Genomic DNA, 72,089 nt, shown 5'->3' with positions numbered 1-72,089 from the left:
AAATAAATGTGAAGGCAAAACCAATACATACCTACAAATGCATGCGATTACATGCGACAAAATTTTTTCAAGCGCCAACAACTTGCGCTGGCTGCCCTTGAGAATGTGCGTCAGTGTTTTTCGGGTGTAAATCAATATTTAAATTCCTTTGGTCTCGGTGCAAATGTACCGGTTCAGTCTGCCAATACTTCGTTTGCAGTTATCACGATTCTAGCAGCTGTTTGCTTGTTTACAAGCAGTGCATATTTATTTTCGACGTAGTAAAAAGTGAAAGTCATCACTCCCGCCCCTTTCCTGGGGGAAGGATGGTGACCATATGTTAGTCAAGTGCATGTGATTGTGCGACAGACAGACTAATTAGTAATTAAGATGTAAAAAATGCAATTGAAAATCGGAAACTGGAAATCAATACTTGTAAACATGCGCTTCGGTGAGAAGATTACTGTTCAAACACGCAACCCTAGTATCGAAGCAAGAACTGGGTCACCAGTTTGAAAATGCATGAATGTATTTCGTTAGATTTCCAAAATTTTCGGTTATTCAGGTAGTTGGTTAGGTTGTAGAGTTATTTTTTAGCCTTGCTATATTTTAAATGCGAGATGGGATGGATACCGAGAGTTGAAGAGGGAAGCGAGACAAATTTGCAGTTAAGAAAAGAGAGAGACCGAAATACGTGTAAATAAAGAGCTTAATAAGCTGGCCGACAGGGGTAATGCTTGAAAATTCGGCGACTGACAGAAGGTTTCAAGACCTAAGCATACTCATGTAAAACCTTCAAAGATGATCTAGTGACTGATGCCCAGAGCATACAGAAATTATGAAGGGAACACTTCTTCAGCCAGCTGAATGGCAGCGAAAGCATAACACCAGGAGATGGTGAACCCGATTCTCCAATCGATGACGATGAAGCGGACGTTCCATTGCCCGACCCTGAAGAAGTTCGAATAGCAATCAACCGTCGGAAGAACTACAAAGCGGCGGGGGTCGATGGATTGCTGGCCAAGCTTTTCAAATACCGCGGTGAAGAACTGCTTATCAGTTCTATGCTATTCGAACTTCTTCAGCTTGCATCAGCATCTTTGTAGAATGTGGACGAAAGCGAGCCTGACGATTGGAATTTAAGTATGCTCTGCCTAATACCGAAAATGGGACACCTCCCTATCTGCGTTAATTACCGTGGGATAAGCCTTCTCAACATCGCATATAAGGTTCTATCGAGCGTACTGTGTGATTAAAAGAAAAATAAAAGAACAAAGCCCACCGCCAACAAACTGCTTGGATCTTATCAGTGTGGCTAAAATCAACAACTGTTCAAAATTTTACCGTACGCCAAATCTTGGAAAGAACCCGTGAAAAGAGGAGCGACACACACCATCTCTTTGTCGATGTCAAAGCTGCTTTTGACAGCAAGTAAAGTACCTGTCTTTATGTCGCTATGTCTGATTTGATATCCCCGCAAAACTAATATGGCTGTATAAGCTGACGTTGAGTAATACCAAAAGCTCCATCAGCATTGGAAAAGAGCTCTCTGAACCGTTCGATACCAAACGAGGTTTTAGATAAGGGGTCTTCATATCGTGCGGCTTCTTCAATCTACTCTTGGAGAAAATAATTCGAGCTGCAGATCTGAATAGTGAAGTACATTCTTCTATAAGAACACCCGCTTCGTTAGTTCTGTTTTCTCCAAACTGGATTAGGAAGCGAAGCCAATGGGTTTGATAGTGAATGAAGGCAAGACGAAGTATTTTCTGTCATCAAACAAACAGTCGTCGCACTGTCGTCTTGGCTCCCATGTCACTGTTGACAACATCTGGTGTGTTTTACGTGGGTACCTGCGGACGACAGCCTTACTCCACGGCGCTCAAAAGCACAACGGATCAAAACAATGCGTTGATCAGCGCCCTGAGAATGCTAAGCATTTTCAGTACCAATTGGCAGTGTGGCATGGACACACTAACCATCTTGGTAGGGTTCGAGGCCCATCTAAAACCTCTGCCGTGGTACCAGTATTAAGTCTCCGGTCAGACCTCGTAGCCGAAACTACTACCAGTTGAGCTTCCACACGGCTCTGGACTGGTAGCCAGGATATTAGTCGCCTCTTATTACGGACACCAATGTCACAGTCATAATTTCGAAGTCGTAGATAATTTCGTCTATCTTGGAACCAGCATTAACACCAATAACAATGTCAGCCTCGAAATCCAACGCAGAATAACTCTTGTCAACAGATGCTATGTATTTCGGACTGAGTAGACAATGGAGAAGTAAAGTCTTCTCTCGACGAACAAAGACCAAACTCACCAAGTCACTCATCATCCCCGTCCTGCTACATATATGGTGCAGAGGCATGGACGATGACAACATCTGATGAGTCGTATGGTCCTTTGCGCATTGGCAACGGCGAATACTACAGTCGATGGAACGATGGAACGCTGTATGAGATATACGACGACATTGACATAGTTCAGCGAATCAAGAGACAGCGGTTACACTGGCTAGGTCATGTCGTATGCATAGACGAAAACACTGCAGATCTGAAAGTATTCGACGCAGTACTCGCCGGGAGAAGCAGAGAAAGAGGAAGACCTCCACTCTGTTGGAAAAACCAGGTAGAGAAGGACCTGGATTCGCTTGGAATCTCCAATTGGCGCTACCTGGCGAAAAGAAGAAACGACTGACGCGCTGTTGTTAACTTGGCTATAACAGCGTAAGCGTTTTCTACGCCAGTAAAAAAGAAGAAGAAGATAAATATAAGTTTCTTTCGTGAAATATGCCGATTGCAAGAAAACCCCAACAACAAATTTAAAAGTTAGTCGAATCTATAAAAAAGAAAATGCTTTGGTAATTTTTATAGCCAGAACAGGGTACATTAACTTTGCCACGAAGTTTATTGCACCTAGACGGAGACTTTGGAGCCTTATAAAGATGCGAGCTGAGCCGATTTAGTAATGTCCGTCTGTCTGTCTATATATGTACGTGAGCTAGGGCCTCAGTTTTTGAGAATCACAGATATTGTTTTATTACCGCTAGCGGCAATTTGGCTTATTGGCAATATTATTACAACAATAAATCGAATTTTCATAATTTTTATAAGCCGTAACTTTTATGAATATGACTATTTGTAACTTGCAACCACTTTGCCACGTGACATATAAGTAGAATAAAATATAAATATTTATTTTAAATACTTTTAGTGTTCCTTCAACTCCACTAAGGTAATCCAATACTCTTGTTTATTATTCTCATATCTAATTTCCATTAATTGTGTGCGCCAAGCATAACTCCTAATTCGATTCCAGCAACAATTTCATTCATTGAGTCTCCTCTTTCCGCACTCTCGTTTTCTTTATGCTTTTACTCTTTTGCTGTCAACAAGCAAAAGTTATTTTTCACGAAATTCAAAGTTATTCATGCAAAAAGTGTAAAATTGTAATTCAGTGAACGTTTTCATTGTGTGTGTGTGTGTGTGTGTGTGTGTGTGTGTATGTTTGTGTTAATAACAAATAAAAAATTAGCATAAAAATTCAAGGCCAATTGGCCGGTGGTGCGCAATTTCTTGTTGCGCTTTGATTTGCTTCCAAATTCCTAGAACTCTACAAAGGGCTATGTGTTGGTGTAGGAGACACCTGTGACTATTGTCATTTCTATTTTTGCCTCACTTTCTAAACAACCGCAATAGTTTGGTAGTAAACAAATTTCACTTGTTCGCTGTTGCGAAGTCCAAAACAATAAAAAGGCAAAGAATAATAAAAAAAATCTGAAGACGGATTTAAGAAATAACAAAAAAAAAACAAATAAAAATTACGGGGTGTGGTTGCGTGTCAAGGGGGTAGATTTAGGTATATTAGTGGCAATAAAAATGTAAAAAAGCGAGAAGCCATTGCCCTGCCGAAGCTGGTGGCCTGATAGATTCTAGAAATTCTTCTATTAATAAATAATATGTGCCTGAATACAAAATAGTTTTGTTGAAAAATGATGATCTGTTCGCAGAACTACCCTCAACAGCACTGAAAATTCCTTTGCTGGGCCGTAAACATTAAATTCGACAAGATAAGGCTTAAGAATTGGAAATTTTCAAATAGCTGGCAACATTTCTTAAAAACATTTCCACTTAAAGTGTTTTCCAAAACCTTTTTATTTTGGTATTCATGTTGTAACATATCCGTGAAGAGTTGATTCGGCGTCGGTCGCTGCAACTCGTACTGACGTATGGAACGACCTGGCTCATTTTTCGTCGAGATCTTAAATTGAAAGCGTTCAAAATACAGTTTGTAAAAGAACCCCAGTCATTCGACCATCACTATGCTCTATAGGCTCTTGAAAAGTTCCAGAGAATCCGACGTTTTCGAGCCAAATTTTGTTCAACGATGAGGAAATGGTATGTAAACAAGGAAAATTGGGATGAAGAGCAACTTAAAGAGATTCTAGAGCTGTTATTTCATCCAGAAAAGAGGCCGGTGGAATCATCAGTCCATATGTCTTCAAAAATGATGTCGGTGGGGTCGTCGAGATCTTTAATTCAAAGCGTTCAAAATACAGTTTGTGAAAGAACCCAAGTCATTCGACCTTCCCATGCGTCATCATTATGCTCTATAGGCTATTGAAAACTTCTAAGAGAATCCAACGCTTTCGAGCCAAATTATATTCAACGATGAGGAAATGGGTATGTAAACAAGGAAAGTTGCCGAGTTTGAGATGAAGAGCAACTTAAAGAGATTCTAGAGCTGTCATTTCATCCAGAAAAGAGGCCGGTGGAATAATCAGTCCATATGTCTTCAAAAATGATGTCGGTGGGAACGTAACCGTCAATGGCGACCGTTATCGCGTCATGATAACCGACTATTTGATGCCTGAAATTGAAGCTCGTGATCTCGGCGACATTTGGTTTCAACAAGACGGCGCCACTTTCCACACATCGCATCAATCAATGGATTTATTGAAAGAACATTTCGGTGAACAGATAATTTCACGTTTTGGGACTGTCGTTTGGCCACCAAGATCGTTAGACTTTTTCCTGTGGGGATATGTAAAGTCTATACGAGCAAACCCGCTCCGATGCAGCCTTGGAGGAGAACATTACGAGTGTCATTCGCCGGTTCTTCTTCTTCTTAATTGGCGTTGACACCGCTTACGCGCTTATAGCCGAGTTAACAACAGCGCGCCAGTCGTTTCTTCTTTTCGCTACGTGGGGCCAATTGGATATTCCAAACGTAGCCAGGTCCTTCTCCAAGTGGTCCTTCCAACGGAGTGGACTAGTCGAAATTCTCGAACGAGTCATCAAAAATTGGACTCAATGTATGGACCGTCTAAGACGTAGCCGCGGCCAACATTTGAAAGAGATAATCTTCAAAAATTAAATTTTAAGCTTCTATGTTTTTTCTTTTAAAAAGTAGGGAAATGGTTCATCCTTTTTTCTTACAGCAGCTTTCCTTTAAACTTATGCCTATGTAGTGCTCTTTATCTAATCAAATTTACTGTTAAAAAATTTGCAAACATTGGCCACTTTCTGATTTTATGTTTCAAAGTTCAGCGTGTTTCATACTAATTGCATTATCTGTTAGTAATAATTAATTTTCCCTCAACAATTAATAAAATGTTAATTTATTACATATAATGCTATTAAAGTCCGCAGCAGTTATTCATGGCGATCACTCAACGTCTGCGTGTTTCCTGGCAGATCGTTTGCTGCAAATTTTCCCTACTTTTGTGACATATGAGTGTCGCTTAAAAAATATGCTGACTTCTAAATTCACATGCATTTTTGAAACCGCAAACGAACGTCTGGCCAGACAGTGCAGAGCTCACTCGTGTGAAAATTATCAAAAACAGCGGTGCACAACTTTACTGTTGAACATTTTGGTAGTGTGTTATGTACATATGTAAATGCTGTTATTGTTTTTTTACGAGCTTGGAGCATCGAGAGCCAGAACCGCAACTCAGTAAGGAACTTTAATCCAAACCAAACCTTCTCCTACTGCTATGTACTGATTACTTTGGTAGCACAGTTAAGTACTACATCGGGTGGATATATATTTGTTATCATACATACTGAGAAAAATTAAAATAAAATAAAGTAAAATGTAATATAAAATTCATAGCAATTATACGTTCATCTATTTGGGAACCACTGATTGTCAGCTTGGCCTTTGTTTTGCTGAATGAAAAATTTTGCAAAATCGCACGTACCATTCATAGGGAAATGAACTCAAAAATTGATACTCTTCAGTAATGTAGAGTAAACAAAATGACAAATGTGCCTATCTACGATACATATGGACAAAACAAAAACAAAGTGTATGGGTAGGTTCTTCGAAAAAAGTTCCCAGAAAAATATGCAATTTATTTAATGTGTAAAAACAATTATGTTTGTACAGTGAAGCCTGTGCCTTTGAGTGAATAAATATGACAATCGTCAATGGAGTAATGAATTCTTCAGATTTTTGACGATGACGAACGCAATAACAATTTACAAATCCAACGATTTTAACAAAAAAAATATGTTGATAAAATTAATTTTGCGAAATTTCCCAAAGTTTGTAATCCCTTAAGAACATCTAAATCTAGTCGAATGAGTTCCTTAAGTAGACATCATGTATGTTAGCGTTCCACTTGTTCAGAACTCGAACATTGCAAGATCCTGGTTAGGTAATACCAATTAATATGGCGTCTATATCTGTGAAAGTTTCAGTTTCATGGATTTCACTGTAAGCATTTTGAATCAATGAATCGATTGTATAACCATCAATCGGGGTTATATATAGAAAACCAATTAATTAATTGTTGTTATTGTGACTCATGTGAGTACAATGGGTTGGTTATTTACTCATATATTTGGAAACAAAGGTCAAGAAAGGAAAATGTGAAAAAAATCATATTATTTGAAATTTATTTATTGAATCATGAGGTGGGACTAAATTGTCTAGAAAAAGACAAAGAAGAAATATCTCGACACTTCCTCCTCAACTGTTCAGCTCAGGTCTTAGCGCCTCAACATAACATATGTATAAGTAACAGTTGCATAGCGCTTTATCGACACATGAGGGTTTCAAGATCTATTGCTAAGAGTTTTTGGCATCAAAAGCTTGTTACATCAAGCTTACTTGTATTTGCTGAAGACACCTCTTTTAGGGACACATCTAGTGTAAAATTTTGGAAAATTTCCATTTTTTAATATTTCAATACAGCTTTAAACAAAGTTAGGGTTAAGTTAGATGGCTGATCAAAGATCGCATGTCAACAACTAGTATAGGTAGTCCTTTGTGAAACCATAGAAAAGAATTTCGAATGTTCGAATTTACAAATTAGCAAAACGCTTTGTAGCCAATACAAATCTCATTTCTCAGTCGTTTAATTTCCATCCCCACCAGCTCGATGGGATGACTGAAGCTTTGAGAGCCCAAATGTTTAAGTATTGACATTCCAAACGCGGGACAGCCAAGAAGGAAGTGTTGGGTTGTTTCCACCTCATCTTCTTTCATACAGCTTCTGTTAAAAGCCCCACAACTATGAAGGGTTCACTAGACCTCTTGTGATCGATCTTGGGCTAAAAGGCTTTTGCGACAGCGCTTGCCCAGCTAGCTAGTAGTAGAATATAAGAGGATATGGCACCGACCTGCTCTCATTCTACCTACAGCGATTCTAGGGTGCCTTTTCCAACTAGCTCATCAGCTTTACAGTTTCCTGCTATTCCGCTATGGCCTGACACCCACTGAAAGCCACTCGTTTCTATTGATAGCGGGTTAGGCACTCTTTGACCAGCCCTGAACGCGCTGCTAATGAGTTCAAGGCTAGTATCACTGCTCTTCTATTTCAGTGGCTGGTAACCTCTCTGAAGGAGGTTGCACTTCAGGACAGTAAATCTACTGCCACCTCAATGGCTTCAACTTCGGCCTGGAAGACACTGCAATATTCACGGAGTTTGATGCTGGAGTTGATAGAGAGCTTTTGACATTAAAGCCCTCCATCAACCATCTCTCTAAGAAGCTTTGGCTTCTTCCTACCCACAACTAACTCGTCGGTATATGGGTAGAGAGGGAGCTGCTAGAGTTCGGTCTGGCGACTCCATGATCGAAGTGATTCAGTATAAAGTCAAAGTGAGTGAGGATTTCTGTGTGTTAGACACTTGTTCTTTTAGGAACCCAGACTTTTTGAGTATGATTGCAACATTCGTAGCCATACACCTTTCGACGATGTTCACGGGCAATATATGCAAGATGGCATTAAGTGCTATGGTTGGAGTGGACCTTAGTGCATCACATGCTAATGAGCCTCGCACGTTGAACGCTCTTGAGTTTCTTTGTAAGTGTGGTCTTTTCTAGAGCCCTCCATAACATGAAGACTCCATAGAACGTAATGGGCTTGACTATGGTGTCGTAGAGCTAGAGGAACACTTTCGGTGAGAGATCCCAACCTTTGCCAAAGACTCCTCTACAGCAGTAAAAGGCAATTGATACCTGTTGTTGTTGTTGTTTTAACGGAGATTCAATCCCCGTTGGGATGGTAAATATCATTTGTGTTGTCGTCGAGGTCATCTAACGGTAGGCCCAAGAAACGTGCTGTTTCGACGGGGTCGGACCAAAGGGAGGAGGGTGTTAGATGGGTAGGGTTTGTGGGGCATGCAAAGAGGTGGTCAGTGTCATGCGGAGACTCGTTGCATGCAGGACATACATCGAGTATGTCAGGGTCTATTCTGGATAAGTAGGAGTTTAACCTGCTACAGTATCCAGAACGAAGTTGCGCAAGGTCTCTTGCTCTCTCTTCAATAGTCTGCTTCCATGAAAGCTTCCTATCTAGGATGAGCCTTAAATATTTCACTGCTTGCAATCGGCGGATATCTCACATTTACGGTATCGGTGCTACCGGGATCTTGTATCTTCTAGTAAGCTAAGTTATATATCACATAGTTTTTGAGTTATAGCCATTTAAAGGGCAGCCGCACAGTTCAATCCGGTCCACCAGTTTATTTTTAAACGCGCTTTTGTTGAAACAGCATTTTTCGAATTCGCTGAAATGATAGCTCAACCGATTCGATCGTTATGAAATTTCTTTCTGCCTGGTCTGTATAAAATTCTACACACAATGACCTATTGGGATTTGGCCTGATCAAAATTAGTTTTAGCCCAATAACGACTAAAATTTGGTGTAAAATTCAATATTTTTAAATGCCGCCATTTTGTTAATTTTTGAGTTTTTGTCGGATTAGATTTGTACAGAGAATATCTTCCAGTTTAACGGAATTGTTTACATTTAGGTTTCTCCACGGAGAAGGCCGAAATCACTGCAGCAATGGAGGACTTGCTGTTTTAGTTCCGTCGGAGATCTTGTATGGCTCAATAAATATTGAATTTTTTCATTCATGTATGTTAAATATATCCTGAAAATTTCGAAACAATCGATAGCGCAGTTTGTTTTTGTTTTTAATTTCAGAAAACCGACATTTATGATAAATTTTAATCTCAGCTCGTACACACTTTTGACAGTCACTGTGCTGTTGTATCTATGTACGTACATACATACATCTGTATATACTACGAATCCCACGTAGTTTCTTATGCTTCATTCACGCAAAACTTTGGAATTTTTCGTTAATGTTTTCTTTGCATAAGAATTCTCAAGTGTTTATGTTTTGTTACTCAATTATCTGTTCTTGTCTCTTGTAGTTTCTTTTTTGTATCTCTTTCTAACGCTTTTTTGCGCCTATGACCAATTTCAAGGTTACCCACCAATAGTTGTCCATTGACCTATTTGGACTTACAAATGGAGTAGAGCGCTAATTTTTCCTTAACGCTACGCAACGATTTGTTTTCAATTTGTTTATTGTTGTTTTTGCATCGTTAGAAATATTATGGATTTTATGCTTTCCATGTTTTGTGCGAAAATTAATTTTGCAAATTTATGCTAATGCGTAGTTCTTCCACGGCTATTATCAAAGGACAAATTTACATACAGGTGATCAATTAATAACATTTACAAAAGTATTATGTAAGATCGACGCAGTCATGCCACCTAAAATTAGTCGAAAATTATTCAGAATTTTCGCTTTTGTGTTTGAGTTAATGCGTAGAGGAGATTTGACGTATGAGATACATCTACGTAACTTTAACTAAATGACTTAACTTTAACTAAATACATATGTACATACATACATGTACATACGTATGTATATGATCAAGCATCCTTAGGCAAGTGTGCATCACTTGCGTCAGCACAATTGAAAATTTGTATCTAAAAGCGTAGTCAAGGTCAGAAAGGACGCAATTCGATTTTCAGGTTTTTGGGTGAAAATAAAAAAAATTACCAAAATAATCCGGATAACTAAATTTGCTATTCTTACCAGAAGTTGCCTAATAAAAAAGAAAAAATGAAAATAATAAAAAAAAACAATATATTTTTGCGAATCACTGTTTGTGGCATACATATAAGTACATATTGACCCCATAAAGTATACAGCGTCGAAAAATAGGTATGTCGTGACGTATTTTAAAGCTTGTTACGGCCATGATTGTTTACGAATTGTTGCAAATTTTGTTAGTACATACGAGGTGTGTTCAAAAAGTATCGCGAATTTTGTGTTTTTTCAAAAATTATTTATTTATTCATGAATATCTATTTTGTCCCCTTCAAAGTAATCCCCATGAGATATTATACACTTGTGCCAACGGTTTTTCCAATCTTCGAAGCACTTCAAAAATCATTTTTTTTTTATCTTCTTCAGCTCCTCCGATGCCGTCTTTATCTCGTCAAGAGAAGCGTAACGTCGTCCTTTCATGGGTCTCTTCAGTTTAGGGAACAAGAAAAAGTCACAGGGGGCCAGATCTGAGGAATACGGTGGCTGCGGCATCATTAGTGTGTTGTTTTTGGCCAAAAAGTCGCGCACAGGCAACGATGTGTGAGCAGGGGTGTTATCGTGGTGCAAAAGCCAATTTTTGTTCTTCCACAAATCCGGGCGTTTCTGGCGGATTGCTTCGCGCAAATTGCGCATAACTTTCCAATCGATGTGTTTAGGTCCTCAGCAACTTCTCTAACGGTGATTCGACGATTGGTAAATACCATTTTCTCCACTTCATTAATTTTTTCGTCTGTTGTTGAAGTGCTCGGGCGTCCGGCACGCTCTTCGTCGTTCACATCTTCTCGGCCTTCTGAGAACATTTTGTACCACCGATAAACGTTGCTTCGGTCCAAGGTAGCTTCTCCGTATACCACAGTCAACATTCGGAATGCATCCGCGCACTTGATTTCATTTTTCACACAAAATTTGATACAGGTTCTTTGATCAATTTTTTTGAATAGGTAAAAATCGAAGACGATCCAAAACACGTGCAAGCAAAGCAGCTGTCAACAATTAAATGAACATTCAAAATGGCCGAGCTTTTCGGCATAAGTGAGAGACATGAGTACGAACATAACGCCACAAAAAATTCGAAATTCGTGATACTTTTTGAACACACCTCGTATGTTCATTAAGACCGTTTGGAAATCGTACAAGATTATTACACGCAAAACCACGTTCTTCGGTGGCTACTGTAAGAGCTTTTCGCGCTAAATACTGTCGTCTAAGATGAGGACCATTTAACGTCTATATTTCTTTGGGGGAATCTTAAATCAAAGTTTTACGTCAATCAACCAACAAAGCTCGAGGAGCTAGAAGGCAACATTCAGCGCACTATAGTCGAAATACTGCACTGGTTAAAATCGAAAAACGAAACGCATAGATCATTGTCCAAGGCAATGCTATCATCTCCGAAAATATTTTTCGAACTACTACTTGTATAACAGATACCGGCGTACCGTTGAGATACAAATTTGTTGGTAGGGAAAATTTGTTGTGAACGAGCCTTAATTTTTTTCTGTTTAGTTGACATGACATCTGTCAAACATATTCAATAAACTTACTTGAACAAACAAAAGCATATTTTTTCACTTTGTTGAAAATTTGTGTTAAATTTTGTACCGAAAAGTGATGATTTGCGAAAAGCAGTAATTTTTTGTTTCCATTTGAAGAAAAGCGCTGCAAAGTCGCATCGAAAGCTTGTCGAGGCATACGGTGATCATGCTCTATCAAAAGAAACATGTAAAAGTTCAATGGCTTAGAAATTATAATTTTGATGTGAGAACTGAAGAACGTGGAAGACCATCAAAAAAAATTTGGAGACGCCGAATGCAAGCAATATTGGATGATACCTTGAGTCAAAAGCTAATGGTTAAAGGTTGCAAAATAAGCAATTACAAACTGTTTGACAGCTATGGGAAGGATCCAAAAGTGTGGAAAGTGGGTGTTATATGAATTGAGCGAGAGACAAATGGAAAACTGAAAAATCTCTGTGAAATTTTACTTCAAAGAAAATAAGCAGTTTTGCATCGAACTGTCACTGGCGATGAAAAGTGAATTTATTTTAAGAATCCGCATACAACATGTGATTTAACTTTATGAAATGAGAGCGTGTTTTACTCACAACATGATGATACAACGGTATTTCCCAGACTTTGATTCTTGCAACTGCAAGAGCATAAAATGTTCAGTTGCACCCGAACTTAGTCCTCCCTTACTTGTTTTCTGATGATTTTCCGCAAGCTTGCAAATTTTCTTTAGCGATAAGCTTGTCTAATTTTTGCAAATGCACAAACACTTAAACGAACTGTGTGAACACCTGTCAATTAAGCGCTTACTCGTTGCGCTCTACACATTCACACATACATGTACATATGTATGTCGTCGAGTAATTTAGCGGTTAATGTCCCGCGCTGTGGCGAACAATAACTTTTATTTTTAACTTCTTAATTATTTCCAGTCCTAATTCTAAGCATAAAGTTCAAGTTCAATTATCAAGCACTTTATAGCTCAATTTATGCGTTTATTGACGATTTCTAAACAAGTTCTAGCTTTGCATGTGTGTGAGTGTACTGTGTACCGGTTAGGCGATTGTTATATAAATTTTGAGAGACAACATCAACCTCACTGAAAATATATTTTAGTAATTTTTTCATAATTTTTATCAATATTTACGTAAATTCATTATTGTTTTTTAAACACTTCATTCTAAGCCAATTTTATTTTTAATTTTGCTGCTTGCTTATCCGAGTTGAACGCTGTGATCAGCAAGTCAACGACTTAGAAAACGTAGATTTGCCATTTATTTGTTATTGTGTTCAAATGTATGTATAGATACCTATGTATATATATTTATAAATAAATTATTCCGGGTTATAAAAGGTTTTTTGTAACTGAAAAATGTATTTGCAATAATTTCTTTTTTATACATATATGTATGTATGTACATATGTATGTATCTACATTAGGGTGTTTTTTTTATTTGAACTATTAATTTTTTCAGTCCCGTCACGAAATTTCCTTGGAAATACCCTAACAAGAATTCTCTGAAAATACACTACAATCGTGAATCTTTAAATTCTTACAGATCCGAGGTATTTTATGGCATCGCTTTGACTTTATACGCATATTTCTCGGAATTGTTCACTCTACAAAAGTGCCCAGTGCAACAAAGTCGTAATTCACACCGGCGAGGTAGTACGGGGCTCTAAACCCGATTTTTCAAAGAATTTTGCATTTTTTTGTATATACAGTGGTACTCCAATATAACGAATGATATAATGTTGGGACCGTTCGTTAAACTGAAATATTCGTTATATCGGAAACGAAAACTAAATTAATATTGTTACATATATGTTTAAAAATAACTATTTATTAATGAATTCATAAACATTGGTTGAAATAAATACATATACAATGGAAAATGCATACAATAAAATTAATTAAAAGTTGAATTTTATAACAAAAATATGAGCATTATTCAACTGAAAAGAAATTTGTTATGCTCATTTGCTTTTGTGGGCGAGAAATTTTGAGATCCTGTGCCTTTTGATGTAGGCTTTTCAATAAAAATATTTTTTCCTGTTCCACGTTGTTTTCTTTAGACCATTTGATACACTTCTCAAAGCAGTCGATGGCATCAGTATGCTTTATTGGCGGCACAGCTACAACTGCAGCGGTACCACCTTTCTCCTCTTCTGAAATTTCTATAGCTAGTTCATTTTCAGAACTCGGGTTCTCTTCTACAAGTACATTGTCTAGCCTATTCCATGCTTCCAAATCATCTGTGTTGAACTTTGTCTAAAATTTTATTTGAATATTAATTTAAATTATTTCTACAAATGCATAAGTTAAACCATACCTGGGGAAACATTATATGGATAAGAGAAAGTGTGCTCTCCATAACAGAAAGGTCTTTTCTGAATCGCAAATCTGCTAGAGGTATATTGTCTTCATCATCTTCATCGTCAGGTGTGGTTTTATTAATTAAAATGTTTTTCCAACACTTCTGAAGAACAACCCCTGAAACTTTTTCCCAAGCTGCAGCAATAAGTTGAACTGCATTGAAAAGGGTGAGGTCCTTTAACGCTGAGTTTATATTTTCTTTTTGCACTACACTGCTCAGTAAAGAATTTCGGTAAAATAATTTGGTGAGGTGAATCGCGTTCTGGTCCATCGGTTGAATAGAGCCGTTACATTCGGTGGCATAAACACTGTCCATATTTTTCCATCTGGAGTCACCAAATCTTCTTCAGGTGGATGACTAGGAGCGTTATCCAGGAGTAATATTGCTCGCTTTGGTAGATTTCGACTTTCAAGAAAATCTTCAACCTATAATTAAAAGTATTATTAAGGAGTATTGAAGTGAAAATTGTTGTAATATACAAACCTGAAGCACGAATTTACTAAAAAACCATTTTATAAAAATTTCGATATTCATCCACGCGGATTTTGAGTGCGCATAGTCCACGGCAAGTGTTTTGTTTTTAAACGAGGGTTTTTTGATTTTCCTATTACAAGAGGCTTTAATTTCATTGTTTCCGTTGCATTTGAGCAGGCAAGAATTGTAACTCGTTCCTTGGATAGCCCGGTGCTCTGTCTTCATTAGCGTGAACTAGAGTTTGGTTCGGCAACATCTTCCAGTAAAGTCCAGTTTCATCAGCGTTGAAAACTGCATCAAGACTTATGTCATTTTTTACGATAATTTCATTTAATTTTTCTTTGAACGGTGTCACTAAATCAGCTTGGGAGGACAGTTTTTCGCCAGATTCTTTTAAAATTCGGATCCCAAACCGTTTTTTTAAATTTACAAAACCAACCATTACTTGCCTTAAAATTTTCATTGGGATATTTTGTATTATGGGTTTGCACAGCTTTGGCTTTTAAAATATTGCTGTTAATAGGTACGTGCTTTTCACGCTGGGAGACAAACCACTTATATAAAGCCTTTTCCATCCTATGATATTCGCCTTTCTTTAACGATTGTCGTCTCAATGTGCCAGCATGTGTACCTTTAACACTTCTTATCACTTTCCGAAAATTTTTTAAAATTGTGCAAACACTCGATTTTGGAATACAATATTTCAAAGAGATTTCTTTCAGGGTTTTCCCCTTTTTATTGTCGTCAATTATTTTTAATTTGTCACCCAAGCAAAGCCGTTTTCGAATTGAAGGCATTTTTAAATAATTTATGCGATATCCTCACTTTACCACTTTGAACTCACAACTGATATTTCGGACAATAAAGCGTGCATAAAAAAATAAATAGAATTCTTTAAAAAATAGCTCAATAATAACAAGAACTAACGGGTATTTAACTGCCTGCATTGTTTTTTGTTGTAATACAACCAAAACCAAATACAAACGCCATACATTCGTAATATCGAGTTCATCCAATGTCCAGCTTTCGTTATATAGAGTCATCAATGTATTGAAAAACAGCGTTCGTTATATTGAACATTCGTTATATCGGCGTTCGTTATACTGGAGCACCACTGTATCTGGTAAATGACAGGAGCTATAGAAAAAATGTTCATGAAAATTTTGTAGGAAATTTGATTTACTATAACAAAGGTTCGAGGTGAAAATCGCTATCTTTAATACTTCTCGAGATATTCGACTTTTTAAGTAAGGCTTTATCGAATTTTTATAGATGGTATGTATGTATTAAAAAATCTATGAAAATTGCATACAGCCTTACTTAAAAAGCTGAATATCTCGAGAAGTGAAATTTTTATCACAGCTACATACATATATGCTATAGTAGTCCAATATCGGCGGTTCAGAAAAATGAGTAGGACCTTTAAGAGAAGAGAACGTACATATGTATGTACTTATGAAAAATTTCAGATCGATTTCTCAAAAACCGAGGGACTAGTTCGCTTAGTTATATAGACAAAGAGGTGGGCATAGCTAAAGCGATTCAGATCGGTGACCTTAAATGTATCTATGTATATACTTTATAAAGTCTCCGACGTTGCTTTCTGGGTATTACTAACTATATGGGAATCTTAACATACCCTGTTGAGGGTATAAAAAGGGTCGTCGGACAGCCCACATAAACGCCATTTTCGCTGTTTCGAGTATTGACGAACTCTGACACCGAGCTCTTTTCTAAACTCTCTACGCAACTACTACTTATTCCAGGAAAGTAGCTATCATCAGTGAGCTACAATTTAACGAATTATGTGGTACCTGAGTTTGACGTTTGTAAGATCCAGGCTATGTCAAACATATTTTCAGGCAGGGCTCTTCGAAGGTAAACGGCAGCGATTTTAATTTCTTAATTCAGAATATTTTAGTGACACATACATCCAGATGCTAACGACATACATATGTATATAATATTCCTATACATAAGTATATTATATTGAAAAATATATTTTTGTTGCAGTTCCGCAGATTATCGCAAAAGCTTGTAAGCATGTAAATTACCCTTAAAGCTTATCAGTGCACGCACATGGTAAAGTATCACAAAAGAAGCCGAAATTCTACATCATTGTTTGTAATTCGGGGTTCCTGGAATTGATAGCTTTGAGAAACTGCGGAAATTTATTACCAAATATCTACTTACAAATACCCCAGTAGTCATGGGTTCAGCGAACGCGCCTCAAGCCGCTCAAGTCGATGAGATGTGTGAATGAAAATATTGTTGTTAAGAGTTTTAAATAAATTCTTACATTTTCATAATTAATAACAAATAATGAAAATGTGTTTTTAATAATCATAATACATAATATGTTCTGTTAATCTAGTCCAGTGTCCAATGTCATAACAAGACTTACTCTTAATTGGGTAATTAAACTGAATGCCCAATTACCATTTGATTGGCAATAAATTTATGAAAAACTCTCTACGCAACTCTGAGCAATGTGTTCAATTGAAGAAGAAATCTTTTATTTAATAATAGGTGAAGAAAAAATCGAAAAATCAAAACAAGTTATTGTAATATTGCAGGTAAAAAAAATAGTTACCTCCTTAACTATTGAATTCTCACTAAGTCGTCCTGCACAAAGCGTGATTGTTAATCAAATTCACCTGCATTGAGCTGTTATAAAGCAATATAATTGGATTCAAAGATAAGCTATTTATGTTGTAGGCTTCGGTAACGAACGTGTCATCGTCTATTTATAACTTAATTGCATCAAATAATTGACCTGTTTGAACATGGCATGTAGTATGATTAGATTAACTGCATAGTACTTCAACATTCTAGGCAGCTGAGCTCGAAGCCCAGACTTGATCAGGTATACGTTTGCAGGGATCGTCATCAAGAGGGGATCTCTCATCTGAGGCTGTTTTAATACTTTCATTGGGGGTGTTTTTTACGAGGCGAATCGCAAACCCACGCACAACCCTGGGGAGGGATGATTCGCCTTCTCACTTTACCTCGCCTTCAAACGGCTACTCAGAGGATACTTGGATTAAGATCGGAAGTCGTGACCTGCATGAGCCATGTGTAAAAGAATCGTTTCTGGCCACTCCCAAGTGAATGGCGCTCAGAGAACTACACATGACTCCATCCTCCTCGACACAAGGCTTCATCCTCCAGTTCAGATATACACTAAATGTAAATGACTCAGATTATGCAAAAAAATTATCAATAAATTTTCTTTTGTAGGAAGTGATCATAATGAATAGTGAGTCGACTCATTATCGTCTGTTTCAAGCCCTCCATTTGAAGATACTAAGAATTTAACTGAAATTCTTGCTTCATAGAGAAACTCTTCAGGTCAGGCTGCGATTTAATCTCAACGGTCTAATGGCATTGGCAGAAGGCAACGTTAATCCGGATTAACTGCATTAATTGGGATTAATTCAGGAGTTAGTGAAGATAACTCCGTTGCTAACTCCCATTTAACTCTCAAAATTTTAGAGAGTTAGCTGATTTTCATTGGCACAATGTTAAAAATAGCCAATTTTAATCTATTGTGTATGAAAAACAAGCAACACTGACAGCTGTTTTTCAAATTTTCAGTAATAAAACAGGAAGTTTTATGTTACAATGTAGTTTTAAAAATAACGTGTTGCTATGTTTTTGTAATAAAAAATGGTTTTGTAGAAATTGGTCGGCTAACAACCGCAATGTTTATTTTCTATCCATTTTCATTGAAAATATTATAAAAATGACAATCAGCTGTTTACGAGAGTTTCAAACTCGCATAGCTGTCGTCTGTCACCTACAAATTTGGATCTGATTAAGTGCGCAGTTAATCCGGATTAACGCTGCCGTCTGTCAAGACTATAAGAGGTATGGAATGAGTAGATTTCAAAAGAAAAGCCTGGGGATGAACGGTGAGAGCTTTCTTTTTCGTATTGGTTGGTTGAAGTTGTAAATAAAGAAAGGAGTTTGAAAGAAAAACAAAATTTTCGTGCGTTTGGATTCTTAGATCTTGGAAAGTACTATAACCTAACCAACACTACACAGTTAAAAAAAATGGTGAAATTAATAATTATTTTGCTAATTTGATTTTTTATTTATTTTTAAATAAATCATGACATTTCGACAATTCATTGTATTTGATAATATTTTTATTCTTCGAGGCGTTTGAGTTATCGTTAAATAAAAACTTGATCTTATCGCACAAAAGAAATAAATCACTTTTGCATTTATGAATTAAGTTAATTATAATTATCAAATATTTAAAATAAAAAAAACACGTGATCATGAGAGATTAAAGTAAATATCTTTTAATATAAATAAATATAAATATAAACTAATTTACTAAAGTGTAATTTTTTGTTGTTTCTAAATCAAATAAGTGCGTCAATTGTTTTGTGTTGATCTTTTTCTAATATTTACTTATAGCCATATGTACATATAAGTATGTATACTTATACACATGCTCATACATGAAAAACTCGCTTATCGCGCCAATTTCAAGTGCATCGTGTACCTAACGGCAACTAAACAGATTGCAACTTTCTACTGTTTCTTTTTCGCGATTTTATGTTTAAATAAGCAAATGCAAAATATTTACGAACTGATATGATATACACGACAAGCACACATACATACATATATATGGTTGGTATGTTTTTTCTGTTGTTCTGACGCCACACATCCGTCAAAAAACTAAAGAAATAATCTGCAATCTTTTATTGAAAGTGAGCGATAAAGTTAAAAGTGCGTTTCACTAATAAATTTTGTCATCAAAATAAACAAAGCTTAGTAGTAATTAACAAATTGCGTTTGCATAATGCAGTAATACATATGTATATACAAGGTGTGTCCCAAAAATAACCTAACTCTATATAGTGCATCCAAAATTTACATCATTTTCTTCGTGCAGAATGTTTTTTTGTGTTCTTTGAGGCAAAATAATGAAAACGTATTTTGTTTTTATTTCTTGTCAATACGAATAGTATCCAGCCAATAGGTTTTGGTCCTGCTACACAACGCTGGATCAGATCCTTTTGACCCATAGACGAATAACAGCAAAATGGAACGGCGCTAAAATTACCAAGGAAGTCTGTATAGGTGCTCCTCAAGGTGGAGTGCTATCACCGCTGGTATGAACATTAGTGGTGAATAAACTGTTAAAGAACATGGAAGGCAAATCCCTTAAGATAATTGCATATGCGGACAACATTACCATCTTAATAACGGGTAGGTTTCGACAGATCATTAGCAGTATTATGACCACGACTCTCAATACCGTCCAGAACTAGTCATCGTAAGCGGGTCTGGGGAAGAAAACAGATCTGCTTGTGTTTACAAGAAAGCACAAAAATCCTTTATGGAGGTTCCCTTTGATAAATGCTAGTAATGCTTAATATACGTGTAGGCATAGCCTGGGGGCTCTTTCCCTCTCTCATGCACTGGTGCTACACAGCTATTGTTAGACCAATTCTGCTTTACGGTGCAGTAGTATGGTGGGCAGGCTTACGGAAATCCAACTATCGAAAGCTAAGGGAAAGGGTTCAGAGGCATTCGGCCTCTTTTTTTTAAGAGTTTTAAGAACAACTCCAACGTTGGCTCTTGAACTGGTACTAATCCTATAGCATGACTCCTCTTGGACCAAGAAACTAAACTTCATTCGGTATCGCAAAGGACCAAAACTGGTCTATGCGTGGCTTATCGAGATGCTGAGGAATACTGTTATAAGTGACATAAAAAATGTATGCATGAGTTCTATTGTTCCAAAAGTATCTTTGAGTCTGACGTAACATATTTTGAATAAATAATAACTTTCAAAGTTAAAGATAATATGAATTTTTTTCTATGTATACTATCAAAAATGTTCGGTTATTTTAAGGACACACATTGTATTATTTGATTAGTACTTGCATGAACATCGCATATTATGCATGCGTGCGTCAGTATTTCTAATGACAGCAGCAGAAACATAACCTCTAACTTTGATAAGTGATTTAATTGATAAACTCCACTTAAGCTTTATATTTCCTGTGGCATTCAAAAGAAAAAAATATCAATTAAATAACGATAATGTTGCTATTTTCAACTGTTAATACGCCATTCCTGAGGAAATATAAGTAGGTGTTAAAGGAAATGAATGAAATTTAAAACATTTCAAATCGCAAGTGGATTTTCATTGTAGTCGAAATAGTTATTTTGTTTATTGATTAGCCCTAACCATCTGTTGGATCATTAGTTTGAGAATTACATCATTTTGAGGGAAGTAACTTTTGTTGTTGTGGAAATAATGGAAAAAATATTGCTTTTTAAAGGCAAAAGATACAGTTGAAGCGAAAACATGGCTTGATTATGAGTTTTCGGACACTGTCCTAAGAAAATCAATCGTCAAGGATTGGCATACTAAGTTTAGGCGTAGTGAAATGAGCACCGAAGACGGTGAACGCAGTGGACGCCCAAAAGATGTTGTTACTGATGAAAGCACTTTTTGGTGCTACAAAATAATTTTGAATGGACGTAAAGTGAAGTTGTTGGAGATAGCAGGCACTCAAAAGATAGCAACTAATAAATATTTGTGTGTAAGAAAGCTCTGTGTAAAGTGAGTGGACTGCACAGTAAGAACCCGATCTACAGCGTGGAAAAACGCAATGGTCGGCTGGTAGGGTTATTGCGTCTGGAAACAGTTTCATTGACTATCTTAAAAAAGAAAGGACCATCAATAGCCACTATTATATAGCGTTATTATACCGTCTCAAGCACGAAATCGCCGAAAAACGGCCGCATATGAAGAAAAAGAAAGTGCTGTTTCATCAAGACCATACATCGTGTCACAAGTCAGTGAAAACGATAGCAAAATTCCACGAATTGGGGTTCGAATTACTTCCGCATCCACCTCATTGCTGTTCTCAGATCTCAAAAGAATGCTCGTTACAAAGAAATTTTCGTCGAAAGAAGTGGCGATCGCCGAAACTGAAGCCAGTTTTGCAGAAAAGAACAAATCGTACTACAAAAATGGTATCGAAAAGCCGCTATACAAACGTTCCCTTGAAGGGAATTATGTTGAAAAAAAAACTAATTTAGCCAAAAACATGTGTTTTACTAATAACTAAGAACAACTAGCTCACCAACAAACTTTTTGTATTTAAGATCCATTGAACTATACTTGAGATATGTATTTCTCCTCTTTCAAATATTTTATTTTTTTTCTCATCAATAAAATGGTTATTGTTATAATGGTTGTTATACTTTTTCGAAGTCGAATAGATGTCGCAAAAAAATGCTTGACAACGTTGCTGAAAACACTACACTATACTTGTAGTACATACATCAACCGCATTATTATTGGTGACGAGACGTGGGTTTATGAATATGACGTCGAAACAGTCCAACAATTTAGCGAGTGGCGCTTCAAAATTTAGCCAAGACCGAAGCAATCAAAATTTGCTAAAGGCGCTGAGTGTCATCCCAGTCGCGGATTATATCAAGTCTATAGAATATTGGATTTAGTATTAGTTTATTTGTATTGGCTCAGGAGCTTATTTTGAGCGGGATAATAAAGATTTTTATTAAAATACGAATTAAAATGTAGTTTTGTTATCCGGGTCAAATTTGATCATATGGTATTAAAATTTTTTTTCAATTAAAAAAGCTGTTGCTGACGTAATGGATATGCCGACAATATTTTTTGCAGGCCGGGTCAAATCTGATCATTTGATTTTTTTTTCAATTAAAAAAATTCTTTTGTTGTAATGGTTATTGTGTCAATATTTTTCTCAGTCCGGGTCAAATTTGATCATATGGATCCAAACTCTTCCCGTAGAAAAATGCTGTTGTTATCGTAATGGTTGTTCTGACATTATTTTTGGCCAGTCCGGGTCGAATTTGATCAGATGAAATTATAGTTTTTGTGATTGTGTCCGGGTCAAATTTGATCATATAGTATCATAATTTTTTTCGTTCAAGTAGAAAAATGCTGTTGTTATCGTAATGGTTGTTCCGATATTATTTTTTGCCAGTCCGGGTCAAATTTGATCATATAGCATCATAATTTTTTTCGTTCAAGTAGAAAAATGCTGTTGTTATCGTAATGGTTGTTCCGATATTATTTTTTGCCAGTCCGGGTCAAATTTGATCAGATGATATTATAGTTTTTGTGATTAATATTCAGTAGTTAGAAATATCAATTATCAAATAACTGACATATTTTTAACAATGTCTATTAAAACTTCTTTAAGCCTTAATATTATGCGCACAATTTGATGAGAATAATATATTTTTAGAAACGTACATACATATGTATATTTAAACAACAAATCAAAACATTTGAAATAACATAAATCAGCAATCCCATCACATCGTAGAATTTTTTAAGTGAGTTCATTAAACTCCCAAAAAAAATCCAATACGCATTAAGTACCAAGCGGATTTACTCGTTTTACTCTAAAAAACTACAAACAACGTGTGAGTATTTACGCCAAATCAACTGCGCGAGCGCAAATACGAGCCCACAACACTTCTAAAACAACATTTTTCTACTACAACTACAAATACCAAAAACAAACTCTTGAATACTTTGAATTTTCATGAATAAATGGAGAAGCAAAAAAAAAATTATGCACAAAAAGAAGAATAAATAAAATATAACTAAAAACATAGCAAACAAAGAACATTAAAAATTAGCGGCGGACGAACTCGCGACAAGCTTATAAATAATGAATACCAGCCAAAGTAATGAAGGCATGAGTATGGGTTCATAGTTGTATAAGTTGTAAGAAAATTAGCAAAAAATTAGTTTCTGTTTATATGTATGGTACATATTATGCGCATGCGTGATCATAAGTGAGCTTGTGTGTGTCTGGGAGTGCGTGTGCCGGTTCGCAAGGCGTGCAAAAGCCGCGGCGCGAATTGGCGTCAATCGCCTTAAATTATTTATGAGCCTTTGATGATCATGCGAAAAATGCGAAGAAAAAAGTCGCTATAGATCATTAACATCATCAGCGCGCTGAGCGGTCCAATTAACTTATCTATGTATGTATGTCTCGAGGTGTTAATTTGTGTCTATGCAAAACTATGCCGACGATCCGCAAACGCGCAAACCACGTGGCTGGCACAATTTGCGAAATTTAGGCAAGCCAACAAACAAACAAGCGTTCACAAGAACAAAAAATCAATCAAAGCGTATAAAGAAGAAACAAAACGAGCAAAAACACAAACAAAATATTCAAAACAAGCGAAAGCGAAAACGTAGAACAAACGTTGTAAACAGTTGAAAACACCACTTACGCACCGGTTGTTGGAGTTTTTTAAGGGTCGTGTCTCACTCACAACTCTAGAGTCGGTCTCTGACAGTAGTACGCACACGCGCATGCGCGTATTTATTGACGACGCGTTGACTTGTTGTGGTCAATACGCGTGCGCCTGGGATTTCCAAATAAAGCTGAATGAGTTTCAAGCTGTTGCTTGCTGTTTCCGTTCTGTTCGGCGCTTTTTGGCGCCCTTAGACGATGACGTTGCGAATATTCCATTTAGAAGTTTGCCGCAAGCGAGTGTGTGGAATGTTTTGTGTAAAGCACAACAAATTTTAATTTTTGATGTTTTTTCTTACCGTCCCAGGCGCGTGGTTCATAGTAGTAGTAGTAGTAGTTGTAAAATTTTGCGTTTTGTTGACCTTTGTGATGTTTGTTGTTGTTATTTCATGAATTTTGCTTCTTGTTTTGCTATCATCCCATCCGCCTGAGGCTTTTCATCATAATTGATCGATTCGGAACGATTCTTGGTTCGTCTTGTTGACGAAATGTTTTCATAACGCTCCAACAATGATCATTCCGTCTATGCCTTCTTCTTCTTCTTTAATGGCGTAGACACCGCTAACGCGGTTATAGTCGAGTTAACAACAGCGGGCCAGTCATTCTTCTTTTTTGCCGTTTGGCGCCAATTGGAGATTACAAGCGAAGCCAGGTCCTTCTCCACCTGGTCTTTCCAAGCGAGTGGAAGTCTCCCTCTGCTTCACCCGGCGTGTATTGCGTCGAATCTTTCAGAGCTGAAGTGTTTTCATCCATACGGACGACATGCTAACTAACCTACTAACCACAGTAGCCACTGTCTCTTAATTCGCTGAACTATGTCAGTGTCTTCGCGTATCTCGTACAGCTCATACTTCCATCGACTGTGGTATTCGCCGTTTCCGATGCGCAAAGGAACATAAATCTTCAGTAGATTCTTTCTCTCGAAGGTATATTTCTTATATGATCAAAACTCATGTCAAACTATTTGTTTCAATTTTAATAAGATACACCATATTATTAAAGCAAAGATTCCTATTCCAAACGGTCCAGAAAATAAATCGAAGGAGGATTCCTACATAGGAGACCTGAACTATCTATCTTTTCTCTTCTTTGGCACTACAACCGTAAGTCGATCTGAGCCGAGAACGTAAAATTTTGTTAGTTCTCTCTATTCTTCGTGAAATCACAACGTCGACCATCCATGGTTCATCGTCTTCCAGGCGTACGACATGGCACTATGAGCGCATTCGTTGATAGTCGCTAGTCGCCGCAGAGCTCATACAGTTTGTGGTACCATTGTGGTCTCACGACTTATGGAGAATTGTTCTCTTGAGTGCTCCCAGCGCTTTTTCATTTCGGTTCGTCATCGTTCATGTTTCTGAGCCATATAATAGGACGGGAATGACAAGGGACTTATAAAGCGTAATATTTGTTAGTCGAGAGAGGGTAGTCGCTTCTCAATTGTCTACGGATCCCAAAGTACCATCTGTTGTCAATTTCACTTTTTGAAATTTTTGGCTGCTAATAAACACGTAGTTCCCAAGACGGAACGTACTTTGTTTTGCCTTGTCCTTGTGCGCCACAAGATCAACCTCTTATGCTTCAGTTTCTGGCTAGAAAAGGCTTCGCCAAGAACTGTTATCTCATTGTAATTCTTTAAAAATTTTCGTGATTTATGTGGCCGGCCTGGTTCGAACTCGAAAAATTTGTTATATCTGGTTCTTCCTTAAATCTTTTTAAAATAAACGGCGTTGAACCACATTTCAAAGCGAAATTCAAGATTGATGACATGTAATTGCCACACTGAGCGACTTTTTACCATTTCCTGCAGAGTACGTTTCTTCGAAAACATACCAATCAATTTGGCATACCAAAGATGCCTTCACATTTCGAATTCTCGTAAAATTCTTTTGGCGTTTAACCTTGAAAAGCGTACGTTCACACCTTCTTTGTAAAATACAAATACAACAAATGCTTCTAATACACCGAACTGGTTCTATTTGTGCCCTTGGGAGAAGAATTCTTTGTTTTGTTCTTTTCGTAGTGCCGAATGGTGGTGACTCTTGTATTTACGCTTGCTTGTTGTTACTGTGTCCAGCACCTGTTCGGGTGTTGAGTGACAATGCTATTTTTAACGAGCTTATGTAATCAAGCGCGTAATATTGTATATACATACAGATACGTTGTCGAAATTGTAATAAACAAAAGCCAATCGAAAGCACACAAGTAAATATTTGTCAACAAATCAATTAATAATTTGTTTAAAAATATACTTATTTATAGGCAATTGATTTCGATTATGCATTCCCTTTTGATCTGATAGGTATGTAAGTATGTCACCTTATAATTTCATTGAGTCAGCTCTTCCAAAGTGTTGTGAGTATTCGGGTTATTGATCAAATTCAAACATTTGTTGTTATTTTGTAGACTAAGTTCCTATTGCAGACCCCCCTATTGATGACGATCCCTGCAAAATTGTTAAGGTTTACGATATAAGGCCATGCACCTGGAATGTCCGGTCCCTTAATTGGGAAGATGCCGCTGTCCAGCTGGTTGATGTCCTCGCGAAAATAATGGTTGACATCACCGCCGTCCAAGAAATGCGATGGACGGGACAAGGACTTAGGCGAGTAGGTCTTGTTGCACTCACTGCAGTGGCCATGTAAAGCAGCGCAAAGTCGGTGTGGGATTCGTGTTGGGGGAGAGACTCCGTCGCCGAATACTATCATTCACACCGGTGGATGAACGTCTGGCCACAATCCGCATCAAAGCGAAGTTCTTCAACATATCGCTGATGTGTGCCCACGCCCCGACAGACGAGAAGGACGATGTGAACAAAGCTGCCTTCTATGAGCGCTTGGAGCGTGTTTGGCGACTTTAACGTCAGGGTGGGCAAAGAAGGTATCTTTGGCACAAGGGTCGGTAAGTTCAGCCTCCAGGATGACACATCCAAAAATGGTTTGAGGCTGTTCGACTTCGCCGGGGCCCGAAATTTGGTTATCTGTAGTACTAGATTCAGATCCAGCAAAGAAAAATTCATCAAGCTACCTCTCCGGATCGAAAAGCCGCTAACTAGATCGATCATGTTATGATAAACGGAAGACACGTCTCCAGTGTTTTACACGTGCGTTCGCTCCGAGGTCCTTACATTGACTCAGAACACTTTCTTGTTTCAGCGAAGATATGCACCCGCCTCTCTGCGGCAAACGTCAAACGCTCAAATAGTAGATTGTTTGACCGGTCGGTCGGATTTTGGGAGTGCACCACACCTCGATAATCGAAGGAAATTGTCAATATAACCTTGTTGTCGACCTCAGCTTTTGAAGCTGTTTTTTTGGAACCCAAATGGTCTTTCAAAGTGGGTTTACTGATCCCACGAATATTCCAACGATACCAGTAAGATTCTCAAACACCAATTCCTTTATTATACCCTGAACAGGGTATATTAAGTTTATCACGAAGTTTGTAACACCCAGAAGGAAGCGTCGGAGACCCTATAAAGTATATATATAAATGATCAGTGTGTCGAGCTGAGTCGATTTAGCCATATCCGTCTATCTGTCTGTCCGTCCATCTGTCCATCCGTCTGTCTGTATATATACGAACTAGTCCCTCTGTTTATATACTCTCGCAACAAAGTTGCTAAGGAGAGTATTATAGTTTTGTTCACATAACGGTTGTTTGTAAGTCCTAAAACTAAAAGAGTCTGATATAGGGTTATATATACCAAAGTGATCAGGGTGACGAGTAGAGTTGAAATCCGGATGTCTCTCTGTCCGTCCGTGCAAGCTGTAACTTGAGTAAAAATTGAGATATCATGATGAAACTCGTATTTCTTGGCTCCAGAAGAAGGTTAAGTTCGAAGATGGGCAAAATCGGCCAACTGCCACGCCCACAAAATGGCGAAAACCGAAAACCTATAAAGTGTCATAACTAAGCCATAAATAAAGATATTAAAGTGAAATTTGGCACAAAGGATCGTATTAGGGAGGGGCATATTTGGACGTAATTTTTTTGGAAAAGTGGGCATGGCCCCGCCCCCTACTAAGTTTTTTGTACATATCTCGGAAACTACTATAGCTATGTCAACAAAACTCTATAGAGTCGTTTCCTTCAGGCATTTCCATATACAGTTCAAAAATGGAAGAAATCGGATAATAACCACGCCCACCTCCCATACAAAGGTTATGTTGAAAATCACTAAAAGTGCGTTAACCGACTAACAAGAAACGTCAGAAACACTAAATTTTACGGAAGAAATGGCAGAAGAAGGCTTTTTTAAAATTGAAAATGGGCTGGCGTCATTATCAAAAACCATATTAAAAACTCTAATGCAGAAAATTTCAATATGTATAAAATGTTCGGGTGACACCCGAACTTAGCCCTTCCTTACTTGTTAAGATATCGTTTTGAAATTTTGCAAACGTCATTTTCTCTTCAAGAAGCTGCTCATTTGTTGGAACTGCCGATATCGGACCACTATAACATATGGCTGCCATACAAACTGAACGATCGGAAAAAAGTTCTTGTATGGAAAACTTTTGCATTTGACAAGATATATTCACGAAATTTGACATGGATTACTGCTTAAGGTAATAATATAATCTCCGAAAAAATTGTTCAGATCGGATTACTATAGCATATACATAGCTTCCATATAAACTGAACACATAGTTGCTAAAAGAAATGCACCTGTGAAGGGTATATTAGCTTCGGTGCAGCCGAAGTTTAAGTTTTTTTATATAACAGTTTATTTGGAAAATGATTAAGACGCGCCAAAAACACCAAAACTACGCATACTGAAAAGTAATGTTGGTAAATACCAAAAACAATTAACAATTACACGCAGATCACACACACACATTTAACTACAAATGCAGAAATATCAATTGGCCAATCAAAAAACAAAATCTCTTAGCAACCTGGAAGCGCTCAAGGTTGCACGCGCCAAATATGCTGCACAACAACAAAATTCATAACAATCAAGCTTCGTAACTCCAAATGACTCGACAAACATACACACTTACACATGCATAAAAGTAGAATTTTTGCAAAGAAAAAATAAAAAACCAAATTCTCATAAAATTCTAGCTGAAATGAATGCAAAAAACTCGCATTCAATGCGCACAGCAACAATTTTAATGTGTCTAATGAACCAGTACACAAGCATAATATGTGCAAACAACAGCAACAACACCGCTTAAGTACAGCCTGCACTCAACTTTTTTACATACCAGTTAGCACACACACATATATACATACAACGAATTATGAGATCAGAATATTTGACATACGCAAACCGATATGCAGCTTTCGAATCGCGACTGGAATATAATATAAAAGCGTTTATGTGTTGATTCTAATTTATACATACGTTATATAGATTATATTCACTTTTATATTTATGATTCGTACTTTTTTCGCAACGCAAACAATGCAACAATATTTGACAATAAAAGCGCCAAAACCCGATTTGAGATCATAGCTTTTCTATTATAATGTTTTATTGCTAATTTCTACGAGCAACAGCTCATTCACACACACATACATATATGTACATGCATCTGTATGTAGGGGTGCTTGAGTGCTTAAGCTGGAGCACATAGCAGAGCGCTTTGTTGGGTGTCTCAAGGTCGACAATTACCAAAATCACTTCATTTCATTTCATTCATGTGTTGCATCACAACGAGCAGCGGCGAACGTTCGCACGAACAATGGAAACAAAGAAATCTAAAAAATTGCAATTCAATTTATTTTAGAGAATCTTTACTTAGCGATAATTAAGTATTAGCGCAAATTGTATTGGTTTGTGGATGTGGAAGTGCTGCCAAATAATTCAGTTTTACATTAAGAAGCGCTCTCTTATAACGAAAGTCGCATTCTGGGCCCATATTCAAGATGACACGTCAAAAGAAAAGAGTTTAAGGGACGAAATTGCCGAGAAAACGTCATAAGCCAGTGAACACGATGGCAAAAATTCATGAATCGGGGTTCGAAGTACTTCCGCATCCACAATATTCTTCGGATCTGGCCTCCAGCGACTATCTCCTGTTCTCAGATCTCAAAAAAATGTTCGTTGGGAAGAAATTTTCTTCGAATGTAGAAGTGATCGCCGAACTGGGAAATATTTGGAAGCAAAGGATAAATCGTACTATAAATATGGTATCGAAAAGTCGCTGCATCACCCTTCACGGGAACTATGTTGAATGTAAAAAAATCGATTTTTGTCAAAAAGAAAATATTTTTTACTATGGGCACTACAGGCCAGGAGTTTTTCAATTGACCTGTTAGTAATGGAAAAGTAGCTGGAACAGGGTGTCTCCGCAAAGTAATAGGACTGAGTAGATTTAAAAAAATGTATTGAACCAATCGTTACAATTCTTTAAAAACCTTCAAAATAGGCTGCTTCTGCGTCGATGCAGCGCTGCCAACGCGAGTTCCAAGCATTGAAGGCATGACGGAAGGTATTCTCCGGAATAGCCTTGAGAGATGCATGCTGCTTGGGTCCCCTCTGTCGCCTCAAGATACTTGCCTTTCATCGGCCTTTTCAGGCAAGGAAAAAAAAAAGTCCGGTGCCACATCTGGCTATAGGGCGGCTGCGGAAGCGTTGGGATGCCGGTCTTGGTTAGGTAGCTGTTCACAAGAAAGGCGGTGTGAGCCGGGGCGTTGTCGTGGTGCAACTTCCAATCGGCTGCGATGTCTTGTCGGACCCGATTGACCTTTCGTTTGAGTCTCTTGACGACTTCCACGTAAAACGTTGGCGTTGACGTTTTGTCCAGGAGGACAATGACAATTTGTCAAAAAAGACAATGAGCATCGTTTTCACTTTGGATTTGCTCATTCATCAGCGACCCCTTCCCGGCCCTCCAAAAAGGCCAGGTGTCACCGCAACACACCACTTTTTGCTAAAGCCATATCTGGGTAAGTCTGCTTGATCATATCAAACGTCTCTGTCGTAGATTTACCGAGTTTTACATAAAATTTAGTCGCGTACCTCTGCTCTAACGAACGCTGCATTTTCGGCTTTCACCACTCACAAAAAAACGTCGCGCGAAAATGTTTGTCCTGACTCTCCAGGTGCTCGGAGACAATTGACCAGCCGCTCGTTCGTTAGCTAGCAACGCCCTCTACCGAATTCAGTCGGTGCGCGCACTCTCCGAAGTACAGTCGCGGCGGAAGAAAATCAGTCCTATTGCTTTCCGGTCATTGAATGTATTATTTGGGTACTATATTATACTTTTAAGAGTAGAAAGTTGTTTTTACGAGTCTGCGTACGAAGTAAAATAAAATCTTAAATTTAAATCATCATTTCAAGCCACTGCCATATAATGATCCACTCTTAAAAGCATAGAGCGCACTTTTTTATTTGAAAATGAAAAAAAGTTGGAAAAAAGAAAAAAATCCAAGCAAAGCCAGATATAAAACAAAAGCTTAATTGTTAATGTTTTTTAAAAATGACATAACAACTTTCAAAAGTATTTGTGAATATTTTTTGTTTATTATTTTTAATTTTATTTTTATTAACCTCTCTTTCACAACCGGTAAGGATACTACACGATGTCATTAATTCTGCAATTTGATTATTTCTAAATTGTCATACCAGTTTAGCTATGTTGTCAATTAGTGTTGCCGACATTTTTTACTCTGCCTGCAAGTCTTATAAATACCATAGCAATATTTATTTATTTTTATTTTTAATTTTGTGTACATTTCTTATTCTGTATATGTAGATATGTATGTTGTTAAGTAACAATAGTACTATTAGTTCTACCTGACCTTGAATGCAATGTCATTGACTTATAGAACCTGCATAGACATTTTGGCAGACTTTTTTGTGAAAGAGCTGTTGAATTTTAGTAACAAGTTAAACACCTCACAGTTAAAATAAATGTCCACATTTTTCTTTTATAAAGAGTGATCCATTTCGAGGTTCCTTACTTTTTTAAAGAAAAAACACAGAAACATTCTTTAACATTTATTTTTTTGAAGATTATCTCTTTCATGTGTTGACCGTGTCTACGTCTCAGATGGTCCATCTGTTGAGTCCAATTTTCGATGAATCGTTTGAGCATTTCGACTGGTAACCAATGACATGCGTGATGTTTTGCTCCAAGGCCTGAATCGAAGCGGGATTGTCTGCATACACTTTAGACTTTACATATCCCACAGGAAAAAGCCCAATGGTATGATATTGCAGTATCTTGGTGGCCAATCGGCCAGACCAAAACGTGAAATTATCTGCTCATCGAAGTGTTCTCTCAATTAATACATTGATTGATGCGATGTATGGGAAGTGGCGCTGCCTTCTTGAAACCAAATGTCGCCGAGATCATGAGCTTCAATTTCAGACAACATATAGTCGGTTATCATGGCGCGATAACAGTCGCCAACGGCACTTACGTTCTCACCGGCATCATTTTTAAAGAAGGTGATTCCACCGGCCTACAAACCACACCACACCATTGTTTTTTCTGGATGAGTTGGCAGCTTTTGAATTTCTTCAGGCTACTCTTCGTCCCAAATGTTGTAATTTCGCTTGTTTACATACCAATTGAGTCAGAAATGGGGCTCATCGCTGAGCAAAATTTGGCTGGAAAACTTCGGATCTTCTTAGAACTTTTCAAAAGCCAATAGAGCCAAGCGAAGTCGCTTAAGAAGGTCGAGCGGCTACAGTTTCTGCCAATACTTTGTACGCTTTCAATTTAAGATCTCGACGTAAAATGTGCCACGTACGTCAGTCCGAGTTGCTGCAAACAGCGCCAAATAGACCCGCCACGGTCTTCGTGTACACTCTCAGCTATGGCTGCTATATTTTCATCACTGTGTGCTGGATGTTAACGATTCGGTCGAATGTCATCTAATAAAGAATGCTGGATCTCAGGATGTGTGATGGTGTTGCGAATAGGGCGCTCAGTAGGCCGATTATGTTGACTATAAGTCAATAATAATAATTACGGTTCGTGATTTTTCGTAATAATGTTGAACGATTTGAAAACGTTGTTTAGGTTTAAGTCATTCCATGATGAAATGCCAAATAATACTAAACAAAAATTACATGACAGCCTGATACTCTACTTGGATCACCCGTTATTTATGAAAATACTATATGTTCATATTGTAGTATTATTCAGTAAAAAATTGAAATTGCAGAAGAATAGTCATTGGCATCTTTTTTCGGTACTATTCATCAATATTAATTTATGTGCGAGAGTATAAAAATGATGCCCTCTGAATTACATGAAAATGTCTGAGAGATTTACCGATATTTTCGGTGAAAAATTAGGTTATGTTAGGTTAGGCACTGAGTACTTCGTGTTCGATATCAGGGACCTTGAAAAGTTATAGTTCGATCACGACAATTTTTCCACAAGGGTTACCTCAGCTCAAATACCATATTTGTGTAAAGTTTTATTCCGCTATCATCATTGGTTCCTAATGTATATAATCGTATTATACAGAGAAGGCATCAGATGGAATTCAAAATAGCGTTATATTTGAAAAAGGCGTGGTTATTAACCGATTTCACCCATATTTCTTACATGTCATCAGGATGTTGAGAAAATATTATATACCGAATTTCATTGAAATCGGTTGAGTAGTTCCTGAGATATGGTTTTTGGTTCATAAGTGGGCGACGCCACGCCTATTTTCAATTTTTAAAAAAAGCCTGGGTGCAGCTTTCTTCTGCCATTTCTTTTGTAAAATTTAGTGTTTCTGACGTGTTTTGTTAGTCGGTTAACGCACTTTTTGTGATTTTCAACATAACCTTTGTATGGGAGGTGAGCGTGGTTGTTATACGATTTCTTCCAGTTTTGAAGTGTATATGGAAATACCTGAAGGAAACGACTCTGTAGAGTTTGGTTGACATAGCTATAGTAGTTTCCGAGATATGTATAAAAAACTTAGTAGGGGGCGGGGCCACTCCCACTTTTCCAAAAAAATTACGTCCAAATATGCCCCTTCCTAATGCGATCCTTTGTGCCAAATTTCACTTTAATATCTTTATTTATGGCTTAGTTATGACACTTTATAGGTTTTCGGTTTTCGCCATTTTGTGGGCGTGGCAGTGGGCCGAGTTTGCCCATCTTCGAACTTAACTTTCTTATGGAGCCAAGGAATACGTGTACGAAGTTTCATCATGATATCTCAATTTTTACTCAAGTTACAGCTTGCACGGACGGGCGGACGGACAGACGGACGGGCAGACAAACATCCGGATTTCAACTCTACTCGTCACCCTGATCACTTTGGTATACATAACCCTATATCTGACCCTTTTAGTTTTAGGACTTACAAGCAACCGTTATGTGAACAAAACTATAATACTCTCCTTAGCAACTTTGTTGCGAGAGTATAATTACATGACAGCCTGATACTCTACTTGGATCACCCGTTATTTATGAAAATACTATATGTTCATATTGTAGTATTATTCAGTAAAAAATTGAAATTGCAGAAGAATAGTCATTGGCATATTTTTTCGGTACTATTCATCAATATTAATTTACTTCCTCAATTTATTGCTATATTTCTGGCAAAAAAATCATCGATTACAATTACAAATACTTCCGTTAGAAGTTCCGATCTTTGATTGTCCGCCAATAATTAACAATGTTTAATATAAATATTTTATTTCGTGGATATTTTGGGAACCCTACGACCTCTTTTGCGTAAAAGTATGCTTCTCCATTATTATTCTCCATCACCACACGCCACACATTTTGCTTCCTTGTTTTGGTGTTCAGTTTTATCCGCATTGTTTCCTTATCAAATTGAATACACAAAACACACACATATATTTTAAATTGCTCACAAAAAGATATTGATAAAAACTGCTAAAGATTTGCTTTCTATTTCTTACATATGTTTGTACACACTCCAATGCATTTGTCGATTAGCGTGTTGATTTACAATACATCATGCAAATATTCTGACACGCTTCATCCGCACAGCCGTTATCACGAAGAGCAGTGACAATCAAAACACATATGAATAGGTTATCAGCAGACGATATAATGCTACATTATATAAAATATAGGATAGACTTGGAAGTTGGGCTTTCACGTATGAAATACGCACAAAAAAAAAAAATAATAACTGGCAATTTTCATATACATACATACAAGTATTTCGGTTTTCACTCGAAAATTCTTATACGCCTTGGATAGAGTGATCTCATCGCCTTAAACCATCACTTTGAGGTTGACGTTTGTTGGATTGGTTGTTTAATTTTAAGTTCCGAATTGATCAGCATATACTTCGATGCCAAGATGATGAAAACATAAGCTTGAATTCTTTAACGTTCATTTATTTCATAAGACAATATTTGGAAAACTTCGAAAATAAGTTAGTTTTATCTCGCAATCTCCTCGTTCATTTCAAATCTTGGCAAATAATATTAATAATTTTAATATATCTCTGAAGTATGTATAATATTTCCCCTTCAGTCGTCAACATAAACAATGCTTTATTGTTGGATCAAAACTAAATTCTAATTTCAGGAACAATTTTTCAGGAAGACTAGGCTCCTATATTCCAAACTAGATATATCTCAATCTCAATAATTCCTCAAGGGGCTAGTAATTTAGTATTTATACTGATTTTTTCAAGAATTTCGGCGACATATAACACAGACATATAATTGACTGTGGTCGGGTCTGTATTTACACAAGCGACACTGTTTTGCCCTATAAGTCGGCGTTTCTTCAGATCGGTTTATTCCCACTTCATGCATTCTCAATACTCGTACTCTTATAAGTATTTTTGGTCCTTCACTTTTTACTCTGTTAAAAAATATTGTTAGCAGTTCTATTGGTATAGGTAGTGAACTTATTTTTTGCACTTGCGGAAGGTTATAAACTTAACCCTTCGGTGCCGTATTGTTAGTCCAACTAGAATTTTACCCGCGTTAGATATATTGGAAGGTCCGATCGATTTCCTTGGTAAAATAAACAAAATAATTTGTAATGTAGGCACAATCACAAGTAAATTTCACATTTCTGCACAAAGGTAAGGTTAGGTTAGATGGCTGATTAAAGATCGCACGTGAACTACCAATATGTAGTCCTTTGGGAAGGGATAGAAAAGAAGAACTCCTATGTTCGGACTTATAAATTAACAAAATGCTTAGTAGCCAATACGAATTTGTACGGACTTATACCGTCCCAAATGTTTAAGTCTTGATCTCCCAAATGCGGGACAGTCAAGAAGGAAGTGTTGAGTTGTTTACACCTCTTCTTCTTCCATACAGCTTCTGCAGATGGCGTCTGGTAGGATTCCCAGCCTTACTGCGTTGACGCCAATAGGGCAATACCCTTACAAAAGCCGCACAACTAGGGAGAGGCTCGCCGTATTGTCGGAAAAGAGTTCGCTGGAACTCTTGCGATTGATCTTGGATCAAAAGGCTATTGCGACAGCCATGCCCAGCTATCTAGTAGTAGAACACAAGAGAATACGGGTGCACCGACCTGCTCCCATTCTACCGATAGCGGTTCTAGGGTGCCTTTTCTTGCTAGTTCATCAGCTTTATAGATTCCTGCGATTCCGCTGTGGCCTGACACCCATACCAGTCCTATCAAAGACACTCGTTTCTATTGATAAAATACAAGGTATAATAATGATATAAGAAAAAATCGAACAGAGAACTTTGTAGCGTGAGACTCTTATAACAACTTTGAAGTTGATTTACGAAAATCGCACTATTATCGCGATTTCTTATTAAACAACTTCTCCATCAATCTGATAGAGTAACAACCATATCTAAAATCCATAGAAGTTACATAAATGAATAAGTCACCAATATTAATATAGTCTCGCCTGCAAAAATGTTGCCATGAGCAGGCATTCATTCAATAATCTTCGGTATCACAAATTTCCCGCCAAAAAATGTAAATACCCATAACAACAACAACTGCAGCCGCAAAGGAATATTAAGAAGTTGAAGAAGAAACAGAAGACGAAGAAGCAGAAGCAGAAGCCGACAAAAGAGTGATCGTTTTGCGCTTGGGTTGATTGGCCGCGACGTTCAATGAACTTGCGGCGGCGGTACGGAGATACCGCAATATTAATGTGTGCTGCTGTGTGAACCTTCCCGCTGAGGAGTTTCTAAAAACGCGCCAAAGCAATTCATTGACTCGTCTCAGCATTCTAATGGTCGAACGTAATGGAGCGTAGCAGACTCTGTCGGCGCACTGCAGATCTAACACAATCTAGCAAGCAACAGAAGGCAAAAAAAGAAAACGTGCGCGCTGAGGAAAGGTCAGTGAACAAAGCACAAGTAGCAAACAAGACCTTGTCACACACAAACATCTGCATGTATTCGCAAGCAGGCAGGTCATAAACTGTAAGGACCTGCCGGCTGCCGCGCAGACGCTTGGCAATGAAGCAAACGCTACGTCAGGAGCATTGCAATGACCTCTGCTGCACACGAACTTGCAACAAATTCCAAAGACACACACATTTCGTTTTTTTTTTGTTTTTGTGGTATAAAAATAAACGAGTAAACAGGAAATGCGACGGCGACCTTTTCACAAATGATTTTTGTTATTTTGCGGCGTTTGTCTGGCCAATGAAGGTGTGGCGTGGCTACGTGCATGTCGTGTATCCTTGAACTGGGTCAATGTCCTTTTCCCAATTATTGATGCATTGATGTTGGTCACAACAGCAACATGTGTCGATGAATATGGCGTAGCTCAAAAAGGAACAAAGGACTTATATGTACATGCTCGTATTTGTTCAATGATTTGTAAAGCCGAAGCAGCAGAAAGCGATCTTTGGTGTTGTCGGTGGCGGCAATATCGTTGCAGAGTTTGACTGTCGCCGTCGGTGGCGGAGTGCCAATGCTATTAGTTATAGTTGCCTTAGATAAGTGTTTCTTGGAATTGTTTACAACTTTTCGAAGCATCGGCGTTTCAAAACAACTGTGCACAAATTTAGAACCTCTTTCCAGTAATCGGAGATTAGAAAGCAAGCAAAAGATCATTGTACCTTATTGTGTGGCTAATGATATTTTCGAAATTACCCGCTGCCAAAACCAAACAAAGTATAAATTTGTACAGACAGTCCCAAGCTAAGCGTGCTTGTCGCTACAGGAATCTTGAAGCTGAATATCGTTTTCGGCAGCTGTTATTGTGTGTGTTTTCCTGGATTTGATAAACAACTTTGATTTGTATTGGAAAAATGCCGAACATTCTAGCGAAGGTACAGTACTTTAGTACAGTACTTGTACTGGTTGGCAAATTTTTCGTTGGTTCAGCGATACTTCTGGAAAACACGACAACATTCCGTATTAGAAAATCTGAAACAGTCGAAAAATGCAACAACAACAAAAAAACATTTCGTATTAGAAAATCTGAAACCGTCGAAAAGATGCATTGTAGCGCAGTTCTTGGAAATTCATATACATTGTTCGGGCATTTCTAGCGCTTGCATGCCTTACAGATTTATCGGTCTTTACAAATTGCAATTCCAATTGTACATCGCTCGGTTTCACTTGTCTTCAAATTCGTAAAGATTTACCCGCCTTGTTCGCCAACACAAGCGTGGTATTCTAAATCATTTGTTCTTTTCACTTTTATTGTTGCTGCACTTTCGCTTTCAGGTTTCAAGCTTTCCTTTTGAGTCGCAAAGCGAGCACGTCTCTCTTCTTCCGGCTTTTACTTATATGTATGTATGTATGTATATATATATATATATATGTTTGTATGGGTATGAAGCTTTGCATGTCTGTTATAAAAATACAAATATATGTTTCATAGCAGGAAACCGCAGCACGTGTGTCTTCCATGGCCTCAAAACTGGCTCATTCAGAAAATTACATATGTACATACATACATGCACTCGACAGTATGTCTGTGATTGGTTAAATTTTGCATTTTTATTATTCCTTGTGTTTTTTAGTGGAGAAAGTGAAAACAGCAATGTTTACACACGATTCATTTTTGCTGCCAAGGAATAAAAATGGTTGAGTTTACATGTAATTCAACGACTTATGTACTTGAGAGCTTGATCTACTAGGGAAAAGCTCTATTCTTCTTAGAAATTGTATTGTTAAGAAATATTTTAAAATCTTTTTCTGACTTTTTTTATCATTTGCATAAATGTTTTGAATAAATAAAATAATAAATAATTTTTAAAAAATAAAATAAGAATTAAAAAATAATAATAAAATAAATATTTTTTTTATTATTAAAGTGAAATACTTTTTAAATATTTTTTTAAATATATTTTTTAGTGTAAACTTACTTAAGCTTCTTCAGTTTGATACACATTTTATATTTCTTCTTTATTTTCTAAATTAAATACCTCCAAAATTTGAGCAAGATGGCATTCTTTTCACAAAAAAATTGTTCTTAAATCTCTTTAATTGAAAATCTTCTTTATTTACTTTATCAATATGATTGAAAACCTATTTCAAAACAGATGGTAGCTCTTCTCACAAATTAAAAAAAATTAAAGTTTCTTTATTTTGGAACTGTAATGTATGTTTTTGAAGCTCTAATTATATCTTATAACTCCCTACCTCGAGTGGGCCAAGAGGGTGCTGAGCGAGAGCGAGGACGATAGGGCAGGACCGGTCGCGAACAAAGCTGGACTAGCGGTTAAGCGGCGAAGGTCGCTTGGGGGAGAAATCTCTCTTGGTAAAATACTGCGAACGGCGGCTGCGCCAACTTGTAGCGAAATCGTTAAAAACGCTGGCTCAATAAAGCTTGGCGTTCGATCGCAGCAGGAAGGATAGTGCCATCTTCCACGAGGAATGGAAGAGAGTAGTGGCGGCTATCTCTTCACTCTTCTTGAAGGTGGTCTGCGGAAACCCTGGACCACCCCCAAAATATACGAGTGCTTGATGGCACCACGGGCTTCATAAGCGCATTAGACGTTATGATGAACGATCGGCGCTCCTATATAAAGAGGCAGTCTCTCAGGTAGGGTAGGTATGGAGTGGGGCCAGATTGGAGTCTGTGGACAAGTGGATCTTCGCCCTAAAGCTCGCGTCTGGCTGCCGGCTGATCCTACTTCTGCAAGTAAGATTGAGGAAATTCTCAGAAATCCCTTACTACCCACCCATGACTGGAGGGTAATAAGGCTGGAGAAAAACGAGGAACCATATCGTCAAACGTCGATTCTGTTAAGTGCGGAGTCCATCGGTCCTCTCAGCAAAACCAAGGGAGCCATAAGCTATGGGTTCGAAAAGGTAGTCTTTAAAATACTTCCGAAAACTGCAGATGCGATGGGTACGACAGGCGTCAAACGACCATAGATAACGACCCGAGTACGTAGCGAGTTCTGGGGGCGGTTCATTAATCGGCGACTCCGTCCTTAGCCTTGAATAAATATTGAGAACACGCGATGGTGGCCTCCGCCAATTTACTGCTTCGTCTAGTGCAAAACGAAGCCGATGTCGTCCTGATCCCGGAAATGTGGCTGACCAGTAAAGGCATATCTGGATTGAGGACAAATAGCCACCAGCTGCTGATGACCAACGACGCAGGTAGAAACAGAGCCTGTATAATGGTCCGAAGTGAATTAACGGTATTTATTTTATCTAATTTCAGCAACGCTGACGTAGTGAAGGCAAAACTGGAGTGCGACGCCGGAGATCTCTGTTTAATTTCTGCGTACATGCTGCACGACGATGAGCAAGAACCACTTCCCTTTCTGTTAGCTGAAGCGTCACGAAGAGGAACCAGTGTCGTCATTGGTGCCGACGCTAACTCGCGACATTCAATTTGGGGTGGCTCGGACACTAATAGCAAAGGTGAGTCACTCTTTGATTTCATTGTTAGTGAAAATTTTGTCAATTGTAATAGGGAAAACTCTCTTACATTCGTGCTGCATTCGAACGGGATTGCCCCACTGATCTCATACTGGAGGGTCCTTGACGAACATTCTTTTCTGATCATAGCTATATCGGGTTCAGTTTAGTACATCGGTTTCAGTTTAGTCGGAGAATGTCCGCCTAGAAAGTTTTTTAGAAATCCTAGGAGTATAAACTGCGAAGGGTACTCGAAGAGGTCCTGACAAACTCTCCCACGCGCACCGGTGGTGGACGCATTGGTCACCACCGATGTGGTGAACGTATCGATCAGCCATCTAACCTAATTATTTCTTATATACAAGGTCTGTCGCAAAAGAAACAGGACTGTTAAAAAAAAACAACAAAAAATTAATATTTTTATAGTTATATTTTTTTATTCAATGTAGTTTCCTTCGATACAGCGTTTAGCCCGGTCAATTAGCATTTCAAATGAGTGTTTAAGGTCATTTTTCGGAATGCTCTTGAGAATATCGGCCGTCGCCTTTTGGATAGCTGAAATGTCCTGAAACCAGTGTCCTTTCATGGGCAAATGAAGTTTTCCAAATAGGTAAAAATCACAGGGTGCCAGATCAGGTGAGTAGGGTGAGTGATTAATGGTTAATATGGAGTTTTTTGTCAACCAATCAGTGAGAAGCGTCGAGCGATGACACGGCGCATTATCGTGCAACAGGCGCCAGGACCCTGCCTCACGGTATTGTGGTCGAGCACGACGAATGCGTGACAAAAGACGCTTCATAACACCAAGGTAAAACACAGCATTAATCGTTTAGCCAAGTGGGACGAACTCTCGTGTACAATATCCTCGGAATCGTAAAAACAATTCAGCATTGTCTTTATTTTTGACTTCTGAAGACGACTTTTTTTTTGTGATGGCTCGTCTGGACGCTTCCATTCGGCACTTTGACGTTTAGTTTCGGGATCATATTGAAAGCACCACGTTTCATCACCAGTCAAAGTCGAATAATTCTAGCTTATGTCCTTTCTCGACTCCTTAATCAAATCCTTACAATGTTGGATTCGTAGCAATTTTTGCTCTTCAGTCAATTTGTGCGGAACAAACTTGGAGCACACCTTTCATAGACCCAATTTATCTATCGAAATGCGATGAATGGAGTCTTTGGTGATATTTAACTCCATTTCCATGTAACGCAAAGAAGATTTCGGCTCATTCTTAATAAATTCCTGCACTTTTTCAAAATTGTTTTGGGTAATCACTGATTTTGGCCGGCCCGACTTCTGATCGTCACAGAGGTCCTCACGACCTTCTTGGAATCGCTTAAACCACTGATGCACATTACTACGGGATAGGCACTGATCACCATAAACTTTTTTCATCATTTGAAATGTTTCAGTAAACGTTTTCCCAAGTTTAAAACAAAATTTAATATTTGCTCTTTGTATTTTACGACCGATGACCAAAAGCTGCTGTCACTTTTTGATCGATAACATCGATTGTAGTTATCCAATTGTCTTAAAATTTTTTCGAAATGTCATAAAGAGATCAAACTTTTTATTTCATATACCCACCAATAGGGGGCGCCACCAGAAACAGTTATATTTAAAAAGTTCTGTTGCTTTTTTCGACGACCTTGTATATTTTTATTCACTGCTTAAATTTTTGTAAGAGAGATTTTAAAAATATGATATAGTCTTCTCAGAAAATCCCTTAATTTATTAAATTAGTTAATTAATTAATTGCCTGCATTAATACAACTTGTACGTACTAATTGACTGAAGCGAAGTGCTACCAACAGAGCTATTTTGAATTGCCTTTGCATCAAAAGCGGAGTATTAAACTTTTAGGAATTTAGATTATGAATTTAATTAAAAAATGAATTACAATGATAATTACATATTTTAGTTCATAAAAAAATTTAGATGTTCCTAAAGAAATTTCTCAAACCCAACTTTTAACATATTAAGTATATAGTACATATATATAAATGCAAATACTCTATTATAAAAAATTCACCATATCATTTGCACATAAATGGCAACATAAAAAAGTTATAAAACATACATATTTATGCATAATATGCTTATTCTGGGTTAATAACCTGCAAAATGAATATATTTTTAGAATTTAATTTTATTTTATATATGGAAATGGAAAACTATTATGCGTACATATTTATGTAGTTATTTAACACATTAGCAGATGTTTAAATAAAAGTTAATGCGCAAATAAATTTATGCTAGTTACTAGTTTTTAAGTTATCAGGTGTTGGAAACCGGTGCGGTACATCGATTTGTGCGCCGGAGAATTGTTGAATAGTTAATTATTAATAACAATTCAAAATCCAGTGGAAAAAATGTGCACGACGCTCTTTGTATTTATTTAAATGTAAGAATCTCGCTGACTAGAATGCAGAAAAACGAGAAAAGCGGTCAGGCGAGCATTTATGCAACCATACAATGGAAGACGCGGTGAAACACCAAATACCTGAAATGATAACAGCCAAGCGTCACGAGCTGATAACCAAATGACATGAGCATCTTTCAAATTCTATTGAAATGCCACATTTTTTTGCATATTCGCTGATTTGGCATTCTTTTTCTCAAGATAAAGCGCTCGCATTAATCTCTTCATAGCTAATTTATTAAATTATATTATGCGAGTATTTTTTATGAGCAATCACTTGGCGCCGCATGCCAATCCATGGAACAAATATAGACAATCAATAAGTCTAGGCGTTTTAAATGCCGTAAATTTTTTAGGTAATAATTTCGGGGTGAGTGTTTAGCCTCGGCGTTATTTTACGATTGTATTTTATAGAATTTAAAATACTTTTTAATTTTGATAATTGAGTTTGTTTGGGAAAGCTGAGGTACCAAATATGAAACAGAGATTCTATTTAAGATTTTGAATTTTCAAAATACATTTTCTTTGATAGTTGGCAATCCTTTTCAAACAAATCTGACACAGAAATAATATTTCAGAAGTTAATTGAATTTAAATTTCAATACAGCTGGACATTTTTTCAAAAAATTTTCAATTGTAAGCAATACACTCAAATAGCATATTTTTGTTTTTTATTGTATTTCTCCTGAGTTTCGAGAGTTTTTGCTTATCAAAAAGTTGGAAAAGTGTTGAGAGGATTCTTTCTCATCTTTTTATAAACACACAGCATGAATTCCGATTTAATTGTGTACAGTTTGAGCTCCTACAACCATTGAAAGGGGGAGCTTTCACTAGTTCTTTCTAATTTGATCTGATGCCCAACGGTGCTGTAGCAAACCACAACCACCGCAGTTATATTTATACTCTGAACAGGGTATGTTAAGTTTGTCACGAAGTTTGTAACACCCAGAAGGAACAGCTGCTGGTGAGTCGATGTCCGTCTGTCTGTATGTTTTTAAGATATCGTTTTGAAATTTATCATTTTCTCTTCAACAAGCTGGTCATTTGTCGGAACCGATATCGGACTTAACATTGCTTTATCCAAACTGAACGATCGGAATATGGGAAAGCTTTCACATTTGACAAATCTTCACGAAATTTGGTATAGATTATTTTCTATAAACTGAACACATAGTTAATAAAAGAAATGCACCTGTGAAGGGTATATCAGCTTTGGCGCAGCCGAAGTTAACGTTTTTTTTTGTTTTAATAATATTTATATAATAATGTTAAGTCTTCTCAAGCCTCTTTCTTTTGATATCCATATTGTAACCTTATAATCGTTTTGTTAACTCTACATACATTACCTAGAAATGAAAGTGTATTTTGACTTTCGGGATTATTATGCATACTATTAAGTCGCTCTTATTAGCAATTACTCGTCTGAAGCACAACAAAACGGTGGGGGCCGATGGATTGCAGGCCGAGCTTTTCAAATACGGCGGTGAAGAACTGATAAGAAGCATACATCAGCTTCTTTGTAGAATTTGGTCGGACGAAGGTATGCCCGACGATTGGAATATAAGTGTGCTCTGCCCAATCGAAGAAAAGGGAGACCCCTCAATCTGAGCCAACTACAATGGCCTCCTTAACATATATATAATATTCTATTGAGCGTACTGTGTGAAAGATTAAAGCCTACCGTGAACAAACTGATTGGACTTTATTAGTGCGGCTTTAGGGCTGGAAAATGAACAACTGAACAGATATTCACCAAGTACCAAACCTTGGAAAATACTCGTGGAAAGAGGATCGACACACGCCACCTCTTAGATTGCAAAGCTGCTTTTGACAGCACGAAAAGGACCTGTCTTTATGCCGCTATGTCTGATTTGATATCTCCGCAAAGCTAATACGGCTGTGAAAACTGACGTTGAGGAATGCCAAAAGTTCCGTTAGCATCGGAAAGGACTTCTCCCAGCTGTTCGATACCAAACGAAGCTTCAGACAAGCCGACTCCCTATCGTGCGACTTCTTCAATCTGCTCTTGGATAAAATAATTCGAGCTGCAGAACAAAGTAGGGAAGGTACTATCTACTACAAGAGTGTACAGCTGCTGGTGCATGCCGATGATATTGATATCATTGGCCTTAACAACCGCGCCGTTACTTTTGCTTTATCCAGAATGGATATGGGAGCAAAGCAAATGTGTCTGGTAGTGAATGAGGGCAAGACGAAATATCTCAAGTCATCTAACAAACACTAGTCGCAGTGGCGAATTCGTTTCCACGTCACTGTTGACAGTCATAACTTCGAAGTCGTAGATATTTCGTCTATCTTGGAACCAGTATTAACTGCAACAACAATGTCAGAAATTCAACGCAGAATAACTCTTACCAACAGGTGCTACTTTGGGCTGAGTAGGCAATTGAGAAGTAAAGTCTTCTCTCGACGAACAAAGGCCAAATTATACAAGTTACTCATCATCCCCGTCTTGTTATATGGTGCTGAGGCATGGACGATGACAACATCTGATGAGTCGGCGTTACGAGTTTTCGAGAGAAAGGTTCTGCGAAAGATTTATGGTCCTTTCTGCATTGGCAACGGCGAATACCGCATTCGATGGAACGATGAGCTATACGAGATATACGACGTCATTAACGTATGTAATTCAGCAAATTAAAAGACAGCGGCTACTATGGTTAGTTCATGTCGTCCGTATGGATGAAAACACTCCAGCTCTGAAAGTATTCGACGTAGTACCCGCCGGGGGAAGCAGAGGAAGAGAAAGACCTCCACTCCGTTAGAAGGACCAGGCGGAGAAGGACCTTGCTTCGGTTATAATATACAACTGGCGCCACGTAGCGAAAAGCAGAAACGACTGACGCGCTGTTGTTAACTCGGCTATAACCGCGTAAGCGATGTCTACGCCAATAAAGAAGAGGAAGAAGATGTGGCGTGATAATAGTTAATAGGTAAAGTCGTCTCGATACTCCCCAACTTTCATATACTGCATATAATAATTTTCGTTTTTCTAACAAACCTTACCTCTGCCCGTGTATGATTTATATATAATAATACGTATATATTAGAATATATAATTTTCGACTTCGATCCTCTTTGACATTCTAGATGTGGCATAACAATAGTTAATAGATAAAATCGTCTCGATACTCCCCAACTTTCATATCAAGCGGCACTAAAAGCGATCTCCTCCTACGAGATCAAATCGCTACTAGTGCAGGAGTGTAGAGAACGGCTGAACAGCCTAGCGGAACGTAACCAGGTGCACCTAATCTGGGTGTTTGGTCACAGAGGTATAGCCGATAACGAACTGGCTGACGAGCTCGCCCGCTCCGCAGCCTCCAACAACATGGTAGGACTCAAACCCTTCACTGGGGTGGGTACCCATATCTTAAAGGAGCGGCTCCGCAAGGAAGAAGAAGTAGGCAGGGAAAGGCATTGGAATGCATGGGATGCGACATGCAAAGTTGCTAATTGGGGGGTACAACCAGAGGAGGTCTAAATTTGTAATTAACCTCCCTTTGGATAAACTCAGGCTACTGGTCCCTTTTTATACCGACCACTGCAAGCTGAATAGGCACTTATATAACATGGGCTTATCCGCTTGCGCTAACTGACGCAGGACTAAGGCACTTGGATCCATAGTTTCCGAATAGAGATCGCATCACCTCACTAGCACCCAGCAGAATATTGGACTTTATCAATATGCTGGGGCTAGGTGAGTCCTTGTGATTTAGGAGAGGGCACAATAGACCTAAGGTCGCGGTGCATTCCTCATTTATTAGTCTTAAAATCTCATGTATTCTTCAAAAGTTTGGTAACAATTTTCATTGCAATTAAATTATGACAACTCTTCTAAAAGTTTTGGAGAGTGCAAATTGAGAGAAACTATAAAACTCCTCGGTTTGGTTATAAATAAAGCCTTTAGCCGCTCATCAACACCTTTGAATCTAATAAAGTCAGGTGAAATTGCATAAATACTCAATCTGGGGTCATTAAACAAGTGCTTGTTTATTAGCTTTGCATTCAGCCTATGCGCATACATAAATAGCAAATAATAAGTATTTTTATTCAAATACAAGTGCGGCGCTGATAATTCCATTCAACTCGGTACCTCACCTATGATTAACTTATTTGAGTCAACGATTTGTTATAATTTTAATTATACATTTTTTCAATTTCTTATTTGCAAATATTTTATGTCACTTTATTGTTTTCTTTTTCTTCTTCTTGCTATATTTCAACGAAGGCTATGCCATTGACCTGAAATGCAAATTGTTGTCAATTTGTTTTAGCGCTTAGTCGGCGCTGACTTTTCGGCTAGAAAAAATTCAAAAATTCGCTTTTTCTTTGTGTATGCCGCGGAGCTGCAGTGCGGCGCGCTGAGTGCAGTTATTCGAGGCCTCGGCAATAGCAACAGATATTGTGCGTATTTGAGTTGGAAAAAAATTGATAAATATTTACAAGCAGCGCGCCACTTCCGCGTGGTGCATGATATATTTATTATGTGTATATGACCTTTCTGCAGATTGCATTCCATGAAGCGGATGATAAAATAGTTCCGCGCTGCAAAAGGTCGTCACTAATTAGTTAAATTTGTTTTATAATTAATTATTTAAAATTATCAAATAAAAAAAAATTTATCCATGGCAGTTGCTGACGCACATGCGTACACACTCACACACTTATTGCCATAATTGAGCTCATAATGAGCTTAGCAACATGCGCGTTGTGAGCGTCCGCCATATGCCGAACGCATTGCGCCCCTTGTTGTGCTACTGATAACACCCACATGTGCTCGAACCAACGAACAAATTGATAAGCGCGATAACGAAGAGGCACAGCAAAACATAAACAGAGAGCCGCAGCGCCAATGCGCGGAGAGCAACGTTATTTAGCTCGAACACCGTGAGTGAGTGCGTTTGAGCAGAAATGATCACGCTTCGATCGCGTTTGAGTGATTTAATTTTTTGTTGTTTTTTCGCTCTTTTCATATCACTCAAACATGTTGCGCGCCGCAAATGCACTCAAGCGAATGACATGGCAACGTTCTGAGCTGCCAAAAAAGCCGGCTACAAATCATGCTTATCAGCAACGCGAGCATGCGCTAGCGTGTAAACAGCGAGAATTAAGCTTTGCTTGTGAATCAAGCTCGTTCAGTGTTTGAGTGGCCGCACAGCTGGATTATAAGCTCTTTCAACGCTTATACACTCGCTTTGGGGCCATGCTGCAATACGTACTCAAGTAGCTGTGCTCGAACGCTCGCTCGATACAGTCGTACCGTACGGTTTGCCGCTTGATTAGCGCAGCATTGGCAGCAATAGCAGTGTTGGTGGTGGTATTCGTGGAGTTGGCGGCGCTGGCAACAGCAGCGGGGGTGTGAACCCCACTGTGTTGTAGTGCTGCCTTCGGCTTTTGCTGTTCGTTCGTTTCGGTTTGCAGCGCTGCGCTGCGTTACGCTTTGCACACCTCGTTTTCGCTTCGCTTTAGTTTGACTAGCGCTTCGGCAAGATTGATTTTTGACTGGCTCAAACACTTAACACGATCGTAGAGCGTAGAACGTCGCTTCGCTGATCGCTCGTTCGCTCGCACGGTCGCTGGTTCGTTCGTGAGGTCGGCTATGAGCTCTGACGCTTATAAAAGTAGCAAGGACATACGTCTGGGCCATTAGTCGAAATCTATTAACGCACAACGCGAAGTCGTCTGAATTTGGCGTTGGCGAGTTTTGAAAACAATTCATTCATTAATTAACAACTCAAAAAAAAAAAAATCAAATAAATTAAATAAACGCGCTTTATAATCAATTAAAAAAATATATTTAAATACAGTAACGTGAAATAAAATTATGTTTAATTTTTTAAACATTTTCAATGAATACAACACGGTAAATAAGCAACGGCTTTAAGAGTTTGTAAAAATAAATAGAAGTAATTAAATGAATTAACAGACATTTAAGCAAAATATGTTTATAAAAATTATCAACAAAGAAAAGTGTTAAAATATTTTCAATGTGTTGAAGCTGGGAGTTAAAGAGCAAATATTTTCAATAAAATTGCTTAAAACAAAAGCGTTAAAAATATTGCAATCAAAGACTAAAACTGCAGCGGTTTTGCAGTAAAAAATTTAGTAAAGAAAAACTTTTTGAAAAAATTAAATTTAAACACACAAAATGTTCGCCAATTCATATTTTATAAAATTGCTAACGCGACAATGCACAACCAACGATCTGCAGCACCTGTTGCTCGTCTTCTTCACAGTGCTGACAGTGATCTGCTTCCTGCAGAGGCTCTTGAACGCCTATCGGGAGCTGCGCAAGCTGCCACCGGGTCCATGGGGTTTCCCCGTTATCGGTTACCTCTTCTTCATGGGCAACGAGAAGCACACGCGCTTCATGGAGTTGGCCAAGCAATATGGCTCGCTCTTCTCCACGCGTCTGGGCAATCAATTGACCGTAGTGATGAGTGATTATAAAATGATACGTGAATGCTTCAGGCGTGAGGAGTTCACCGGCAGGCCGGACACGCCGTTCATGCAAACCCTGAATGGATTTGGTAAGTAAATGCCTATTAAATAGACCGTGAAGTGTGGTAGTAAACTTATTGATTTTTAACAATAGAAAAATTATAAGCAATGAAGTTGTATTTTCCGATCATAAAAATATTGAGTAAAATTGGTTTTGAAAAAAGTGATTGAATTTAGAAAATTAAATAAAAGTTCGGTTTATAAAAAATATCTGAAACAAGAAATAATTTCTTCAAAAAATGGAATAAATTCGAAAATCGAAAAAGTTTTGAAAGTTTTGAATTTTTACATAAATATCTGAAATGAAAAATTATGTCTTTAAAAAAACGTATAAATTTTGAAAATTGCAAAGGTTTTTGAAAATTTAAAAAATATTATTTTTTTTTTGAAATATCTGAAATGAAAAATTATGTCTTAAAAATTAATAAAATTTGAAAATCGAAAAGTGTTTGAAAAATTAAAAAACAATATATTATTTTATTAAAAATATCTAAAATGAAAAATTATGGTTTTAATAAATGTATAAAAGGTATAAATTTTGAAAATTGCAAAGGTTTTTGAAAATTTACAAAATATTATTATTTTTTTTGTGAAATATCTGAAATGAAAAATTATGTCTTAAAAATTAATAAAAATTGAAAATCGAAAAAGTTTTTGAAAAATTAAAAAAATAATATTATTTTTTAAAAATATCTAAAATCTTGAAATTTTAAAAATAAAATCGAAAAGTTTTTGAAAAATTAATAAGATATATCTTGTTTATAAAAAATAATAATTACCTTAATGAAAATATTCATAATAATTTTATTTCTAAAGTACAATTATTATAGTTTTAAAAAATCGATTAAAATTTGAAGCTCGAAAAATAAAATTCGTTCACTAAAAATATTAATTTTGTCTATTAAAAGTTTTTGACATAATTAATAATTTTTTCTTTAAAATTGTTTTAAGTAAAATTTATAAATTTATATGCTCTTAATTAAGTTTTTGAAAAAATTAGTTTTTGATTTCTTTAAAATTGTTTTAAGTAAAATTTATAAATTTTTTGCTCTTAAAATATTTTTTCTTTTTAAGTAAAATTTATAAATTTTTTGCTTTTAAAATTTCTGTTCAACAAATATAACGTATTTTTTTTGTGAATAAAAAAAATCGAAATTTGCACACCGTGCAAAAAGTAATATTTTCTTTGAATATATTTTATGCTATAAGTATTTATATTGTAAAATAATTTTTTTTATTTTAAAAATTAAAGTAAAATTAAAAAAAAAATTAAAAACTTAAATAAATTTTAATATTTTTTATTTTAAAACTAATTTCAATATTAATATATTTTATTTAAATTTTTTTTCTTATATTTTAAATTAATTTTAATAAACATTATATGTTAAAATAAAAAAAATAAGTTTTTGGTTTAAATATTTATATTTTTGGTTTTGAAAATTAATTGTGTTTAAGTTGTTATTTCAAGTATTGTGTGCCAATATTTTAGTATTAATAAAAAAATTGATTTTTTGCTGGTTTTAAAACGAAATAAAATTTATTTGACATTTTAAAAAAATTTAAACAAAGAAATATTTCGTAATATAAATTAACTCAATATTGACTTCAAACTCATTAAATGGAGGGTGTGATTTCTAGAAAAACACTTAACAACAAATGTGAAAAATTGAGTTAATTTATATTATGAAATATTTTTTTGTTTAAATTTTGTAGTAGTAAAATTAAAAGTAAATGTATTTTGTAAAATTAATCAATGAAAGAAAAATAAATTCTTTACTAAAAAATATAAAAATTACAAAACTAAACAAAAAGTTATAAAATTAAAAAAGTGTTTTTTTGCAAAAAAAATTTATTTCAGAAATTTTCTGAAATGCCTGATAAGTCGTTTGTTATTGAAAAAAATACGCCAAAAATATCAATTTACAAAAACAGCAAAAAAAAGTCACCAAATATTAAATATTTAAGCCCAAAATTATATATGTATATATATTTCACGGTAATATGAGCGTTTGAAAAACCCGAAATCATGAATAATTGATAAACAAGCAAGAACAAGACAAATTGTGGGAGCCACACAACAGAAAAGCGCAAAATCGGCATAAATTATTGAACAATAATAAGGCTTTAATTATCTTTTTTTCATTATTATTGATTTTTATTTACATTTCAAGCGCATTGGAAAGCAAATCAAATTTCATTTGTGCACATATCAATTAATACCGCAATAAATATTGCATTTTTTGCGGTCTTTTTTAAATTTTTTCGAAAAATTTTTCACACTTTACGACGATCACGTTTTTTAACGCGGCATTTTACGCGCAATTTATATGCAAATTGTTTGCCTTTTTCCCTGCTACGGTTGTTGAAATAATTTTACTTTTATATCGCATTTCTTCCGCTTCGTGTTGTTGCTGAAATATTTTGTTGTAAATGCAAATTTCCGTTGGCGTTTGCTTTTTTTGCTTCTCTGATTTGTGTTGCCTTGCTTGGCTTTTGTGTTTGTTGTTTTGTTTGGCTTTTGTTTTTGTTGTTCTGCTTCACATTTGTTTTTGTTGTTTTGCTTGACTTTTGTTTTTGTTTTTTTTTTTTTTGCCTGGCTACAGCAGGTGCTCTTGCTTGAGCGACGAGAAGTGCATTATTTATTTATCATTCCACACTTCACTTCAAAACCAATTGACTTTTTTGTTATTTTTTTTTCTGCGCTTGTGCAACATTTGTAAATATTGCTTGCTGCTTTGTGTTTTTGTCTTCTTTATTTCGCTTGGATTTCTTTTATTGGCTTTTGACCACTTTTATCACTCACTCCCGTGCATGTTCGGCTTATCGCGTGCGCGATTTCGTAAATTTCCTTTACTTTCAACTGTGCGTGTGTTTCTGCAGCATTAAGTAGGACAGTCAGGCAGCCTTCCACACACACACACACATACGCAAACTCAAACGTAAAGGCATACATCTTTTGCTACCCTCACGCTTTGGAGCCGGCGATTTCCAGTTGCCATGAAATGGTTCCGTTTCAGCGTCAGCGTCTTCGCTTTACGCTTTGTTTCATTGTGATTTGCTTTTGCTTTTTCAATTTTATTTTTGGCTTGAATTTTATCACATCTCATTTGGCTTAAGACTACCTCAATTACCACCGCTGCAAAGCTGAAAAAGAGTTAAAATTTTAACATCGATTTTTTGTTTTTGTAAACACCGTGAAACACAGTGCCTTAAGTTATTTGCCAATAACGGACGTAGAAAAAGTTTTCAAAATTAATTGCTGGGCATACATACATAACAATGTGGAAAAAAAACTGTATGTATGTCTGTGTAGAAATGCATTTCTACTTCATTTTACCGCCGTTTCGCATCCTTTGTGGGATTATTATTTTGGCGCAATTTGTTTGGCGACAAATTACTTTGGTAAAAATTCCATTTTCTCTGCGATAAAAGGGTTCCGCATGGAATTTTATTAAAATTTCACCAAGCAAAGCGTCGAAACTGAGGCGCGTGAAACTTTCGACATGGAATTTTATAGTAAGCAAGAATAACAGTATAATTAAATGTTGAGAAAATATGCCTAAAAATGAAAATATACTTGTATAAAAAATGTCAAGTGCTCAGAAAACTAACTACATGAAGGAAATTAACTTTTTCATTAATTTAATTATTAATTTAAACCTTAATTTTCAATTAATTATTAATTTTTAACAAAAAATATATGTTTTGAACATATCTAATTTTTTTTATTCTCATTTTCTTTCAACCTTTTAGGCATTATCAATAGCACCGGCAAATTGTGGAAGGATCAGCGTCGTTTTTTGCACGAAAAACTACGTCAATTCGGCATGACTTATATGGGCAACGGAAAGCATGTTATGGAGAAGCGTATTATGGTGAGTTTTATCAATTTATTTTTAAAAAATATCATGCTCAACATACAATCCACATATAGCCCACATACTAGTTTTTAATTATTTAACAATTTTTTAAATTTTTGAAGAAAAATATGTTTCACACATAACCCACATATGTTCCACATACCTTTCACTTATATTCCATACTTAAAAACGAATTTTCGAAAGTAAATAAATAGTTAATTACAACAATTTCCGTTTTACATTAAATCTATATACATAAATGCGTTCCACAAAAAGCATTATATAGCGAACGACATTTTTTAATTATTAAAATTTAAATTTTTGAAAAATAATATGTTTCACACACGATCCACATATAGTCCACATACCTTCCACTTATGTTCCACATTTAACAACTAAAATTCAGAAGTAAATAAATAGTTAATTGCACAATTTCCGTTTTACAACACAATTTTTTTATTATATATGTACATGAATGCGTTCCACAAAAATATTGCAGGCAAATAATAAACCTAACTTTTCATGCTATGAGCTGTTTATAACTTCCAATTTTACGTGCAAATAAAATCCACGTGTTTATAAATTCCAATTTTACATGCATACAAACTCCACACTGCATCCTTACCGCATTCTACAATTGCATTCTCTTCAATCTTCTAATTTGTATCCTTTTCCGCAAATTTTTCTTTCGCACAGACTGAAGTACACGAATACATGCACAATTTACGCGTCTCCGATGGCCAACCCATGGACATGGCGCCCGCTATCAGCGTAGCCGTTAGCAATGTCATCTGCAATATTATGATGTCCGTACGTTTCTCCATTGATGATCCGAAATTCCGCCGTTTCAATTTTCTCATCGAAGAGGGTATGCGTTTATTTGGTGAGATACACACCGTCGACTATATACCCACCGTACAGTACTTCCCCTCGATTTTGACTGCCAAGACGAAAATCGTCAAGAATCGCGAGGAAATGCAGCGTTTCTATCGTGACGTCATCGATGAACACAAAAAAACCTATGATCCCACGAATATACGCGATTTAGTCGATTTCTATTTGGCTGAAATTGAGAAGGCCAAGGACGAGGGACGCGATGAGGAACTGTTCGATGGAAAGAATCATGGTGAGTAATTCGGTATTAGACGTTAGTTGTAGAAAAGTTCAATTGTTGTTGTTTACAAGCATTTTGTTGCATTTTTGCTGCTGTCAATACTAATTATTTTTTATTTTTCCTATTTTATTTTCGCTTCTACAGAGGAACAAATTGTTCAAGTCATCATCGATCTCTTTTCCGCTGGCATGGAGACAATCAAAACCACTTTGCTCTGGATCAATGTCTTCATGCTGCGTAATCCCGAAGCGATGCGACGCGTACAAGAGGAACTCGATCAGGTGGTCGGGCGCCATCGTTTGCCTTCCATAGAGGATTTGCAATTTTTACCCGTGACCGAATCGACAATTTTGGAATCGATGCGTCGCTCTTCGATCGTGCCGCTCGCGACTACACACTCGCCAACAAGGTAAGTCGTTTGAGAGCGCCCACCTAAGCGCTGAGTTAAAGCAAGTTGTTAGAATAGTGAGCAAAAATGTTTAAATATATATATACATATGTTTGTATGTATATAGTATATATAGTATGTATATGACAGGTGTTACATATATATTTGTGGGTTGGTTTGCTGCTTTCATCGTGTTTGGCATTGTTTTTGCTTGACATTGCTGTCAGAAATGGGTGTATGTGAGCGTATATTGTCACCGCGTCCGCTTGTATGAGTTACCACATTTAATAGCTGCGTGTAGTATTTGTTATTGTTAAGTGGCTGCATTATTAGCGAGGTGTTTGCTGCTGCCGCTGCTGCTCTTTCATCATATTTACGGTAATGACCGGTTGTGCTGCCTGCTGCCTACTGCCATTTACATTTTCTGCCTGTTGTTGGCATTGTTGTAGCTTGTTACTTTGCAGGCGGAAAATTGCGCGCTTTGCCGTGCCCGTTTTTCATTCATGCCAATGCATTCATTCATAAAAAATGCGCGTAACGGCACAACAACAAGAATAACAATGAGAGTGCTAATAAATAATTGCACAGCGGCATGAATGCACACACACACATGCATACATGTATAGATGTATGTCTATGTGCGTGTACTTGCTGGTCATAAAATCCACTAGAGGTGTTTGCCAACGTTTTCCATTCATAAAAACGCGCGACGAAAAGGCTGACATGTTTTTTGTAATTTTTATTATCGACCATGAATTTTCAAATATTTTTTTCTCTAAATCAATTGTATGAAATTTTAATATTAAAAGATTTTTCTTATTAATTATTCATTTTAATATTTCCTTCCAAAAAAAATTTTAAAAATATAAATTTTTTCAAAACCAATTTTTTTAAGTTAAAAAAAAAATAAAAAAAAAAATAAAAATTCATTTTCTTTAACTTGAAAAAGTATTAATTTAAATTTTTGTTAATATTTTAAATTATTTTTTTAAATTATTAAATAACTTAAATTAATTTTTAAAACTTAAAAAAATAAAAAAAATAATTTTAATTAAATTAAAGAAATTAAGATAATCAAAATCTTTTTTTTTATTTAAAAAATATTAATATGAATTTTTATTAATATTTTAAATAAAGTTTTTTATTAAATATTAATTAATAATAATTTAAATTTTCGTTAATAACTTAAAAAAATAAAAAAAATAATTTTAATTAAATTAAAGAAATTAAGATAGTCAAAATATTTTTTTTATTTAAAAAATATTAACATAAATTTTTATTAATAATTTAAATAAAGTTTTTTATTAAATATTAATTAATAATAATTTAAATTTTCGTTAATATTTTAATCTATTTTTTTAATTTTAATTAATACAAACTAACTTTTAAAACTTAAAAAATAAAAAAAAAATTTAATTAAATTAAAAAAATTAAAATAATTGTTTTTAATTTCAAAAATATTAATATAAATTTTTATTTTTATTAATATTTTAACCTAAGTTTTTTATTAATCATTAATTAATATTAATTCAAATTTTTATAAATTTTTTTAAATTAATTTTTTTCCCATAATTTTAATTTTTTTTAACTAGTAACTTTTCTTTCATATTTATTGCTAATATGAAATCAACAATTTTATGAGATTAGCTATAACGTCATTTCATTGCATTTGCTCCAAACGAATTTCTAATGCCTCAGCGCATTGGCAATCAGCAAAGTTCATTGCTCTCTGCGGCTATCTACGCATTTTTCATTGTTGCACACACGGCAATCAACCGTCAAATTGATACGTTGACGTGCATCAAAGCGTTTTGCGTGCATATGAACACACACACACTCGCGCGCACATACAAACGCGCAGCGACAAACACAGCTGATATGTCAAGCGAGCGCATCCTTTTATGCAAAGCACTTGTCACATGCTTTGTGCGTCAATATGTAATATACGCAATAATCTAAAAACTACACTTGCGCGCACACACACGCACGCATGCATAAGCGCACTCGGATGGGCGCGCGCCATTCACTGCGGTGCGATGCGATGCGTAGTTTGGCCCAGTTTTGCACGGCGCGTTGCTGATTAAAAACGCACTTGGACGCCACAGCCGCAGCAACCGCTGGCACGTTAGCTGCTGCGCCGACGCCAACACCAGTTATAAGCGCCGCTGTGCGATGTTCCATTGGCACTTGTTGCTTGTGACGCGCACTTGCCCGCGTTCACGGCTGACAGCGCGGCAGTGGTGGGCAAGCCAGCTGCTGCTGGAAACGTGCCAGTTACTGCTGCTACACACATACATACAAGCGATTGAAATAAGAAAAATAAGTTTACAAGCTCTATAGTTTGTTGTACGTGTGTGCGTTGGCAGGCGCGTCAACAGCGCTGTCGGCAGGCGAGGGGCGCAACTTGCACCTGATAAGCGCGCACGAAATGTGTGTGGCAATCAAAAAATATAAGCAATTGCGCAGCTTCACTGATTACAACAGCAGCAGTAGCGTGTTTGCCTTTCCATGTATATACCTGCATACATATTTATGTATGTGCTTACGTCCATATATGCTTTATGATCTTCACTTGCTGTCATGGACGGGCATTTGCAGCAGTTTTCAATTGAATTGCAGCTAAGGCTTCTGAGAAGCGCTGTCTAATCACTTGATCCGTTTCTTTTTAGCAAAAAGCAATTAATATTATTAAATAATATACACAATTCTCGATTTCATTTATAAATTTTATAAATGTATGGGCGCTAAATACTGCGAAAATATAAGCAAACACAAACGAAAAGCATTTTGCGAGCTCAGCAACATTTTACAGCAGCCTATCAACAATGTTGCTTATAAATAATAGTCACAGCAACATTGTTAGCATTGTAGCGTTGCCGGCTTTTTATTTCATATTTTGTTTTTTAATAAATAAAATCAACTATTCTGCAAAAACTCACCACGAAAATATTCACCATACTAATCAACACCATATTTCTTTTTCACTTTCTTACAGAGATGTTGAATTGAACGGTTACAAAATCCCCGCCGGCTCACATGTTATACCGCTCATCAACAGCGTACACATGGACCCCAATTTGTGGGAGAAACCCGAAGAGTTCAATCCACGTCGCTTCCTCGACTCCGAGGGCAAAGTGCGCAAACCAGAGTATTTCATACCGTTCGGTGTGGGCCGACGCATGTGTTTGGGTGATGTGTTGGCGCGCATGGAACTGTTTCTCTTCTTCGCCTCGTTCATGCACAGCTTCGACATCACGCTGCCCGAGGGACAACCATTGCCCAGTTTGAAGGGCAATGTAGGCGCCACCATTACACCGGAAACCTTCAAGGTATGTCTAACGCCGCGGCCGCTCACGCTGAAAGCTGATGCCATGAAACCACCAGCTGATTTACAAGACGCGCGCACGTTATAAGTCAGATGTCAAAATGTTTGACATGCGCGCTTATAACTAAGTAAGAGCGAGAGAGAGAGAGATGTGAGCGTGGGAGTAGTGTATGCTGCAGGCGACTACATACAGTTGAATAACGTACGCGCTTAGCAGTGCGCGCACAACAGCGTGCGTATGAAGTGGAGACAGCGCGCGCGTGCGCACTCGCGCTATGTTGCGCGTATTTATGCGCGCACACATTGGCAGACGAGTCGGCGTACCAGAGCACGGTTTTGTTCCTAATTGACGATTTCTAATTGTCGATAAAACAAACAACAAAATATTTAGTACATATTTTTTAATGACAACAACGAATAAGCTATACGATTTTTAAAATTTGCTATGTATAATTATTATATATAGTTAACTAAATAGTTAATATATGCATTTGTTGCATATACGCAGATGGAGAGAGAGCAGAAAAATGAAGAATGAAGTAAATGTATTTTTCTAGTTTTTAAAGTGAAAAAGTAGCGAGCGCTTACGGGTATGTGAAAAGGTGGCCTAAACTAAGCCGTCTTTTTGCTACGCAGAAGACAATATTTATTTGTTTCATAGTATTTTTTCTATAAAAAATTTCAAATAAAGCGCATTTAATACAATATTTCACAGATAAATGAGAAAAGCTGCCGCTTTCCGCGCATATTTGCATGTTTTTTAGCATTAGCGCTGGGTTTTTTTTATCCGTGAACACTGTATTAGCGTTGGAAGCGCTTGTGAGCATAGTTAGTTACAGTGAGTGCGCATTTACAGTTTTTACAGTTTTTACAGTTACTTGCGCAGCTGTTTATTAATAACGCTTTTGTTGCTAACGTTTTCAGAAAAAGCAGCTGTTACCAAATAACGGTAAAAATGCGCACTTACATATAATATATTAAATAGTTTAAACGCTACAGCAGCCTAGTAATCAAGCAACCAACAAATATTTGTCAACAAGTTCTATTCTAGCACCCCCAAGAAGCTGTGTTCAGTAGTTTTATTTATATTTTGTTTTTGTATAAATTATTAATGAATATATGTACAACGCATAACTACATACATACATATGTTAATTCATAAGCGAAACATTTAGTTTTAAGAAATCATCAGCTTAAGTTTAAAACAACTGCGGGTTAGTTTTATACTCCATGTAAATGTAACAATTATATCCAAACAGTTTTTGTAGCATAATTTTAAGCGCACAATACATGCGTGTGCAAAATGTGTGGAGCTACAGAAAAGACGTAGTAAATAAATGAAATAAATTTACTTAAAAGCATTTTTTTACATCACAAATATGGCAACAAATAGCGAAAACCCAATAGTAAACCCAAAATAGACAGCAAATAGTCACGTATACGCCGTGTAGGCCACAGCATGCAGCTAAGACTTATGCGTAATACAAACATTTAATTGTAGTATACAAGCTAACAAATGCTGCGCGTCAATGTGCATTACACCAAAAAACAACAACAACGAAACCACACACACACAGTAAACATAAATACACTTATAGCATATACACACACACACACATAAGTATGTGCATATTAGCATTGCATACAAAATTAACGAATTTTCAATTTCATTTGAATTTTTTAATGTTTTTGTTAAACATACACACATATGCAAGCACAAGCATTTGCACATATAAATATCATTTGCACGCAGTTTTATAATTAGTTCACTAGTTATGCGCTTTTTTGTAGTAAAAATAACCAATTTTCATGTCTATGTATTTATATATTTTTATACAATATATATATATGTATATGTAATTTTGAAAAGAATACAAGCAACTCACACATACATACATATTGAAAAGAAATTACATAAAACAAAATACATTAAAGACAAAAAAGAGATTTTTATAAACTAAACTTAAATTGTGTTTGATTTTATGTCCTTCTTCACCGCTACAGCTTTATACATGCCCACGTCATCGTCCTTGACCAGATCCTTCATGTTGCGCAAGGGTGTCGCGACGATTTCATAATATTGCGGCACCAATGTTATGCCATTTTCACCGCGCACACTCATGATTTCGTGCTCCTGCGATAAGCGTATGTAGAAGCCGCGTATTATGTAGCCGGCGTAAAGGAAGAGCATCATGCGAGCGAGTTCCTCGCCGGGGCACATGCGTTTGCCTGTAAAAGTGGGAGGGAAAATTTTAACTATAAATTATTTGTATATATGTGATGGTTTTTTTAGCGACCGTAAATATTTCCGAGTTAATTTAGAAAAATATTGTCATTACTTGACCGGTTAAAATCCGGGTACATAACGGTTACGTATAACCGATTGCCGTGGAATGAAAGAATTGTCCTAAAAAGTGTGCGTTGTAGTGACCGTAAATATTTGCCAAATAATTTAGAAAAATATTGTCGTTAATTGACTGGTTAAAATCCAGGTACATACCGGTTACCTATAACCGGTTGACATGGAATGAAAGAATTGTCCTAAAAAGTGTGTGTTGTAGTGACCGTAAATATTTGCCAAATAATTTAGAAAAATATTGTCGTTATTTGACCGGTTAAAATCCAGGTACATAACGGTTACGTATAACCGATTGCCATGGAAGGAAAAAATTGTCCTAAAAAGTGTGTGTTGTAGTGACCGTAAATATTTGCCAAATAATTTAGAAAAATATTGTCGTTACTTGACTGGTTAAAATGCAGGTACATACCGGTTACCTATAACCGGTTGACATGGAATGAAAAAATTGTCCTAAAAAGTGTGTGTTGTAGTGACCGTAAATATTTGCCAAATAATTTAGAAAAATATTGTCGTTATTTGACCGGTTAAAATCCAGGTACATATTGGTTACCTATAACCGATTTCCGTGTAATGAAAGAATTGTCATAAAAAGCGAGCGAGATACAGTCATCATATTGTCAATTTTGCTAGATCTTGTTGACTGTTACACGAGAGAATCAAGGATCAGCTTGCTCTGACTGAAGTAATTTATTCTATGTGTATATAAAGTTCAATATAGATACCACTGGGCGCAGATATGCACTTTGTCTGCCTTAACATAGTTTTAAAGCGGATTTGCAATAAAATTTGGTAGCAATTTGGTTGCACCAAGGTGTACAAAAATTGTCGGAATAATCTCACATTTCCTTAAATACTTAGAAGCTATTCATAAATAAACAACTTGAAACTCAAGTTTTTGGACAAATATTTAAAATTTAAAAAATATGGTTTTATGAAGTATTTAAGAAGAAATTGCTAAACTCTTGGTGCACATTTTTAATCACTGATGCCTCAATTTAAGGAAGTGCTTGACTTATTCAAAGAGCAGTGTATGCTGAACCGTGGAAAAGGAAAGAAAAAAGCAACAACCTCAAGTATAAATCAGATTTTTGAACAAAACAGGAAGACGAGATAAATTCATAATTATCCAATTCTGAACACTAAACTTGCTTTTAGACAAATGTTTATACGATCAGAAGAAGTTGAGAAAATATAGTAGGTATTCCCTGGACAGCTGGGTAATTACCTATAGATTTTTGTACTCTTTGAGTTGTTTCTGGACGAGACCTAAGCAGCATCATATATTGTTAGCTAAATAGAATTAATTAAGCTACTGACTAGTCACTACTGTACTAGATATTTCGAAGCACTGAATTGCAAACCGAATCGATAATTTTTTCTTCCTAAATTGGGAAACCTTTTTTATGTTCCCATGAAGTTTGATCTTCATATGTCAATCAGTGTGTGTTTGGCAGCCGTTTGTTTTCGACGCGAAAGGTTTCTCTGGCGATTTTTACCATAGAAAAATATTGAACAACGTGTTTGATTTAAATTTTGCATTTCCAATGGTATCATGGCAATAGAGTCACCGAATATGTTTCAGATATATTATGGGTAGTCTTTTTTTTCTTCTTTTTTATAACGAACAAAAATTTTTAATTACCAGAAACCACTCAGGGAAGGTCGTGAAGTCATTGTTACTTATCTATGTTAATGTCGAAAAGGTTTGAGAAAGCGCTTAAAATCCGTCGTGTTAACAGCACAGAGATAGGAGACGATCTCACTACCTCTTATGGATCATATTTTGCTTAAAATTTAAGGTATGACGCGTATCAATACTAGATTCATATTGAAAGACCTGCATATTTTGCAAACACAACGTCGAGTAGGGGTCACAAAAGAGATATTTGACAACATAGCTAAGATCCTTATATTCATCATACGCTTTATTACAGGTGACGAGACGTGGATTGGAATATGAGGTCCAAAGTGTCCAACAAACAACATAGCGAGTGACGCTCCAAAAAACAGTTCCCACGACAGTCGGGTTTATGTAACCGGAACGGACTCGGATCCGGAACGGTATCGAATTTCCGGTAGCGTTCTGCAGCTAGAACAAAAGCAACTACGTTGCAAAAATCTAGACCGAGCAAACCATAATTCGTCGAAGCCACTGAAGGCCATCCCAGCGGAAGTTTATAAGAAGTCTGTGGGCAATTGGATTAAGCTTGGGCATGTTTGTATTGGCTCAAGAGTCTGGTTTTGAAAGCAATAATAAAACTTTCTAATAAAAAAAGTGAAAATATGTGATTTTTGCGAGTCCGGGTCAAATTAATCAGATGATATGGTACATTTAGTTAAAGACCAACAAAACCTCGACTTTCATCCTTTGAGTATCTTAAGCTTTTGCGGCTAACAATAATTCTATGTTAGATCGCTTCCTGTAGAGACGTTACTGCTTCATGTTTTAGGAATGTCAAAGAGAATATGATGAAAAACTGCAAGCTGTTAAGAGTTTTTGAGTTTGAGAGGCTCGCAGGGTGAATTTGACTTTTGAGCAAGTCCCAACTTCCTTCCTTATGAATATATATTTTCCCGTAGTTCCTAGGTGGAATATAGGGCCATAGGGCCTTCCTTATGAATAGTTCAACTAAAAACCATTGCCTCTGCAGAACTTAAAGGAAAATCAAGGTCGCTGTATTACCAAAATAATGTCGGCTAAAATTATGTTACTGCTCAATTAGACATCTGAATTGAATATTACCCGTCTGGAATGGTATAAAATCCGCAGGCTGGCAGTATTGGTCATTGTCATCCAAAAACCGGCCGGGCCAATACAATTCCGGTTCGATCCACTTGAGACGACTCATATGTGCAGCCCACTGAAGTGGAATGATCATGCAATTCTTAGGTATCAAACAACCCTGAATGGTGAAGTCCTCCACAGCGCCATGCGGTATACCCAGCGGCACCACCGAACGTATGCGCTGTGTTTCGGAGATGCAAGCGCGCAAAAAGTGACACTGCTCCAGATGTTCCAAGTCGAACTCGTTATCGGGTATTTTTAGAAGTTCCTACAAATTCAGGCTTTCAATTTTAGAATAACTGATATTTACAAGCGAATTGGAAGCTAATTTACCGCTCTGAGCTGCTCCTGCACCTCCTGGTACTTGCACATGTAGAGCAAAAACCAGCGCATTGTCGCCAAAGTGGTGTCCAGCCCCGCGCCAAACATATCCGCCAGCAGATGCAGCAGCTGCTCCTGCGTGTAGTAGATGTCGGTGGACAGACGCTCTTCGGCAATATCGGAATCCTCACGACGCATGCGCTCATCTATGAAATGATCCAATATATTGAAATTCTCGTCGCCCACCGCTTTGCGTTGTTCCCACGTCTGCTCGCGCTTCTTAATGAGGCTATTGTAAATTTCATGTGTGCGCGCCTTGCCGTCGAGTAGGAAACGTATGGAGCGCAAGTTCCAAGGCAGGAATCTGTAAGCAAAATAAAAAAAAACACAAATTAAACAGAAAATATTTTGTGTATGTTTGAGTGTGTGCTACCGCAGCCAGGGCAGGAAATTCACTGCACCTGAGACGCCCATTAATTTGAGACCCTTCTCCTGCAGCTGGAGCAAATATTTCCACGTGACGTCATCGCGCGCGTATTTCACGCCAAACACCAAGTCGTTGATGATGTTGCCCAATGTGTGCTGCAGCGCGTGGTGTGGATCGAAAGACGAATGCTTCTTGGAATCGTCTCGGAAAGACTGCGAAAAAAAAACCCACAACAACAACGAAAAAGAGCAGAGAAAAAAGCATTTTAAAAACGAATTTCGCAAACATTCACTTTCAATAGCAGGCAAAGTGTTGTCTGTGTGCGCGCGCTTCCTGTGTTGTTGTTGCTGCAGACTGTCTGGCTTTCTGGCTGCTGCCGTCGCACACTTTCATGCCAATGAATTTGCGAATTAATTTGAAGCACTAAACTAGCCAGCAGCCAGACGTCGCGCAGCTGAGTCATGACAATTTGTTTTTGTTTTTGGTTTTTTTTTCTTGCTTACTTTTGCACTTGTGTCTACATGTGTGTATGTGTTTGTATGTGTGTTTGTTAGCTACCTTCATGCATTCTATAACGCCGCTCTTTATTCTCTGCTCCATTGATTTACGCGCGTTGCCTTGTTTTTTTGTCATGCCCAGGTCTTTCAGCCAGTCGATGACATGCTTGCGTTGATTGCGCCACAGCGCACCTTCCGAGCAGATGAGACCTGCGCAGCCAAATGGCGAAAAAAGCACACACAAAAGAAAAGAAAAGTTTTTAGCAGACCAGATCAGAACATCATCAAAGTAAGGAGGATATTAATGAAATCGAAAGTTACCGTTGCTTCGAACACATAAATTTGCTTGCCAGTTGGCGAGACAATGAAAAAATGCGCGCGCGCATATACACACGCGCACGCAGTTACACGCGCTCACCGCACGCCTGAAAGCGGCGCAAGTTCGCTGCTTAAGTCTTTTGAATTTTGCTCTGCCGCAGTCGCAACAAACACGCACTCTTATCTAGATACATACATACATATACATATATATAGACTCACCGAATCCACCCATTATGCCGTGCGTTACATAGAGCGGTGCGCGCGCGGTGAACTCCTCGCACTTCAAGAATTCCCGCACCGACGCCGCATCGGCCAACACCACCACATCCACATTGCCCAGCCGCAGCGAATAGACCGGACCGTATCTCTTCGCTAATTCCGTTAATGTTTTGTATGGTTCGCGCTTATTGAGAAATGGCAAATAGCCAAGTATGGGCAGGCCCCAGGGTCCGCGCGGATACTTGCGTGCACGCCATGCGCGCAGCACCTCGCTGATGATGACTAATAGCGCGAGCAGGCCAAACAGCGCCGTGTACTGTTGAACAGAATTGACAGCATTGAAAAATAACAACAAAAACGTGAAATAGTTGTAGTGTGAAAAGCATTCAATTAAATTTCGTGCGTTAGTGGCAGGATTCAAATACATATACAACGCTTATGAAGTTATGCAGACACTTGCTATGCAAAAATTCCTTGGCAGATACGTAATTTCACGCGAATAGGTGACTTCACTTCCTTCTAGGAAGCGTGAGTACGCTTGAATGACGTGTGTAGTTTAGGAATTCGGTTTAAGTGATTGTGATTAATTTTTAGTTTTACTTAGAAGAATCTGCAAGTGTGCTTCGGCATTCAATGAAAATTCGCTTACTGTATCTAAGTAGCAATTTTTTATAATAAAATCTCTGTTCTTGAATGTCTTAAAGTAGAATACTTAGAATAATTTAACGTTTTAAAGTAAGAGTACTTAGAATACCTTAAAACTTTCCAGAACAGAGATTTTGTTTAATAAAAATTGCGACTTAGCTACAGTAAGTGGGTTTTCTAAGTTTAAGACTTTACTTTTTACTTTAAGACGTTCAAGAACTGAGATTTTATTCAATTTATAAAACATTTCATTAAATGTCGAAGATCTACAGTTATTGCGTCCAATTTTTTTTATTTTTCAGACAAAGCTTTCCTTGCTCAAATTTCAAAATCTTTAATACACTCTATCCTATCTAGACCATCTCAAATCAGCTTCAATTTTAGGTAACAATTTATAGTCAAAAGTTGTGCAAATATTTCATCTTTATTTTATCGCAATTTCCAGCTTACTTTTTAGGGTATAGATTACAGCAAAATAATTGAAGTCTCAAAAAATTTAAAAGTACGGTCACTAACCTAAAAAGTATGCTAGAAACTAAGATAGAATAGAGGAATAGGTTTGTTAACATTTGACTAGTAATCACAATATATATGTCTGCCTAAGATAATTCAAGAAGTTATTGTTAAAGAACCTTTATGTCAATTTCCCTTCACCTTGTAATAAATAAATAGTAAATATACATATATTATTTATTTCGCTGTTAAATTTTAATTTTAAATAACAAACTACTTAAAAACACTAATTCATAAACAAATTGGTTCGGCATTAAATTTAGTGTATGGAAAAATTTAGTTTCAATAACTGCTACAATATTTTTATTGACTTTTAAACATATTTTTTTCTACAGTTATGTATACTATAATTCCATTTTAATCGATTTTTTATTCGACATAAAGTAAAAGTGCAAAATCACTTTTTTAATGACTTCAATATTAAGTTTGAGTTCTAGTGTTTGCTATTAAACAATCATAGAACATTTATCGAAGTCACAAACCAATCCAATATTTTATATGGAGATAACCGCGCACAATTGTGACATTAAGGAGTTATATACAGTTAGAGTTTTCAAAAAATTGATTTTTTTTATTTTATGTATATATATTTAAGGATACACACAGAAAATTTCTTATCGTTCCGGTAAATATTTTCGAAGTTACACGCAAAATTTGAAAAGGCTTTTCAGAGTGCTTGGAAGTACAGAGCAGTTTTCAAAGTCGGAGACCAATATTACTCAAAAACGGCTAAACCGATTAGTCTCATATTTTGGCATGAGTTCCTTAAGAGATCAGTAGGGTAGTCTGGGCTGTTTTTTGACATTTTCTTTTTCATAGAAATTTTTATTCTACAATAGAACTTTTTTCACATATCATGAGGTATATCGTGGAGTGTATAAACAATTTTTTTCGGAATTTTTTGATGACATCTGTCGGAGAAATAGCTGGGTGAATAAGATGCGTTTTTTTAATGGCGGACACGATTTCTTATATTTGGATCATCTGAAAACCCAATTTATTCTTAAAATATACGTGAATGGTTATCGTCCCTACTAGAATCATGAAAAAATGTTGATAAATAAAAAAGTAATTGACGTTTTTTTTTCTTAATTTTTCCCCATATTTTTTTACATACATAAATTTTGTCATAACATTGTCAATAAATTATAAAAAATTATGAATCTAGTAGGGATGATAGCCAGGCGTTTTGTGAACATTAAAAAAAAATTAAGCAAATCGGTTGAGTAGTTCGACCGAAATCTTGTCCGCCAGCTTAAAAGAGTGTGTTTTGAGAAAAACGCGTTTAAAGTTTGAGGTGTGCACTCCGAGCGCTCCGAATGTCAAGCGGTATTATTAATTTTGGGCCTTTTTGGAAATCTGCCAATGGCAAAGTGTGTTTCTACATTAATTCTAAGAATATAAGGGAACAGAAAATGAAAAAAAAAAAAAAATTTTAAAGATTACCCTACTGACCCCTTAAATATATTTTTTTATTAATTAATCGAATATTTTTTCTCGACTATAAATATTTTTTGTATAAACATTTTAACGCCCAATTTTTAGTCAAGAAACGATTTTTGTTTTTAGAAAACGCCATTTTGTCAAAAAAAAAATATTATTCCTTATTCCTTCGATTAATTACTAGACTTAACAGTACTTCAACGAAATTTGTTGGGTTTTCAGAGCAACCAGTTCAGAGATATAGTGTTTACCGCAAATCGTCTTTTTTGAGAGAAGTTCCCGGAGATCAGCTGTAGTTCCTTTGGAATTAAATATTTTTACTAATACAAGTCTTAGAATACAGTTAAAAGTAAATGCCACAATATGTGTGCAATTTTTTGGACCAAAAATATTTAAAAGTTTTCTCAGAAAAATCTGGAAAGTTCACTTTTTTGGACCTTCTAACCTTCTAACCTTTTTTAATCTACACTGTTCGTGTGTGGATTAAAAAAAAAACCCGGTCTATAATTTGACATAATTGTAGTTATAGTATAAAGAAATATAAAACATACATACATACATACATACATATGTATTTACATTAGGTGTTTCTTTTAAAACTTTTTTATTTCTTCGTAGATATATAAAAATTTTTTTTTTTTATTTTAAAAAAAAAATTCCCTGAAAATTTATGCCCTTAATTTTGACTTTAAGTACTTACTTTTCAATTTTTCACGTTTCCACATATTTTTTAAAAACAAATGATAAAACTTGCAAAGGAAAAGTTATTGGAAATTAAATTTCGGACAAAAAGGGTATTCACTCTCATGTCATAAAAGTGCTTTGTTTCAGTGATATAAGCGATATAATTAAAGAAAAAGTAGAAATATAAAGATTTGAATGAAGGTTTTGTATTTAAAACTTGATTCAATGACTTTATATGAACTTTTTATTTGAACCTATCACAACCACTCAAAAAATAAGCAATCAATGTCTTTTATTTCACCTCAAATTTTTTGTACGATCTTACCAGACCCGCCCTCTGGTTAATTACTATGATTGATCATAAATCATTATTTTAGTGAAACACCCTAATATACATATAGCACACCAATACATAAGATTAAATATTATTATGTGCATGCCAATAAAATTTCCACCGCTAGTTGTGATCACTTTTACTGAAAATTTTAAATTCATTTATGCAGCAAAATTGACTTCAGAAAATTACGCGGATTGGTCGCCGAAGCGAGAAAGACTTGAAAGCGATTCAACAAACATTGGTGTCTATGTTTCTGAATACATTTATATGCAAATTGTTTTAAATAGAATTAATTATGTTGTTTGTTTGTGGTAGCAAGCGCTGGGGGTCAAGGATTTTCATAAAAATATAACTATTATTTATTTGTGAATATTAATTAATTAACTAATTTTGTATAATAACTATATATTAACATTTTGTTTATCCTCGCTTTGCTGCATTTTTGTGACTGCTAAAAAAAGCCATTTACTAATATTTAAATTAAAAACAAAACACAATTTACATGAGGTCATTAGGCTCGGATTATGAAAATAAAATTTGAATTAAATATTTTTCATAAAATATAAATCAATTAACTACATCGAGTTATTTAAAATTTTGGCTTTAAGTTCGATCACAATGGTGGTTCGATGGATGGAAGAACAATTCATAGATTTTACACGACGATATGGTCATTATTGAAATAAACGTCATTATCATCGTGTAAAATCTATGAATTGTTCTTCCATAATTCCGCTCGTTTCCCACGGGTGTTCTCACACAAACGCCTCAATATGACCAAATGGAACTACCTATTGACCGTCTGTCCCGCCGGAACAAATTCATGTTGCACCAAACCACGAATACCGGAAAAAACAAAACGCATCACCTTGATTTTTGAGCGGCTTTGGCGTTGCATTTTGGTTTCGGCATGTTTTCCCCCTCCATTTCGATGTTTGTTGACTTGTTTGCATGTTAATCTCATAAACGCAAGTCTCATCGACGGTTATAATGCTCTTCATGAATGTGGGATCGGAATTCACACGATCAAGCATGCCCAAAGAGGTCTGTTTAAGGTACTCGTTTTGACAAAAAATGCAGCTTTATCGGTACGACTCGAGCGAGAACGCGTTTGATGCCCAAAATATTCACTAAAATCATTCGAATTCACTATACCGACTTGAGCAGCTGCTCTTAATAAACTGGTTGACAGATCGCCCTCATATTTGACATAGTATTTATTTATTTATTTTAATATGACTTGTAAATAAACTTACAAACATATTAGAAAAAAAAGAAGGAACTGGCTACTTAGGCCTTCGTCCCATAGACATATTATTTAAGGACAGTCCTATTAACTTAGAAAAATATAATTTTTGAAATTTTTTTTGCTATATTACATTTTAATGCAGTCATCAATTAAGCTACAATATTAAGTTTACACAACGTTAGAGCTATGTGAACCTCACACCGAAATCAGACACTACAAACCTACTCTAACTCCTAAATGAAATAAAAGTAAATGTCATTAGATTCTTCAGCGGTAAGTACAATGAAGAAATCGAAATAAATTTTACACATATGGTGCACGGAAGCTCTTCAATAAAATGTTCGACATCAAAGAATAATTTTTAAAACTCTCCTGCTAACTAATATTGGGTAGTCGAAAAAGTCTTTTCGTATTTCTAATCAAACTTCAACTTACTTTTTTTATATTTATACTGATAAATATATGCCACTTTGGTCGACCACTTTTTGCCATTTTTCCTCTAAAGACATTATTCCATCAGTGTAAATCGAAATTTCGAAATTTCCAGAACGAAAGCGAGCGAACCATTGTTGTGCTACACGAACTAATACAGCATCGTCTCTGTAAGCTACACAAATTTCAATGGTGGCTTGCGTGTCATTCTTCCCTTTTTAATACAAAAAATTTCAAAATATAGCGAATTTCTTTATTATTTTCACTCATTTTCGAATAGCTGTAACTTTTTTCAAATTCACCGAATTTAATTTTTTTTTGGTTAAATGAAGCTTAAAATCTCACCTTCCCAATACTAAGTATGTGTAGTTAATGTGGTTAGTAGCACTGATGATATGCGACTGCAACGACATCTATTGACAAAATACGAAAATACTTTTTCGACTACCAATATTATAAAAGTCTAGTTCTAATCTGCTTTTGACATCAGAAGGAGCAGGATATGTGTCATATAAAAAGATATAATATTCTATAATTTTGTAACAAATACTCACATATGTACACATTTTATCCGTCATCAAAATCGACAACATGAGATTCGTCTATTCCGTGTAAATAATTTATTTCTAACTAATATTAAAAGTTCTCTAAATAACTACTCCACTTTTCATAAAACCTATAAAATTCCACAAAATTCCTAACTGTTCGTTACGTTCAATGCCGAAGTTAAAGTTTTACTGAAACCAAAACCGATTTCATGCCACAACTAAAGCTCACATCCTCTGGGGAAATGTAAATTTCCTCAAGCACTCGAAACGCAGAAAAAACAAAAAAAGTGAAGCAAATTGAAAAAATTTATGCAAGCGATAAAAAACCGAATTATTTGAAAGAATTGCCTGTCAAAAGGTGGTAATTGCTTATGTGTTTGTGTGTATATATTTTTATTTACATACGCATACGTGCAAATTGTGTATAAAAGTACGTATATAGGTTTGTAATACCTGAATATATTTGAAATAAATCAAAATGTTTGTGAACAAATCAGCCGCATCAGCGATTCTTGAAATTATATGCACAGATCAGTTTTCATCGAGTATGCCTTCACCAGTGATATACTCCACGCATACTCGTAGCTGTAAATCACACCACTTCATTTGCAAGCCTTAATATATTTATATATGTAGATATGTTTTTATAGGCATTTCACAAATAGTGCATATATCGAAATTAGTATATTTTGAAATTTGAAATAAATTTTATTTTTAAATAATTATAAAAATAAAAAAAGTAAATATTAATAATCTTTATTTGTAAAAAGTACGTGTCACGTTGTTTGTCCGCGATAGACTCCTAAACTGCTGAACCGAAAGTAAAATTTAGCTCACTGTATCCAGTTTGAAGCAACTTAGAAGATAGGATCGTCAAAACAATTCATAAATAAGGAATACAGTGAATACTCTATTAAATGAATGCTCTAT

General features: G+C 36.4%; 3 protein-coding genes across 3 annotated transcripts; 1 reads left to right on the top strand and 2 right to left on the bottom strand.

Annotated features, from left to right (window-relative positions):
- Positions 1–13,804: 13,804 nt before the first annotated feature.
- On the bottom strand, positions 13,805–14,273 carry LOC126760042 (uncharacterized). The gene is made up of 2 exons (XM_050475384.1): positions 14,190–14,273; positions 13,805–14,128 (listed from the first exon to the last, which is right to left on the bottom strand). The coding sequence occupies exons 1-2, from the start codon at positions 14,229–14,231 to the stop codon at positions 13,805–13,807; spliced, it is 366 nt and encodes a 121-aa protein (XP_050331341.1). The 5' UTR covers positions 14,232–14,273.
- Positions 14,274–48,718: 34,445 nt separating this feature from the next.
- Positions 48,719–60,347, top strand: LOC126760039 (cytochrome P450 18a1). Its single transcript, XM_050475380.1, has 5 exons — positions 48,719–49,721; positions 53,446–53,567; positions 54,249–54,678; positions 54,811–55,075; positions 58,050–60,347. The coding sequence occupies exons 1-5, from the start codon at positions 49,340–49,342 to the stop codon at positions 58,465–58,467; spliced, it is 1,617 nt and encodes a 538-aa protein (XP_050331337.1). The 5' UTR covers positions 48,719–49,339; the 3' UTR covers positions 58,468–60,347.
- Positions 60,250–71,338, bottom strand: LOC126760037 (cytochrome P450 306a1). The gene is made up of 7 exons (XM_050475379.1): positions 71,166–71,338; positions 65,309–65,624; positions 64,830–64,978; positions 64,278–64,483; positions 63,857–64,208; positions 63,482–63,791; positions 60,250–60,608 (listed from the first exon to the last, which is right to left on the bottom strand). The coding sequence occupies exons 1-7, from the start codon at positions 71,202–71,204 to the stop codon at positions 60,343–60,345; spliced, it is 1,638 nt and encodes a 545-aa protein (XP_050331336.1). The 5' UTR covers positions 71,205–71,338; the 3' UTR covers positions 60,250–60,342.
- Between the last annotated feature and the right edge of the window lie 751 nt (positions 71,339–72,089).

The sequence above is a fragment of the Bactrocera neohumeralis genome, chromosome 5, assembly GCF_024586455.1.
Source record: "Bactrocera neohumeralis isolate Rockhampton chromosome 5, APGP_CSIRO_Bneo_wtdbg2-racon-allhic-juicebox.fasta_v2, whole genome shotgun sequence".
Taxonomy (NCBI): Eukaryota; Metazoa; Arthropoda; class Insecta; order Diptera; family Tephritidae; genus Bactrocera; species Bactrocera neohumeralis.
This window is presented reverse-complemented; position numbering and strand designations above follow the sequence as displayed.

Excerpts from the sequence above, each read along its gene's own strand:
- LOC126760039 (XM_050475380.1), top strand. The coding sequence starts at position 49,340 with ATGTTCGCCAATTCATATTTTATAAAATTGCTAACGCGACAATGCACA. Across the intron at positions 53,568-54,248 it reads TTATGGAGAAGCGTATTATG|ACTGAAGTACACGAATACAT; the intron begins GTGAGTTTTATC and ends TCTTTCGCACAG. Across the intron at positions 55,076-58,049 it reads ACTACACACTCGCCAACAAG|AGATGTTGAATTGAACGGTT; the intron begins GTAAGTCGTTTG and ends ACTTTCTTACAG.
- LOC126760042 (XM_050475384.1), bottom strand. The coding sequence starts at position 14,231 with ATGGAGAGCACACTTTCTCTTATCCATATAATGTTTCCCCAG. Across the intron at positions 14,129-14,189 it reads TCCATATAATGTTTCCCCAG|ACAAAGTTCAACACAGATGA; the intron begins GTATGGTTTAAC and ends ATAAAATTTTAG.
- LOC126760037 (XM_050475379.1), bottom strand. The coding sequence starts at position 71,204 with ATGTTGTCGATTTTGATGACGGATAAAATGTGTACATAT. Across the intron at positions 65,625-71,165 it reads CGGATAAAATGTGTACATAT|TACACGGCGCTGTTTGGCCT; the intron begins GTGAGTATTTGT and ends TCTGTTCAACAG. Across the intron at positions 63,792-63,856 it reads TGCAGGAGCAGCTCAGAGCG|GAACTTCTAAAAATACCCGA; the intron begins GTAAATTAGCTT and ends CTGAATTTGTAG.